Source organism: Scyliorhinus torazame, chromosome 4, assembly GCF_047496885.1.
Source record: "Scyliorhinus torazame isolate Kashiwa2021f chromosome 4, sScyTor2.1, whole genome shotgun sequence".
Classification (NCBI taxonomy): Eukaryota; Metazoa; Chordata; class Chondrichthyes; order Carcharhiniformes; family Scyliorhinidae; genus Scyliorhinus; species Scyliorhinus torazame.
This window is the reverse complement of record NC_092710.1, coordinates 150,639,510-150,711,598: the sequence shown is the minus strand read 5'-3', so window position 1 is coordinate 150,711,598 and position 72,089 is coordinate 150,639,510. Positions and strand designations below refer to the sequence as shown.

At 45.8% G+C, this 72,089-nt stretch overlaps 1 protein-coding gene across 1 annotated transcript; it reads left to right on the top strand.

The window, feature by feature from the left end:
• Positions 1-18,373: 18,373 nt before the first annotated feature.
• LOC140410535 (14-3-3 protein theta-like) lies at positions 18,374-55,904 on the top strand. The gene is made up of 6 exons (XM_072498761.1): positions 18,374-18,498; positions 18,833-19,401; positions 45,862-45,985; positions 46,266-46,429; positions 55,070-55,165; positions 55,693-55,904. Exons 2-6 carry the CDS (start codon positions 18,976-18,978, stop codon positions 55,759-55,761), a joined length of 879 nt encoding a protein of 292 aa, XP_072354862.1. The 5' UTR covers positions 18,374-18,498; positions 18,833-18,975; the 3' UTR covers positions 55,762-55,904.
• Positions 55,905-72,089: the final 16,185 nt, after the last annotated feature.

Here is a 72,089-nt window from a genome sequence, read left to right as displayed (position 1 = left end):
GACTTTATGGACATAGGAGAAAAACGAGAACTCCTTACTCCTAGGTCTGCTAAATCTCCACGGGTCTACACCTCCCATCTGCTCCATAAAATCTTTAAGTACCTTGGCTGCTGCCGGCCTCCTTCCAGTCCTGGACTTCGACCTATCCAGCCCTGGTTCCAACACCGTATTAAAATCTCCCCCCGTTATCAGCTTTCCCATCTCTAGGTCCGGAATGCGTCCTAGCATCCGCCTCATAAAATTGGCATCATCCCAGTTCGGGGCATATACGTTTACCAAAACCACCGTCTCCCCCTGTAGTTTGCCACTCACCATCACGTATCTGCCCCCGTTATCCGCCACTATAGTCTTTGCCTCGAACATTACCCGCTTCCCCACTAATATAGCCACCCCCCTGTTTTTCGCATCTAGCCCCGAATGGAACACCTGCCCCACCCATCCTTTGCGTAGCCTAACCTGGTCTATCAGTTTCAGGTGCGTTTCCTGTAACATAACCACATCTGCCTTAAGTTTCTTAAGGTGTGCGAGTACCCGTGCCCTCTTTATCGGCCCGTTCAGCCCTCTCACGTTCCACGTGATCAGCCGAGTTGGGGGCTTCCTACCCCCCCCCCCCTTGTCGATTAGCCATCACCTTTTTCCAGCTCCTCACCCGGTTCCCACGCAGCTGTATCTCCCCCAGGCGGTGCCCCCCCACCCATCCTCTCCCATACCAGCTCCCCCCTCTCCCCAGCAGCAGCAACCCAGTAATTCCCCCCTCCCACCCCCCCCGCTAGATCCCCCGCTAGCGTAATTACTCCCCCCATGTTGCTCCCAGAAGTCAGCAAACTCTGGCTGACCTCGGCTTCCCCCCGTGACCTCGACTCGCACCGTGCGACGCCCCCTCCTTCCTGCTTCTCTATTCCCGCCATGATTATCATAGCGCGGGAACCAAGCCCGCGCTTCTCCCTTGGCCCCGCCCCCAATGGCCAACGCCCCATCTCCTCCACCTCTCCTCCTCCCCCCATCACCACCTGTGGGAGAGAGAAAAGTTACCACATCGCAGGATTAGTACATAAAACCCCTCTTTGCCCCCCACATTCGTCCCACCACTTTGTTCGAACGTTCTTTTTAATGACCCGCTCATTCCAGTTTTTCTTCCACAATAAAAGTCCACGCATCATCCGCCGTCTCAAAGTAGTGGTGCCTCCCTCGATATGTGACCCACAGTCTTGCCGGTTGCAGCATTCCAAATTTTATCTTCTTTTTATGAAGCACCGCCTTGGCCCGATTAAAGCTCGCCCTCCTTCTCGCCACCTCCGCACTCCAGTCTTGATAAACGCGGATCACCGCGTTCTCCCATTTACTGCTCCGAGTTTTCTTCGCCCATCTAAGGACCATTTCTCTATCCTTAAAACGGAGGAATCTCACCACTATGGCTCTGGGAATTTCTCCTGCTCTCGGTCCTCGCGCCATCACTCGGTATGCTCCCTCCACCTCCAACGGACCCGCCGGGGCCTCCGCTCCCATTAACGAGTGCAGCATCGTGCTCACATATGCCCCGACGTCCGCTCCCTCCACACCTTCAGGAAGACCAAGAATCCTCAGGTTGTTCCTCCTTGCGTTGTTTTCCAGTGCCTCCAACCTTTCCACACATCGTTTCTGATGTGCCTCCTGCGTCTCCGTCTTCACCACCAGGCCCTGTATATCGTCCTCATTCTCGGCTGCCTTTGCCTTCACAACCCGAAGCTCCCGCTCCTGGGTCTTTTGTTCCTCCTTTAGCCCTTCGATCGCCTGTAGTATCGGGGCCAACAGCTCTTTCTTCATTTCCTTTTTGATCTCTTCCACACAGCATTTCAAGAACTCTTGTTGTTCAGGGCCCCATGTTAAACTGCCACCTTCCGACGCCATCTTGGTTTTTGCTTGCCTTCCTTGCCGCTGTTCTAAAGGATCCACTGCAATCTGGCCACTCTCTCCTCCTTTTTCCATCCGTATCCAGGGGGGATTCCCTTCTGGTTTACCACACAGTGTTTTTAGCCGTCAAAATTGCCGTTGGGGCTCCTATCAAGAGCCCAAAAGTCCGTTTCACAGGGAGCTGCCGAAACGTGCGACTCAGCTGGTCATCGCCGCACCCGGAAGTCTCCTATCAACCTTACCTGAGCAACCAGCAGCAGACTATGAAAGTCTATCAAGCTCACGTGAACAACAAAAAGACTATGAAAGTCTACCCAGCTTATTTGAGCAACCAGAAGAAGACTATGAAAGTCTACCCAGATTATTTAACCAACAACAAGACACTGAATGTCCACCCACTGTATGTGAGACAAGTGACAAAGAAATCACAATTCCCATACAAGATGTCCAAGATCACAGCGAGACTTACAGATCTCAGCTCGTATGTACAGAAGCTCTCAACAATCAAAGTGAAACTACTTTTGAGTCCAGTGAGACCATGTCAATTAAAACCTCATCTACTCTTAACTACCCACAAGAAAATGAAATCTTGAAGATTTTGACTCTGGAAGAAGAACACCAAGAAACCAAAGATGATTCAAGTGAACCTGAAATGACTCCAAAAGAGGAGCACCAAGAAATCAATGATGATTCAAGTGAACCAGAAATGACTCCAGAAGAGGAGCACCAAGGAATCAAAGGGGAATCACATCAACCACAAAGGAGTGATGTCACCAAGATCAATGCAACATCAGATCATTCTCACAATCCTCAAGAAGAAACACTCAATGAAACATCAGATACCACAAAGGACACTGACACAAATAACTTTGAGAATGATTCAAATTATCCACATGGAACAGTCATTGAGCACAACAAGAACAACAAAAACCACAAGAAGCACAACAGAAACAAGGACAACAACAGCAACAACAAAAACAACAAGAAGCACAACAAGAACAACAACAAAAACTACAAGCACGACAACAAAAACTATAAGAACAACAAAAGAAACAACAACAAGAAACATAACAAAGGCAACGACAGCAACAGCAAGCATGACAAAAACAACAAGAACAACAACAATGAAACAACAACTTGTATGACATGGTACAACTCTTCACATGAAGGACAATGTAACAGCACAGCTCAAAACAATGGCAAGAGTACAAACATACCATGGCATGACAATGAATCTCACAAATTCACATTTGCTCCACTACAAACAAGCAAACCAGCTTTCAAGGAAGGTGACATACAGAATCCATACCGCAAGTACAGGAAAAAGTCCAGGTCAGACAACAAAGATGACATCCAGAATCAATACCACAAGCACAGGAAAAGGTCCAGGTAAACAACAAAGATGACATCCACAGTCAATACCGCAAGCACAGGAAAAAGTCCTGGTCAGACAACAAAGGTGACATACAGAATCGCTACCACAAGCATAGAAAAAAAAGTCTAAATCCGACAACAAAATGACTCGACCATTTGAACACCTCATGATGACTCTTGGTTACTTAAACACAAGAAAACTGACGACGTTCACAAAGAAATGACAACATCAACAACACCACTTCAACAACAGAAGAAGAAAGCAACTCAACCGAACAAATTAGTAAAGTTTGGACTCTTTAATTTTTATAATTAAGATTGGACTCATAAATATTAATTGGCTTTGAATAATCATCAATATCATCACAACTTGTACATATCATCATGTATCTACCTGTGTTGTACAATTTTCTTTAACAAAGTACAGAAAATATGTAACAAGAAAAAAGGGGGGAATGTAGTGATATGCATCACTGTATATACACAAGGGGTTAAAGTAAATATGCTACAACTAAGTACCCACTAGAGGGAGCACCAGAGATGTATAAATACATAGACAAACAGGAAGTCAGGCTCTCTCGCTTCACAGGAACGGCAGCTGGTGAGCAGGACACAGACAGGCAGCTCAGATGTAACATAGTCTAAGCGCTGGAGAGAGAACAAACTCAGAGAAATAAAGCATCTACTTCAACTGTTAAGACTACGAGCTTTATTCTGACACAAGGAATAATACAACGTTGAGGCTGATCAACAGTGGGTCAGCGGTCGCACCTCACACACCACACCCCACACCTGGCATTGGAACTGGTAAAGTTTTTGGCACAAATTCAAAGGAAAGGTCCATTCTGGATTTAAAGCGGCACCCGAGGAGTTCAGGTTGCAGAGCTCGCCACATGCAGTTGAGTGAAACACAAAGGTAGAGGGGGAAAAGAAAAAAATTCAGGCATCGCTAGCTGATACAATTGGCTTATTCACCACATTTAAAATAGACCATTAATATAAGGAAAGTTGCGAGAGAATTCAGTTATCATTGAAAATTGGCAGGAAAATCTGACACCCTGTTCATTTGACGAACACTCAGAAAACTGGAAATCATATGTAAAGCGATTGCATTATTATCGCCTGGCCAATAAAATTTCAGAAGGTATTCAGGTCCCTGCTTTTCCTTGAACAATTGGAAGCAAAACATTTTATTTGCTCAGAAGTTTGAGAAACCTGGGGCTGGATTCTCTGCACCCCGATGCCGAAATCGCGTCCAGCGCCGGGGCAGAGAATCCATTTCCGCGCATGAGGTGGACTTGCAATGAAACCACATAGCGCTGCAGCACAGGGCCCCAGCCAATGGGAGGGACCTCATACTGAGAGATGGCAGTGGTGTGGGAGCACCAATGAGAGCCTGATAGCTCTGCATTTGCTGATAGGTTCATTCAAATTTCTTGAGCAATCAGCAGAAAATACAGGTCAACATCGGGCTCTGAATGGTGGACTCCCCTTTAGAGCAATAAACAGTGCGCCAGACATTGAGAGGTGGTGGAGACATAGATCAATTCAGACGGATCTTCTGAGTGTCTGCTGTGAAGTTTCTGAACTTTTCATTGAGTGAAGCCGCAGCCAGGCTTCTGAGTTTCAGCCCAGCAGTCTCAGGCAAAAATTGAGGTCGCCGACCTAACCTCGTTGTGCGAGCCTGCAAAGTCTTCAGTGAGGCGAGGAGGAGACGCTGGCCAAAGGATGTCGAGGGGAACAGTGGGACGAAGCCAGAACTTCATATGGGGAAGAGGGCTGAAGCCCTAGCTTTTGCTTCCCTAATTGCCCGCCGGAGAATCCTGCTCGGCTGGCGATCAGCAGCACCACCCTCAGCTGCAGACTGGTTGGCAGGCCTGTCGGAATTTCTCCATCTGGAGAAGATCAAATACACCATCCGAGGGTCGGACGATGGCTTCCGCAAAGCGTGGGAGCTATCTATCAACCTGTTCCAAGATCTGTTTGAAGCCAATAACAGATAGAAAAGGGGGAGAAGGCAGGGGGATGCATGGAACTACCAGGGCCACAGAAAGCCAACAGGAACAAGGGGAGGGGGAGCAATGGGGGACAGACCCAAGGAAATGCCAGGAGGGAACCCAGCGAGAGATCATCACGGGGACAGAGGCCCCCCTCACAAAGCTAGAAGAGCAAAATAAGCAACAAACATCTACAGCGGAGGAAAGGGCCTAAGATAGGGCCCAAAAATAGTAGGAAGGGGGGGGGACGGGACAGGGGGGAGGGAAACAAATGGGGAGGAGAGAGAGGTCTGCCAGAAAGGAACAGCATGTAAATTGTAATTATAACCGTTTCCGTCATCTCCTGTACAATGTTAAAAAATGTAAACTTCAAAAAAAATATTTATTAGAAAAAAATGCAGTTTAGAAGTCTTCATGAGTCCCATTTTCTGAGGGTGAAGGGAAATAGCATGACGGAGAGGAGAAATTGGTTGATTTTTTTTCCGGAAACCTCCAGAGAAGTTTACAAATTATTCCCTGATTCTAATAAAGGGAAACAATCATTTGTCGATGGGTACTCTAACTGGAGAAATGTTGGAAGAGATATTACTGACTGTGAAACTTCCAAAAGTCATATTAAGGCTATGTGTGTGCGTTCGTTCAAGGATGTAAATTATCTGGAAGAATAGATTCTGCGTTATCAGCTCAGTTTGAAAAGCAGTGTTCTTACTGTAAGAAAGGCTGAGACATGTTCCTTGGGACTATCTCTAAGAGGACATGATGAGTCATCAGTGTCAAGTCGAAGAGGTGTTTTTTTTTAGCCTGCCTTGAATATCTCAGTGAATTTAACGAGCTTGTCAAAGAGCATTTGAAAAGTTATCAATGTGGCTCAGGGAAGACCAACTTTTTAACACATAGAATTGAACTCTGGAATGGTTCTTATAGATGGGAGGGTAATTAATATAACACCGCTGTTCCAAATGGGAGGTAGAGAGAAAACAGGGAACGACAGGCCAGTGAGCCGAACGTTGGTAGTACGGAAGTTGCTAGAGTCCATAATCAAGATATTCATAGTGCAGCATTTGGAAAGTAGTGGTGTGCAAAGCTTGCTCCAAATATATAAAAATGTGGGGTAGGTTTTAGTTATACTTCCCATAGCCTAATGGCACTGTCGGAATTTGCATCTTATTGTACACTTCCGTCCCTGAGTCTATGAAGGACTACAGGTATGCCAGTAATGAAATATTTTTATTCTGAAGTACTTCTTTAAAATTATCCTACTCATTCCTGTTTTCGACTGTCAGATGACCGGGTAAAGTAGGGCAATCGTCGGCTGAGTAACGGTATGCCAGTAAGACATCAACACTTCTCAAAAAGGAAAGGAGAAATTAAGTGAGTAGGAGAAAGGAGAAAAACTGGTTGGGGAAATGAGAAAACAGTAACACTGCAATAGGGAAAAGACAAAGCAATTATAACTCCATTCTGAGTAATCACACTGAGTAATAGTGTTCTAATCATATACATCTTGTCAGCAAAAAAAAAAGAGATTCTTTTCAATATGAAAAGAAACCATTTTAAAAATGGGGTGTGTCCGGATACATCTGAATCTTACCCTGTGACTCACTTCAAAATATATGTAAAGTTTAAGAATACTACCTGAAGCTATTTTTTAAGGTTCAACTATCATGCTGCAGGCAGATAACTTCTTTTTCCTCTGGTCAATAGTCTTTTCCTCCACCCAGAGACTGATTCCTCTTGTTCGATCCAGTACCATGGGCAGTGGACACCCTCTGGCAGCTCTGTCCTTTCTTCATGAATGCACCTCAATGTTAAGAGGCTTAATGCTGACCTCAACTAATATCCACCTACCTACTTCCAACAAGGACATTGGGTAACAGGCAGGAATCTGTCTGATTTTCCGTTACTAATTGAACAGCACAGACTGGTTGTAGAGCTACTTGTAGCACTCCTCCTGTATTCAGCTAAACCACCATTCCCTAAATCACTCACCAAGTCATGTACCATCTTGACTTGGAACTATAGCGCCATTCCTTCACTGTCACTGGGTCAAAGTCCTTCCGAACAGCACTGTGGAGGCACATACACCATATGGACTGCAGTGATTCAAGAAGGTGGACTCACCGCCAGCTTCTCAAGGACAATAAGAGATGGGCAATAAACTCTGACCTTGCCAGTGGTGCTCACATCCTATGAGTGAATAAACAAAAAGATTGACTTGTATGGCTAAGTTATAAATGGGATATATTCGCTGAACAGCGTGAGAAATCCATGTTATTTGCTGCTTGGGTGAACATAAGATTAAATTCCTGTCCAAAATCAAGGGACATTAATTATATCAATTAAGTTGTTTTTTCAGCACGGTGGCACAGTGGTTAGCACTGTTGCCTCACTATGCCAGGGACTAGGGTTTTATCCCATCCTTGGGTGACTGTCTGTGTGGAGTTTGCCCTTTCTCCGCGTGTCTGCGTGGGTTTCCTCCGGGTGCTCCGGTTTCCTCCCACAGTCCAAAGATGTGCAGGTTAGGGTAATTCGCCATGATCGATGCGTGGGGTCATGGGGATAGGGTGGGGGTCTGGGTCTAGATAGGCTGATCATTCAGAGGGTCGGTGCAGATTCAACAGTCTCCTTCTGCATTGGAGGGATTCTATGGATTCTCTGGAGCCAATTCAATCCAATGCCTTTGTGGCAATCTCAGTTGGATGGGTAATCATAAACAAATTCCACCATAGCTTTTCCCCATATTCCTGTGTCTTTCCCCCCATTTCAAATATATATCTGCTCTTTTCTTAAAAGAAGTAATAATATTTGTTTCAAATATGCACTGTGGCAAAATTTGTTACGATGTAGCACGGTAGCGCAAGTGGATAACACTGTGGCTTCACAGCGCCAGGGTCCCAGGTTCAATTCCTCGCTGGGTCACTGTCTGTGCGGAGTCTGCATGTTCTCCCCGCGTCTGCGTGGGTTTCCTCCAGGTGCTCCGGTTTCCTCCCACGGTCCAAAAACATGCAGGTTAGGTGGATTGGCCATGATAAATTGCCCTTCGTGACCAAAAAGGTTAGGAGGGGTTATTGGGTTACGGGGATAGGGTGGAAGTGAGGGCTTAAGTGGGTCGGTGCAGACTTGATGGGCCGAATGGCCTTCTTCTGCACTGTATGTTCTATGATGCTGCTGTATGCAGTGAAATTTCTCCGAACTGTTCACCTTGCTCTCTTGGGGAAAATTTTAAATTGCTGCACTCTTGTCACTAACTGCCCAGCCACAGTTTCTCAATTTACTCTATCAAAACTCCTCCTAATTTTAGTAAAATCCGATAAACATTCTCTTTGCCTTCTTTATTGCAGTAGAAATAGTCCCAATTTTTCTTTATGACCATTGTTTTCATCCTTCATATAAACCTAGTGAATCCAAACTGATTGCTCACTCTTGTTTTAAAGTCCTTTAAGTAAAGTGGTAGCCAAAACTGCACAGGGCCATCTAATTATGATTTAACCATTACTTTACACAAAATTACCACAATTTTGCTGTTCTATTTTCCATATAAAGCTCAAAATACCATTGGCCATTTTTTGGCTTCATCTACCTGTACTTTCCATTTCAATGAATTATGTGTTTATATTTGTTCTCTGAACTAAATTGACGTGATTTTAATGTAAAGTTTAAATATTTTACAAAAAATATTTATGTTGAACTGACTTTGCATGAAAGACAAACGGAAAGAGGCAACTGAATTCAGTAGCTGCCACTATTTGAAAACCTAACAAAACAACAACTTTAATTTACAGAGGAACTCTAACATACAAAACTCAAGACACTTCATAAAGATGTAAGCAAAAATGGAAACTGAAATTCAGAAGTGTGATTAAAATGAGTTTTAAAAAGAGAGGGCGGTGGGGAGCGAACTGGGCTTAAGGAGACATTTCCCAAAGAGTAGGGCTTAGGCAGCTGAATCCATGCCCGCTAATGGAAGGAGTGGGGGGATGTGCGAAAGACTTGAGTCAGAGGAAGGTTGCAGTGGTATTCAAACACAAAAATGAGGATTCTAACTTTCAAATATTGGGCACACAGTGCCAATGTTTGTCAGCGAGGCCAGGGCTGCTGAGTGAACGCGATATGCTACGGGCAGCAGAGTTTTGGATTAGCTATCTGCAAGATGAAGAATGAGTTCCTGCAAGGGGAAGATCGGAATGGTCAAGTTTAGAGGTGTCAAAGCAGTGATGACAGTTTCAATGCTAAAGGTAATAATGCTGGCAGGTGATTTTACTGAGGTGGATACAGGAGTTGTTCGCAGTGTTTAGTGACTGGGGTGGAAGAGTTGAAACCCAGCTCAGGGACACAGCAGGGACTGAGTCTGAATGGGAAGGGCATGAAGTTGCTCATGAGGTTATAGAGTTGCAGCCATTTTTCTTCTGTAGGAGCGGTGGAAATCTGTTCAGAAGGATTCAAAAAGGTCGCTGCAGGAGAGATGGATACAGATCTGAGAGATGTCAACATACTTGTGGACTTTGGAGAGGGAGGAGTGGTTGGAAATGGAGCACAAATTTACAAGGATCCGGGTCAAAGATGTTTTGTATGGGGGAAGGGTGGTGACAGTGGTTTTGAAAGGCAAGGGTACAGTGCCTAATTAGAGGGAGCAAGTTACAATGTCAAATAGCATGGGGTCAGAAAGGAAAAGTAGTTGCACTTTTGTTATAGAGCTAGAAATGTGTAGGAGGCTGCTACAAACTGTCAGGTGAGAGTAAGAAGAAAGATAGTTTAATCTATGAAGAGGGAATAGAGGTACGTGAAAATAAATAGGTTATTAAAATGGAGGATTTCAATGAGCTTGATATTAATCAGAAATGCTCTTGTGGTTTGGAGTTCGAGTTGTGAAATGTGATGATTGATTACTTCATAATACACTGCATTAGGACAACCAAGAGAGCAAGTTTATATCTCAGTCTGGCAGTGGTAAGTGACCCAGATAACGTACATAAAACGAAGCTAATAACAACAACAATACAGGCAATTAATAATGATAACAAAATCAGCAAACTGAATATGATCTTGGATGTAACATTACCAAGGAGCAATATTCAGATGTATAGTTTTAATAAGGCCAAGCCAAGGGCATGGGGAAAAAAAACATTTGTTGAAGAAAAATTAAATATCTTTGAAGGCGTACTGCTGAGCATGCAGGATTAAGTGCATAGATAGGATAACAAATACAAACCAAATAACTAATCAAATAAACAATCCAAAGTGAAATTAAAAAGAAAAATTAACTCTATATAACTTAGAGGAAGAAAGGTTGAGAAACTACTAGATGAACAATATCTTCAGAAACACAATGGCAGAAAGATCTTGGTCTGCAGACACTCTGGTTATTAAAAGTGGCTATACAAGCAGCTAGTTATAAAATGGCAAATTGATTCTTCATTTTGTATTCAAAGGCATAGTATACAAAAGCAAGTAAAGATATTGCACCTTTACAATACCTTTGCTATAGCACAGTTGAAGGATTGTATACAGCTTTGGACATACTATTATTGGAAAAAAATACAAATGTAATAGTAAACAGGCAGCACAGTTTTACTTGGATGCTGCCAGAGATAATCTTACAGCAATGTGGAGTGGTGTTTTGAAGCAAGGGCACTTTCTGTGGGAAATGGGAAGATTAAATGATGCAGCGGACATTTATCAGAATGGTCCCCAGGGATGAGGGCTTTTAATCACAATTTCAGGTTGGAGAAGTTGGAGTTGATCTCCTTGGAGCAAAGAAGATTGAAGTTATATTTAATAGAGGTGTACAAGATTATGACAGGATAAGATAGAGAGGGAAAATCTGTTCCCAGTAGTTGACGGTACAAGGACTAGGGCTCACAGATGTAAGGTTTAGGGCAAAATATGCAGGGCGGATGAGAGGAAGAACTTTTTTATGCAGTGGGTGGTAATGATCTGGAACTTGCTACCCATCAAGGTGGCGGAAGCATATACAATCAATAATTTCAAAAGGAAATTGGTTGGATATTTGAAGAAAATTAGCTTAGGTGTAGAACAGGGAATGCGATTGACTGGATTGCTTCAGAGAGAGCCATGGACTCAATGAGCCAAATGGTCACCTTCTGTGCCATAAATGATTCTCTGACTCAATGATCTAGTGGAATCTTTGAGGTTATGAAGGGTTAGAATTTGATGAATATTGATAATTTCTTTCCACGGTTTGTGAGATGGTAATGCAGGTGCACAAATTGAAAATGATTGCATAAAGAATTAAAGGGTGTTCACAAAAAATGTGGAATGCATTACCTAAGGCCAAGGTCTCTAAATTATTTTATAAGTGAATTAGGCAATTGGATGACAAAAATAAATATTAAATATTGGGGCACGGGGAATAAATAGTGTTAAAATTATGAGTCTTATAAGATTACAATATGTTATGACTGTAGCTTTACATTTGGGGTAGCTGAAGGGGGCCATTTGATCTGTTCTGAAGTATGCCTGACAGTAACACTGGATGATTTGATCGTTAGAGATCAAAGAAAAACTTTGTTTATTTTACTGAGAAGAAAATGAAAGGTATTTATGCTTAGAATCTATAGCAGCAGTCACTGAGTTGACAATGAGTTGACCCTGAATCTCCCAAAGTCCAAGATAGGTGTTGTTGGTAACAGGTAATAAACAGTTGAACAGTAAACTGTCCATTTATTTCTAAGATGAAAGGGAGCTGTGGTAAAGAGTAGCAAATTAGCATTTCTACCTAGATGCAATGTGAATGTGTTTCATGTCAAAGGAAGAAAAATAATCAGAACAGGCTTTACTGCCGGTGTTGAATTTAAGGAACTCTGAAAACTGAGAAAAGTGTCTGCAGACGATCACTCTAAGGTACTATTCAGCAAAATGTGGAGAGGGAACCCATTGGAAACTGGGACAACTGTGGTTTGCTTTCTATAAGGACTATTATTCTGTGACGGGTGGAAAGTATAAGCGGGCAACATTCCCCTCTGAGGTTTAAAGTATAAGTTGCCTACAAAAATAAAATAGTGTTTTGTCCATGGTGCTTTCAGTCATTTGTTACAGTAAAATGTTTAAAACATGAAGTTTTGTCGTGTGATTCTTTCAGCCAGTAGCTGGAAGTGGGAATTTCTCTTTAAAAGTTAGCCTTCTCTACGGAGATCATAACAATATGATGGTAGGATTAGATTAGTTGGCTCACATATAAAAAGATAAACCATGGCACAGACAAATGCCCTTGATTATAGAGTGGTGTTCATGGAAATAAACATGAAATGTGCATAGATGAATGTGCTAAAATTAGCAACAGAAAAACTTCCAGCAATACAACAGCAAGAGAGCTTTCAGAGAACAGGTGAAAACCCTAAAAGTATTTAAGAGTGCCGAAACTGAGAATGAACATGAAGGAGTGAATAAATGCAGTGATCATTTCTTTCACATATTTACCAGCAAAAAAAGTAGCAATGGTTCCTCCAGATGGAACATTAAGAAAGGCTTTATAACTTTGATATCATGAGATGGGTATACTAGACCAACTCACAGAGCTGAAACAAACAAATCCCCAGAAACTGATGATACTTATTCAGAGTACAAAAGAATTAGATTTGTGAAAGTCATTGGCCATCAAGAGGAAGTTAATGAATGCTGGGGAGGCCCCACTACTACTTGCATGTATATAGCACCTTCAACAGAAAAGAACACAATACACTTCAATGAGGTGTCATCAAACAAAAACTGAGCCAAAGAAGCAGATCGAAGGAGGAATGATTGAAAGCCTGGTCATCGAGGTGGCATTTAATGGGGTCTTAAAGAAGGAGGTTGGAGTGGCAGAGAATGAAATTCATATGGACCGGTTGGATGAGGACATTGTTGCCAAGAGTGGAGAAATAAAAGTGAGGGAGCGTAGAAGGCCACGATCAGAGGAATGAAGGATTCAGTTGGGGTGGGTGGTCAGGGGTTTAGTTGTTGACTGGAGTAGATTACAGAGGAAAAGAGGGGTGAAGCAATGAAGCGATTTAAACACATAGAGATTTTAAACTGAAGGTGTTGGGTGACCAGGAGCCAATGCAGATCAGCAAGAACAAGGGGTGGTAGGTGAATGGAACCTGTAGCAGGCAAATAAACTGGCAGCAGAGCTTTGGATGGACATAATTTACAGAAAACAAAGGTTAGGAAACTAACCGGGGTTATCCAGTATGACATAAGTTTCATATCAGATAGGCTGAGGCAGTGGTGAAGAAGGCAAGTGATGTTACAATATTGGAAATAGATGGTGGTTTCTCAGATGGAGAACACATAAGGTTCAAATCTCAGACGAGGTGTCAAATCTGATTCTGGAATGGTTGGAATCAGAGAGGGGCTCGGTGTGAGAGTAAAGAATTTATGGTGGGGGCCAAAAAAAAGTGATTTGGTTTGAAGGAAGTTGTGTATCATCCATGACTGGATATCAAATAATAAGTGTGAGTGGAAGTTGAAGGGCAGCATGGTGGCAGAATGATTAGCACTGCTGCCTCACGGCACCGAGGTCCCAGGTTCGATCCTGCCTCTGGGTCACAGTCCGTGTGGAGTTTGCACATTCTCCCTGTGTTTGCGTGGGTCTCGCCCCCATAGCTAAAAGAGATGTGCAGGGTAGGTGGATTGGCCATGCTAAATTGCCCCTCAATTGAAAACAAAATGAATTGGGTACTCTCAATTACAAAATATAAATATATATAAATAATTTTTTTTTTAAAGTAAATGAAATTTGAAATTAGTACGTTGGAGCCCACCTCTTGGACTCCACAAAATCCTATATTTCCACACAGTCCATCCTTTAAAACACAGTAAATTGTTTTCTCAGATCCTCCTACTCACTTACAAATTCCTCCAAGGTCACTTAACTTCTCCAGCCAACTTCCTCAATCAATTTTCCTTCCAATGGTATTGTTTAAATCCCAAAACTCTCTACTCCACTATTGATGGACATAGGAATTCCCTACCCTTTGCTATCTTCTCCCTGCTTTCAAAACCCTGCCCCTTTGAATGGGTCCTCAATGTTTCCACTTTTCTTTTTTTCTTGTGTCCACCATCTTTCCTCTGTCTAATTAAGAACTTTGAAGTGACTGTGTGTGGAATGCTACAGAAAGGCAGATTTTTTGTGTCACAATATTCCGTTTTTACTATTGGATCCAATATGTTTTCACATAGAAACATAGAAAATAGAAGTAGGAGGAGGCCATTTGGCCCTTCGAGCCTGCTCCGCCATTCATTATGAACTTGGCTGATCATCAAGTTCAATACCCTGATCCCGCCTTCCCCCCCATATCCCTTGATCCCTTTAGCCCCAAGAGCAATATCTAATTCCTTCTTAAAATTACACAATGTTTTGGCTTCAACTACTTACTGTGGTAGCGACTTCCACAGATTCACCACTCTCTGGGTGAAGAAATTTCTCCTCGCCTCAGTCCTAAAAGGTTCACCCCTTATCCTCAAACTATGACCCTTCTGGACTCACCCACCATTACATAGAACATAGAACATTACAGCGCAGTACAGGCCGTTCGGCCCTCAATGTTGCGCTGACCTGTGAAACCACTCTAAAGCCCATCTACACTATTCCCTTATTGTCCATATGTCTATCCAATGACCATTTGAATGTCCTTAGTGTTGGCGAGTCCACTACTGTTGTAGGCAGGGCATTCCACGCCCTTACTACTCTCTGAGTAAAGAACCTACCTCTGACATCTGTCTTATATCTATCGCCCCTCAATTTAAAGCTATGTCCCCTCGTGCTAGTCATCACCATCCAAGGAAAAAGGCTCTCACTGTCCACCCTATCCAATCCTCTGATCATCTTGTATGCCTCAATTAAGTCACCACTTAACCTTCTTCTCTCTAACGAAAACAGCCTCAGGTCCCTCAGCCTTTCCTCATAAGATCTTCCCTCCATACCAGGCAACATTCTGGTAAATCTCCTCTGCACCCTTTACAATGCTTCCACATCCTTCCTATAATGCGGCGACCAGAATTGCACGCAATACTCAAATACAAATACAATACTCAAATACAAATGCGGCCGCACCAGAGTGTTGTATAGCTGCAACATGACCTCATGACTCCTAAACTCAATCCCTCTACCAATAAAAGCTAACACACCGTACGCCTTCTTAACAACCCTCTCAACCTGGGTGGCAACTTTCAGGGATCTATGTACATGGACACCGAGATCTCTCTGCTCATCCACACTGCCAAGAATCTTACCATTAGCCCAGTACTCAGTCTTCCTGTTATTCCTTCCAAAATGAATCACCTCACACTTTTCTGCATTAAACTCCATTTGCCACCTCTCAGCCCAGCGCTGCAGCTTATCTATGTCCCTCTGTAACTTGTAACATCCTTCCGCACTGTCCACAACTCCACCGACTTTAGTGTCATCTGCAAATTTACTCACCCATCCTTCTACGCCCTCCTCCAGGTCATTTATAAAAATGGCAAACAGCAGTGGCCCCAAAACAGATCCTTGTGGTACACCTTGGGAACATTCTTTCTGAATCTACCCTGTCTATCCCTATTAGAATTTTGTAAGTTCCTCTGAGATCCCCTCTCACTCTTCTAAACTCCAATGAATATAATCCTACCCGAATTAGTCTCTCCTCATATGACAGTCCCGCCCGCCATCCTAGGAACCAGGCTGGTAAACCTTCGCTGCACTCCCTCCATAGCAAGAACCTCCTTCCTTAGATAAGGACACCAAAACTTCACACAATACTCCAGGTGGATGGCCTCACCAAAGCCCTACACAATTGCAGTAAAACACCTCTATTCCTAAACTCAAATCCTCTCGCTACAAAGGCCAACCTACCATTTGCCTTCTTTACTGCCTGCTGACCCTGTGCGCTTACTTTCAGCGATTGATGCACAAGGACACCAAGTCTCGCTGAGTAGCCACCTCTCTCAATTTACATATCTTACAGGCTGACACTTATGTGCAGTGCTGCTTGCATGCAACACTGTAAAGGTGCTATGGGTGAGATATAATAGCTGTAGTGGCTCAGTAAATATTAAGTATACCAATGGCACCATATATAAAAAATAAGGAGATGTCCTAATGGCTTAGTTGGCACATCCTTCTTAACCAATACCATAAAAAAGATAGAGTTATTCTTTTCAGCGATGCTTGTAGGAACTTCCTGTGCACAAAAGAATAGCAATGTTTGCCAATATAACAGCAGTTGCTACAGTCAGCGTATGCCGTGTTTTGAGCGATTTCTGAAACTTGATAAGGCACTACATAAATGCATTTTAATCTCTCCCCAAATATGTTTTCCCAATGGATTACCCAATGACCACATTTTGAAAGCGTACGCAATGTTTAACAGCAACAAGTTTAATTCTTAAATGTTTCATTGTTAATGCGATTTTTCTGAATCATTGTTACTGTGCCTATATGATTTCCTGAGCTGCATGCACCATTGAAAATAAATTCAGGTATCATTTGTGGCTTCTGTTCAATTTTTTTGCTGCAGTTATGTCCAAAGCTAATCATCATTATAATTAATATAATTCAGTCCTGTTCTGCTTTGAGGAGCAAACCAGCTTCCAGCCCAACACCAAAGCCCCTTTTCGGTAGTGCTTTAGTTGATTAGGGTGGCATGGTGGCACAGCGGTTAGCACTACTGCCTCACAGCACCAAGGACCCAGGTTCAATTCCAGCCTTAGGTCATGGTCTGTGTGGCGTTTGTACATTCTCCCTTTGTCTGCGTGGGTTTCCTCCAGGTGCTCCAATTTCCTCCCACAGTCCAAAGATATGTGGGTTAGGTGGATTGGCCATGATAAATCGGCCCTTAGTGTCTAAGGATTTGTAGGTTAGGTTACGGGGATAGGGTGGGGTGGATATGGGTAGCGTGCTCTTTTGAAAGGTTGGTGCAGACTCAATGGGTCGAATGATCTCCTTTTGTACTGTAGGGAATTCTATGATTACCATTTCAAAGACACTGTATAGTACAGCACCGTGGAGCTGATCTGCACCTCCTCACCCCCCCCCCCCCCCACATGCTCCCCCCCCCCCACATGCTGACATGTCTCCCCTTAAACACCCCCCAGGTGCTGACCTGCACCCCATCAACCACCGTAGGTGCTGGCATGTACTCTGCCTTCCCCCTACTGAACGCTGATATAAAACCCCCAGGTGATGACCTGTACTACCCCACCCCAGGCAATGACATCTACCCCCCAGGTGCTGATGTATACCCCCCACAAAGCACTGACCATACCCCCATCCAGGCACTGACATGTGCCCCCTTCTCCTCAAAGTGCTGACATGTGCCCTCTACCCCTCCAAAGCTGACATCTACCCCACAAACCCCCTTCCTCCAAAGCATTGACATGTATGGCCTTCTGCCCACATCTCTGACATGTACCCCACAAGCACAGGCATGTACCCCCTTCCTCCTCAAAGCACTTACATATGTCCACCTTCCCCCAAAGCTGACATGTACCTCCCTTCCTCCCCCAAAGTGCTGACATGTATCCCCAGCCAGACATGTACCCTCTTCCCCATCAAAGGTGACATGTACCTCCCTTCCTCCAAAACTCTGACATGTATCCCCCAAGCACTCGTATGTACCCACCCAAGAACTAGCATGTACCCATCTACCCCCACCCCAAAGCTCTGACATGTACCCTCCAAGCTCTGACATCTACCGTCCTCTCCCCTCAAGCTCTGTCATGTACCCTTCCTCCCCATCGCACCCCACCATACCATACCAAGCGAAACCAGAGCGCTGACACTCCGCCCTTCCTCTCTCTTTCCCTCCTCCTCCTCTCCCCTCTCTCTCTTTCCCCCCTCTTCCTCCTCCCTCTCTCTCTCTCTTTCTGTCCTGTACTGTACGCGCGCGTACCACACCCTGCCCATTCCAGGGTTCTTCGCCATCGTCATGACAACAGTAACGTCATCCCACCCTGTATTTAATTGGAGGAAACCCCGTGGCCTCGCTGCAGATTCCCGGTCAACCTGACCTGTCAGCGCGGGACTGAGACCCCGCCCAGCCCGTGGGCCGCCAGCCCATTGGCCGCCTTGCGCCCGCTGGCTGCCGCCTCCGTCCTTCCATTGGTGGGGCCGCCTGTCTGTCAACATAAAGCTGGGGCGTGGGGGGCGGGCCCAGCACCGTCCGTCAAGGTAAGGAGGCTGGGCGGGTTTTTTTTTTGTTCCTCCTCGCGCTCTTCGGCCGGAGCTGATCCATTTGAGGAGCTGCTGAGAGTGTGGAAGGTGAGTGCTCAGTGCCTGCCTGCTGTATTGATTACTGGAGAGTGGGAGAGGCCATGCAAGCGGAAATAAATGAATTAAGTTTCGCTGGGGCTGCTTTTTAATGTCGAGGATAAATTCTTACGGGTTAAAAGAAAAATGCAGAGTTTTAATCCAATTCCGCCATTTTCCCGTTTTTGTTGTTAATCTGCACTTTGCACATAGTGGAAATTGGGATTGATTGTGGAGGGAAAATAAACGGCCGTGTAAGGATTCAATCGCAGTGTGGGTATAACTGTTCCGCCTCTCTCTCTCTGACTGTTTCAACTCACTTTATTTTATCCTTTATTCCTATCAGTGACTGGAGGGGAGGGCGGAAAGAGAAAGACTAAAGTGAACGAAACCCCTGCCCTCCCCCCTGTTTTTAAACACAGGCGCCAGAGAGAGAGAGCAAACTCCCTCGGCCAGCCCGGAGTTGTGACCAGCCGGAGAAGGAGCAGCATGGAGAACCCCGCCGAGGACAAGCCGACCGAGCAGGTCAGCCTGGACAAGCCGACCGAGCAGGTCAGCCTGGACAAGCCGACCGAGCAGGTCAAGCTGGACAAGCCGACCGAGCAGGTCGTCAGCGGCAACCCGGAGAACGAGGAGCAGGTCCAGCGGGCCAAGCTGGCCGAGCAGGCCGAGCGGTACGAAGACATGGCGGCGATGATGAAAGCGGTGACCGAGCAAGGCTTCGAGTTGTCGACCGAGGAGCGGAACCTGCTCTCGGTGGCCTACAAGAACGTGGTGGGCACCCGCCGGTCGGCCTGGAGGGTCGTCTCCAGCGTGGAGCAGAAGAACAACACCAACGAAGGGAACTTGCCGTACATCCGGAGTTACCGCGACAAAGTGGAGTCGGAGCTGGATGAAATCTGTAACGACGTCCTGGTAAGGACAAAGGAGAGGGGGGTTGATCTCTTCAGTTTAAATAAAGGGACATTTAAAAAAATGTTTGACCAGGTTGCCTGCTTCGATGTGCAGAAAGCAGTTGCGATATTGTAAGCAATCTTCGAAACACCCTTTTGTGAGGTGTTGGATTTCAATTACAGCATCTATTTTTGAGGCGAAAACTGAAATCCAGGAAGTCGGGTTTATAGGACGCTCTATTTCAGTCTGAAGCTGTGTAGGTTTTCTGGGTCAGTGTGCCATTAGCTTAAACACGTGTTTAAAGAGGTAAAAACACCTGAAACACTTCTTCAAACCAGATTTATTTCTATAACGGCGGTTTGCCATAGCGTGATGTGATTCCTTTAAAATCTATATCCAACTGATCCTCCCTGTTCATGGACTGACTTATTTTTTTTTTTTAAAGTTAAATCTGGAACTAAAATGCTGTTTTTGGTGGAACCAAGGTTAATGTTCACTCTTCACGGTCAAAAAGATGGGAGTTCCTTTGATGTGGTCTTTGGGTTTGCATAACTGCTGAACAAATGAGGAAAATGGGTTTTTAAACCTCTACTTCTCAATGCGAGAAGGAAGTCTTGGTAGTTTATGTCTCTGTGGTTGAAATTGCCACTGTTAATGCATGTAAATTTATTGTTTTCTGAATCCTACTTTTTCACCCTGTCATTAATTGTAATGTGCCAGTGTGGAATTAAACAACCAAGCTGAATTGTAATTTGCATAATTGCTGCTTTTTGGTTCCTGAAATAAAGGATTTTCACTACTGAAGGTCCTGGACCAAATATGCATTTGATTTTGTTATGATAGTGGGTGGCCTTTTTTAAGCTTGGCATCTTCTATGTGCTGGTAAAATGACATTCTTTTGAGTAGGTCGTTCTGATTTTTTTAATTTGCATAATTGTAGCTTAAGAAATTTGCTTTAATATGCAGATTGATGTGTTCATTGAATGCATGAAAGTGGCTGTAAAGACTTGTGTTTAGTTCAACTAGGGTGTGTATACTGGGTGGGGTGTATTGGTGTGAATCATTTTATTGGTCATCTTTCTTTGCAGCCAACATTGCTTTGACATTTGTAGTAATGCGTAACAAATCTGGTTTGTGCTGTTAACTCACTACAGCTGACATGTTTTTAAAGTGGTTGAAAAAAGACCACTTCAAAATGTTGTGCTTCAATCAACTTATCAAAGCCTACTGCAAAATGGATTATATTAAGACAGTGGTCATTTCCTGGGTTGCCATCTGTGCAATAAGGAATCAGGGAAAGTCTTATTTGGTAGCAGGCCCCAGGCTGAAGATCTCAATTTGCCTGTTCTGACTTGCACCTCATAGTTTTACATATTCTAAATAGAATCGAAATGTGGATTTTTGTTTCTGCTGTTGAAACATCAGCATTACAGTTGGAACCTGAGTAACTTGACGTGTGAACACCTAGAAAAAGGCACATCAACTAATGTCAAGTTGTGTGTAAGAGATTGTGGTCTTTAGCTTAAAAGTCAGTGTCAAAGAATTTGAAATGGAGCTGTTTCTTGCATTAACTCTTCTCTGGTTAAATGTGGGGGCATCTGTGACATAGAAATTGTGACTTTCCTGTTGTGAAGGTGAGGCCTTTTCCAGTCTGTGATCGCACTACTGTTGGTTTTGTTTACTGTCTGCTACCTTCATGTTGTGATGTGTATTGTTAATAGGGGTGGCAGTAGCATAGTGGTATTGTAACAGAACTGGTAATCCAGAAACCCCAGGACAATGCTTTGGGGTCCTGGGTTCAAATCCCACCACAGCAGATGGTGAAATATAAATTCCCCTGATAATCCGGAATTAAAAGTCCATGAATGTTGTAGGGCCTGATATGTTCTCCTTGTGACTCTAGACCCACAGCATTGTGGTTGATTCTTAAATGCAAGCCACACAGTTCAAGGGCAATAAGGGAGGAGCAATAAATGTGGGTGATACAACATTTACTGCCCAGTGAGGGTTTGTTCAGTCCCTGTGTCTGCAGGCAGAAAAGCAGCTATGTGCATGACCAATCACTACACTTCTGGCTCTTGGTCCATTGGTGCATAATTCCAAGTACCCTTTGTCTGAGGAAATTCTGGGCCAATATGAGATGCATTGGGTCTCCCTGATCTATTGTGCAGGTGGAATGGTGTCATTTGTAGTGACAGCACAGACCAGTACTAGGTAGCTTTGCATCTCACTTCCATTTTGCCTTCCACGACCATCTCAATCCAATGTGCCTTTTTAAAAGTAGCTCACACTAAAAATTTGGACATTAACCTCTGGTGCTGTAGCCATTGCTCCATTGTCTGCTTTCTGCAAGAGCAATTTGACAAGGCCCATTCGTCTGTCCTTGCAGTTGGTTCAAATCATTAATTATGAGGAGGAGTGTCAGTCTTTAAATGCTGAAATTGGAGGTGGGATAAGGTGAGCATAGATTCAGGGAAACATTTACAAGAAGGCTATATATGCCTCTTGTGTAGAGTTTGCATGTTCTGTGTCTGTGGGTTTCCTCCAGATGCTCCTGGTTTCCTTCCACACAGTCCAAAGATGTACAGATTAGGTGGATTGGCCATGCTACAATTGCCCTTTAGTATCCAGCAATGTGCAGGAGAGAGAGCCTAGGTAGGGTGCTCTTTCAGAAGGCTGTTGTAGGCTCTAATGGCTTTATAAAAAAAATAAAAAAAAACCACTTGTATTTATTTAGGTTTGCAGAATTTTTCATAACAGTAGTAACAATAATAACAAAACAAACTAGAGTGAACATTAATATAGTGCAAAAAGAGAGTGAACATTAATATAGTGCAAAAAGAGCATATACAATAACAATTAAATAGACATTACCCCACGTGACTCAGTCTTCCCACACCATCAGTCAGTGGAGTTTGTTAAAGTGATAAAGGAAAGCCCAAGTGAAGTGAAGGAGGTGCAAAAGATTGTACAGCCTGGTCAAGAGCTGATTGATAAGGTGTCCAATCTCTTTAAAGAATTTACTTATGTAGGTAAAATTTATTTGAGTGTACCAGGAGGAGTAGGTAAAGAAGTCACAATTTTAAGAGATATATGGAAGCAAGTCAATCTTTGATATTCAGAGATGAGGAGTTATGTAGTTTGGGAGGAATATTGCCAGAAAAGGTGGTGGTAACATGTGGAATTCGGAGTGAGCATAGTAGTCTTCCATTGTATAAGGGAAGGTTGGAATGTCCAGTGAACGAGTGGTGAAGTGGTAGGAGTAATAGATAAACTATTCCTGGACAAGATAGTTTATCTTGGGTAATGATATAGCTGGATTGCAGGTGGGAGTGATGCCTACTGTGGTTGATAAGCCAATGGAAAATCAGACCCGTGTTGAAGGACGAATATCCTGGGATTTTTCCAGATTGTAGTAACAAGGTCGCAAAGTCACAGGAAGACAAAAGGAGAAATCAGAATGAAGTTTAAGTACAATTATCCAAATCTATTTTTGATCAGGGTGTTTGGAAAAGAACAAGAATAGGTGGAGGATGAGGCTGCTATTTTTAGTTCAGGAAATTTGGTGGAGTTACAACAAAGATATAGAACAGATGTATCAGAAAGCATACACAGAAGAGGAATCTGAGTGTATACCAGAATGTTGTTACTGTAAAAATGATATGATAAGGCCATTACATTTGCAGGCGGATGAAAAGTGGGCAGAAGTTCACGAGTGGTATTGCCTGTAGGTTATAGAAAGGAGGTGTGAGTAGCACGAGGTACCAGTAGGTCATTTGGGAGTAAGGAAAGCTAAAATACAAAAATTTATTAGCCTTGAGTATAAAGATGTAGTTAAATTTTGTTGATCATGTCAAGTGAGGGGGAAACCTCAAGCGGTGATAAAACCAGCGCTCTTTTTATTATAAAAAAAAGAGTATTTTTATTAAGGTTTTGCAGAATTTTTCATAACAGTAGTAACCAGTAACAAACGAGTGAACATTAACATAGTGCAAAAAGAGAATATACAATAACAATTAAATAGACATTACCCCACACGACTGTCTTCCCACGCCGTCCCAATGAACCCCCCCCCCGGGCTACAGTCTGCTGCTGCTGACATTTTACTTTTCCCCGAGAAAGTCTACGAACGGCTGCCACCTCAGAACCCTAGTGTAGACCCTCCAGGCAAACTGTATTTTCTCCCAGGTCTCCTGACACTCCAAAGATCGCTATCTCTGGACTCTGCACCACCTGTGTGTTAAGCACCTTGGACATTGCCCTCGCGAACCCTTGCCAGTGCACTCTAAGCTCCAGGCATGTCCAAAACATGTGGACATGGTTTGCATGGCTGCCCTTGCACCTCCTGCAACTGTCTCTTCTACGCCACCTCCACCAGACTTGTGGAGTAACGGGTCGGCGAGAACGGCAAAGGAGCAGTTATCGAAGCTCCCAGACTAGTAACTTTACGCGCCGCATCCAGCTACTCCCATATCGCCACTTCGTAATCAAAGCTATATTGGCCACCCAGTAGTAGTTGTGAAATTTTAGCAGTACCAACCCCCCCCCCCCCCCCCCAACTGCTCCAACAGTGATCTCCTTACTCGCGGGGTCTTGTCCACACGATCCTACTCTCCCTAATGGCTTCACTATTATGGTTCTATGGCAGGATTCCGAAGGAGGGAATTTTGCAGTCCTGGAAATTGTGTAACCAGGACTAATGTGAATATTTTCTTGCACTCGAGTGTTCGTAATTCCCATGCTTTTTATAAAAAAAAAAAGTCAGGGCTCTTAGAATCCAAAGCAGCATTTGTGGTAGGGGTGGTATATGGATGAAAGTACTAGGACCGTCTAATTGACCAGTTGGGCTTGTATTTGAGGTTATAGGGAGAGAAGATTGGGAGGGTGTCGCACATGTGAATCTAAAGGTTTTGAGGTTGTGGTAGATTAAAAGAACTGGGGAGAAACCTGTAGAAATTGAGAGCACCTTTCTGGTCCTATGTTCTATTGGCCACTTCCGATGTGCATGTTCAGATATTTGGGCCTACAAGGGGGCGATGAAGATCTTGAAAGGTAAGATGTAGTTAAATCAATAGGCAAGAAGCAATTGCAGATAGAATTTTTTTAATTCTTGGGGATGAGTGGGCAGCACGGTAGCATTGTGGATAGCTCAATTGCTTCACAGCTCCAGGGTCCCAGGTTCGATTCCCGGCTTGGATCACTGTCTGTGCGGAGTCTGCACATACTCCCCGTGTGTGCGTGGGTTTCCTCCCACAGTCCAAAGATGTGCAGGTTAGGTGGATTGGCCATGATAAATTGCTCTTGGTGTCCAAAATTGCCCTTAGTGGGGTTATGGGGATAGGGTGGAGGTGTTGACCTTGGGTAGGGTGCTCTTTCCAAGAGCCGGTGCAGACTTGATGGGCCGAATGGCCTCCTTCTGCACTAAATTCTGAGTGTTACTGGCTGGGCCAGCATGTTGCCCATCCCTGATTGCCCTTGAACTGAGGTGCAGAATGCTGCTAGTGACTGGAATTCCAAAAATCTCTTTTCTCCTGGTAATCTGATTGTAGCCTGCATGCATGGTTTCGTTGATTTGGCTGTACTGCTCTCTTGACATCTAGAAGATCAGGAAGTAGAGGGGGAGGGGGTTGTTAAATGCTGGTATCTGAATGTACTGGGGCAAATTTTCACTTCCCAAGAATTTTTCATGGCAGTATTGAACCAGGCAGGCACAATGTTCTTAGTGATCTACATACTTAATTCACAATGTGTTCTGGGGAGCTAATAGTAGGCATCGGTTTAGTTTCTGTTGCTGTAAATTATTCTGCATTCGGGTAACCTCTAGCATTAATTTTCTGAAGACCAATTTTGAATCTTGTTGGTGTGAAGGAAGATTTTATTTTTTGGGGCAGTCCCACTTGTGGTGGATTCTGCAATAGTCTGATCCTGGATCCCCAGGCTCTGCCATAAGTTTGACATAGTGTTTTGAGGTGGGTGGGATGCTCTGAATTCTGTGCTGTCCTTCTGCTGTTTATGCTTTGCCTCAGGCCAGCGATTTCCCACATGTCTGTGGGGCTATTGCATTTGGGGAGGCTTTCAGTGTCCTTGTAACATTTCCTCAGCCATCTGCTCTCCTGGTGATCACTTGACATTTCAGGGCTCCGAGTAGAGTCATTGTTTTGGGAGTCTTGTTGGGCATGTGGGCAGGGCAATGTGGCCTGCCCATTGCAGCTGGTCAAGCATGATCAGTGCCTTGATACTGGGGGTGTTGGCCTGGATATTCACGATAGTACGACCTATCCTGCCAGTGGATTTGCAGGATTTTGTAACGGCAACGGAAACTCTGTACTCTAGTCTAAATGTTAGATTTCATCACAAACGTCTCGCTCTCACTAAAGAGGCTCCAGAGGGATGGAAAATGATCTATAGGTGAGGGCTCACTGTGGATGATGGTTGAGGTGCATGTGGCAGGAGTGGTCTGGTAGAGAAGTTTGGTTTTCCAGGTGTTTAGTCTGAGACTCCATTCTAGTGGTGTTTTGTAGCTTAGTCAAAGGGCTTTGTATCTCCCAGAGGTCAATGCACATTTCCTGGATTTGTCTCACAGGGCAGATCATGTCCAATTGAGGCTCTTGATGGGCAGGAGGAGCTCTTCAGCCACTGGGAGGAAGAGTGATTGAGGAGTATTCGCTAAAATGACCTTGTGGCAGAGAGCAGGGAAATCTCTCTAATTTCCAAAGTTGAACCTGTCTCTGTTCTTGAAGATGGTCACAATTAAGGTGTCTAAGATCATGCGGTCCCTTCCAACAAAGGCGATTGAGGTAGTGGATCAGTTGCATTTTAGTACATCTGTGGCAGAGGCCTTGTTGATCAGCTGGCGGATGTTTTTCTTTTGGACCTAGCAGCAAGCTGGGGTTGTCGAAGGCTGTCTTGGTGAAGTGTGCAGCAATCGTTGTCTGACTGCTTCTGATTTTGGCTCAGTGGGTTGGATCCCTGGGTACTCGGGCCATACATGGTTTTGATTGCACTGGAGTCATGCACACTTTCTCCTGCATTCTTTCAACCCATCAGTTGGTTCTTTAAGTTGCAAGCTCTTTGTTGCACCTTTGCCTGTGGGCTTGTTTCCTCACTACTTTTGGTGGAGCTTCTAGTTTGGGAACATGTTTGTGGTCAAGGAGAGCCTGGATTGCCTGACCGTGTATTTCCTGGTCGAGAGCCCAAGTGTTTCTTTTCTGGTACTGACTAAAGTGGCTTTTAAGTCAGGCCAAGTGCTGAGGGCGTTCTGTGGCTCTGGCTTGTTGGCTGTCGCCAGGCTAGCTGAGGCACCTCTCGGGACTCCAGCCGAGTCCCCTGCAGCAGTTGGGAGCCAGGGTGATGGAGATGGTCAAGTGACTTAGTCGGTGTTCAGTCCAGCAGGTTTGTTCGTATCGTGGTGTGGCTGATGTGGAGGTCGTTGTGGTCCCTTGCCCAAACAATTCTACATGTAGAACGTAGACGATAGAACACTACAGCGCAGTACAGGCCCTTTGGCCCTTGATGATGCTCCGACCTGTGAAACTACTCTAAAGCCCATCTACACTATTCCCTTATCGTCCATATGTCTATCCAATTACCATTTGAATGCCCTTAATGTTGGCGAGTCCGCTACTGTTGCAGGCAGGGCATTCCACGCCCTTACTACTGAGTAAAGAACCTACCTCTGACATCTGTCTTATATCTATCTCCCCTCAATTTAAAGCTATGTCCCCTCATGCTAGTCATCACCATCCAAGGAAAAAGGCTCTCACTGTCCACCCTATCCAATCCTCTGATCATCTTTTATGCCTCAATTAAGTCACCTCTTGACCTTCTCTCTAACGAAAACAGCCTCAAGTCCCTCAGCCTTTCCCGTAAGATCTTCTCTCCGTACCAGGCAACATTCTGGTAAATCTCCTCTGCACCCTTCCCAATGCTTCCACATCCTTCCTATAATGCGGCGACCAGAATTGCACGCAATACACCAAATGTGGCCGCACCAGAGTGTTGTACAGCTGCAACATGACCTCATGGCTCCTAAACTCAATCCCTCTACCAATAAAAGCTAACACACCGTACACCTTCTTAACAACCCTCTCAACCTGGGTGGCAACTTTCAGGGATCTATGTACATGGACACCGAGATCTCTGCTCATCCACACTGCCAAGATTCTTACCATTAGCCCAGTACTGTCTTCCTGTTTCATAATATTTACAGTGCAGAAGGAGGCCGTTCGGCCCATCGCGTCTGTACCAGCTCTTTTTTTTTTTTAAAGAACACCCTACCTAAGCCCACACCTCCACCCTGTCCCCATAACCCAACACTGAGGGCAATTTTGAACATTAAGGGCAATTTAGCATAGCCAATCCACCTAACCTGCACATCTTTGGACTGTGGGAGGAAACCGGAGCACCCGGAGGAAACCCACGCGCACACTGGGCGAACGTGCAGACTCCGTTGAGACAGTGAACCAAGCCAGGAATCTAACCTGGGACCCTGGAGCTGTGAAGCAATTGTGTTAACCACCAAGCTAATGTGTTGCCGTTTGTTATTCCTTCCAAAATGAATCACCTCACACTTTTCTGCATTAAACTCCATTTGCCACATCAGTCCAGTGCTGCAGCTTATCTATGTCCCTTTGTAACTTGTAACATCCGCACTGTCCACAACTCCACCGACTTTAGTGTCATCTGCAAGTTTACTCACCCATCCTTCTACGCCCTCCTCCAGGTGATTTATAAAAATGACAAACAGCAGTGGCCCCAAAACAGATCCTTGTGGTACATCACTAGTAACTGGACTCCAGTCTGAACACTTCCCATCAACTACCACCCTTTGTCGTCTTCCAGCTAGCTAATTTCTGATCCAAACTGCTAAATCCCCCTGAATCCCATGCCTCCATATAGTCTGCAGTGGCCTACTGTGGGGAACCTTATCAAACGCTTTACTGAAATCCATATACACCACCAACTGCTTTACCCTCATCCACCTGTTTGGTCACCTTCTCAAAGAACTCCGTAAGGTTGGTGATGCACTACCTACCCTTCACAAAACCGTGTTGACTATCTCTAATCAAATTATTCCTTTCCAGATGATTAGACATCCTACCTCTTATAAACCTTTCCAACCTTTCCAAGACTTTGCCCACAACAGCAGTAAGGCTCACTGGTCTACAGTTACTGGGGTTGTCTCTACTCCCCTTCTTGAACAAGGGGACAACATTTGCTATCCTCCAGTCTTCTGGCACTATTCCTGTAGACCAAGATGACTGAAAGATCAAAGCCAAAGGCTCAGCAATCTCCTCCCTAGCTTCCCAGAGAATCCTAGGATAAATCCCATCTGGCCCAGGTGACTTATCTATTTTCACACTTTCCAGAATTGCTAACACCTCCTTATGAACCTCAAGCCCTTCTAGTCTAGTAGCCTGAATCTCAGTAGTCTCCTCGCCAATATTGTCTCTTTCCTGTGTGAATACTGCTGAAAAATATTCATTTAGCACCTCTCCTATCTCCTCTACTCCAAGCACAACTTCCCACTACTGCCCTTGACTGGCCCTACTCTTACCCAAGTCATTCTTTTATTCCTGACATATCTATAGAAAGCTTTAGGGTTATCCTTGATCCTACCTGCCAAAGACTTCTCATGTCCCCTCTTGGCTCTCTTTAGGTCCTTCCTAGCTAACTTGTAACTCTCGAGCGCCTGAACTGAAGCTTCATGTGTAGAATCTCTATATTCGTTAGCCACAACCCCTATGGTTAAATTTACGAAAGGCATTGTCTTGCAATGTCCTTTAACATTTTGTTTTTGGTAATTTTCTACCTGGCTGTTCAATTTAAATTAATTATTCTGTTTGAATCCATTTGGGAATTAACCATGTTGCAAAGATCTGGCAGGCAGCATTGTGGAGAGAACTTCACATTTATGCATATTCTGAGCAGGTTTTTTTCCAAGTTGGAAATTCCTAGACATTTTCTAGGAATTGTACTGCTAGACACAACTGGGGGTGGAGAGACAAACTTGGAAGTGATGGACTTCTCCCTATCCCTACAACCCAATTTTAATGTGATTGCTCACGTGATTTTTGGGTAGTGGGGAGATTCAAGACTGTTGCCAAGCCAAATTTGTTACTTGTAAGTGGTATGGTATGTCTAAGACAAATGTTTGGTAGGAGGAATTGTGTCTGCAAACTGCTTGATCTAAATTGGTTAGTGCAAAGGCATCCCGGATAACATAGTTAAGGTTACTGTGCATGAACTGGGGATTTTCTAGAAGAGAATGTGGAGCTTGCTACCACACGGCTAGGGAGGATAACAGGTCTTTTCAAGGGGGGGGGAGAGGGGGAGAGAACAAAGGTGCCATGACTATTATTGGGAGGCTTGTGTGGAGCATAATATTTGGGCTCAATGGCCTGTTTATACAGAGCCTATAATGCTCATGTTAAACCCGTATAGAACCGTGGTTAAATCCCACTCTTATTGCTGTGTTACAAGAAGGAATGTGTGCAAGAGACAAAGGATAACGGCGCCGAGAAAGTTCAGCTATCAAAAGATTGAACTGAGATTCCAAATCTGGGGTCAAAAAATAGATTCGGGAGAACACGGTTACAGTCGGAAGGAAAAGGGATCCCCTGTGGCCGGTCCCCTTCAAAACAATTGTATTGTTTTGGATGCTGCTGGGGAGATTACCTTGTGGGGAAGGCCCTAGCAACCAGGTCTCTTGAGCCTGGCTCTGTGGCTCAGAAGGGGGGGGGGAGCGGGACAAACAGAAAAGCAATAGTGATGGGAGACTCGATGATTCCAAGAACGGATAGGAGATTCTGTGGTTGCAAACGAGACTGAAGGTATGTTGCTTCCCGAATGCCAGGGTCAGGGATGTCTCTGATTGAGTCTACAGGATTCTTGAGGGGGAGGGGGGAGCAACCAGAAGTCGTCGTGCTCAGCGGCACCAACAACATAGCTAAGAAAAGGGATGAGGATCTATAAATGATTTTAGGGAGTTGGGTTGGAAGCTAAAGAGCAAGACAAGCAAAGTAGTAATCTCTGGATTGCTAGCAGTGCCACGTGCAAATGAGGCAAGGAACATAGTGAATGCAGCTGAACATGTGGCTGCAGGGCTGTTGCAGGAGGGAAGTCATCAGATATGTGGATCATTGGGATACATCTGGGGGAAGGTGGCACCTGCACATGAAGGATGGATTGCACCAATATCCTGAGGTTTGCGAGAGCTCTTCGGGAGGGTTTAAACTAGTTTGGCTGGGCGGTGGGGCCCAGAGCTATGGATCAGTGGATAGGGTAGCTGTTGAACAGGCCTAAATAGTACAGTGGAATGGGTTAAAGTGTCTGTTTCAATGCAAGGAGTGTCTGGAGTAAGGGAGATGAATAGAGGATGGATCAGTACTTGGAACTATGATGTTGTGGCCATTACTGAGGCATGGGATTTCACAGGGGCAGGAATGGTTGTTCGGGATTTCACAGGGGCAGGAATGGTTGTTTGATGCTCTGGGGTTTAGATGTTTTGAGAAGAATTGGGAGGGAGGTAAAGGGAGGGGGAGTGCACTGTTGATTAAGGAGTGCACCACAGCTGCAGAAAAGGAGGTAGTTGAGGAGGGTTTGTCTAATGAGACTATGGGTGGAAGTCAGAAACCAGAAAGGAGCACTCACACTCTATTGGGAGTTTTCTATAGACTTCTTCCCAATAGCAGCAGAGAGATGGAGGAACAGATTGGGCGGCAGCTCTTGGGAAGGTGCAGAGGTCATGGATGACTTCAACTTCCCTAATATTGACTGGGACCTCCTTTAGTGCAAATGGTTTGGATGGAGCAGATTTTGTCAGGTGTGTAACAGGAAGGATTCCTGACTCCATCTGTAGATAGGCCAACTAGGGGGAGGCCATATTGGATTTGGTGCTTGGGCCACCACTCCTAGATCTCTACCATCGTCATGGAGAGGGATAGGAACAGACCGTATGGGAAGGCATTTAATTGGAGAGGAGAAATTATACTGCTATTAGATGGGAGCTGAGGAGCATAAAGTGGGAACAGTTCTTGAGCCATGAGGTTTTGCTGCAGCTTTATAAATCCCTGGTTAGACCACACTTGGAATATTGTGTCCAGTTCTGGTCGCCTCATTATAGGAAGGATGTAGATGCTTTGGAGAGGGTGCAGAGAAGATTTACAGGATGCTGCCTGTAGGGCATGTCTTGTGAAGAAAGTTTGAGGGAGCTAGGGCTTTTCTCAACTGGAGGGAAGAAGGTAGAGGTGTACAAGGTGATGCGAGGCATGGATAGAGAGAATAGCCAGAGACTTTTCCCCAGGGTGGAAATGGCTGTCACAAGGCGACATAATTTTAAGGTGATTGGAGAAAGGTATAAGGGAGATGTCTGAGGTAGGTTCTTTACAGAGTAGGGGTGGGTGGAATGCACTGCCAGCAGAGGTGGTGGAGTCAAGTCATTAGGGACATTTAAGCAATTCTTGGACAGGCACATGGACAGTAGTAAATTGGAAGGGGTGTAGCTTAGGTTGATCTTGGATTAGGATAAATGGTCGACACAACATTGTGGGCCAAGGGGCCTGTGCTGTATTGTTCTGTTCTATGTAACACTTGGTGAGAATGTGGAACTCATTGCCACACGGAATGGTTGAGGTTAGGACCTGTGGAAGGATACTCCTGTGGAGTAGGAATGCTGGCATGGGTTGTTTCCAAACTGTAAAACCATCTCTTGGGCATTAAAACCTGATCATAAACCCAAATATGGAGTTTTCACTTGACAATGTACTGGATTCCAAGTCCGTATCCGTCTATTGTATTATGCAATTAACTGATGAAAGGCATGTTTAGATTTGTGTTCAAGTGGGAATTTTATGGAGGATGAACGTCCCAAGAATAAGGTGTAGGCCAGTCAGTCCCTTGGGCCTGATCTGTTTGTGGCCCCATAACCATTGGTTCCCTTAATCCGAAATGTCTCCACTGCTGTCTGGGGAGGATAATTCCACACTTTAGAATTTCTTATCCATCTTAAATGGAAGGCCACTAATTTCGAATGACAACCCTGTTTCTAGACTAAGGGGAACATCTTATATAGGCAGAACCTGCTTAACCATTTTCCTCTGACAACCCTTCATCTGGGAAACCAGCCTAGTCTCCTGAGCTGCTTCCAGTGCAAGTAAGGGACCAATTGTGTTGATCTCCAAATTTCTTTCTCTCAGTCTGGCCTCAATAAAAGTTGAGACGGATTCGCACGTAAACAGAAGTTTATTTAGCTTGCAAGCTTGAATCATCTTACAGAAATGTAACAGGACATCCAGCCTCTTACACTCCAGAAAACGACTGAACTAACAGACAAAGGGATCTCTGCAAAATCAGTTCAAATGGTATCAAGTTTCACATACTCGACGGACATAGGTCAGCCTATGTCCCTCCTGACCTGTTCGATCTATTCTGATTGGCTCACTTCCAATCCCTTTCTCTGGCCCCTATCAATGAAGCATCACCCTCATAGACACACCTCTTCCTGCTTTTTCCATGCGGTCTCAAATTCCTTTGTCCCTAACTGCAAGAATCAAAGTGGCTTATTTCTACATTACATTAACTAGTAACTCTAAAGTAACTATTTTATATCACATTCGTCAATTGTACCCAGTTCTCCAGATTACAGTCTCACAGCAGTATGTAACTGGCAGTAATAGATACCAACTTTCTACTTGCCTTCCTCGTCACTTGCTGTAGCTCCATACCAACTGAACCTACCAGGAAACCCAGATCCATCACAACAGCAGGGTTGTACAGTCTGTCTCCATTTAAATAATACTACTTTTCTAGTCTTCCTGGAAGTTCTAAATTTGCTAAGAGTTGCAAATTTCAAATTCAGTCACCATTGCCTAGGAGTGTGTCGAAGGCTTGTTTTCAGCAGGCATTTTAGTAGGCATTGAGTTGTTGCCTGAATGTATGGGGTATAACCAGTAGCACTAGGTAAATTGCTCCTATGGAGCTGGTGCATACACGATTGGCCTCTTTCTATCTATGTGTAGCAAATGAGATTATTTTACACAAGCAACTTTTTTTTTCAGTATTCCACTGCATTAGTCCTGACTACCCCTGTCCAACCACCTTCCCCCAAAGTATCATTGTCAACCATCTCTACTGGGATTCATCACTGCTCATCTTGTCCTTTTTTGCAATGAATTACTGCTAAACCTTCTCTCGACCTGTTTGTACCCTCACTCAACCATTGCACAATTATTATCATCCATACATTTCAAATCTAATTTTTATTCTGCATCAAAAATTATCCTGCATTATCATCCTCCCCTGCCAGCAGATTGCTGAATGAGGCCATTCAGCACATAGAGTCTGCACCAGCCCTTGGAAAGAGTCTACTTCAGCCCATGCCTCAACATGGCCAAGCCACCCAGCCTGCAATTCTTTGGACTGTGGGAGGAAACTGGAGGAACCCACGCAGACATGGGAGAAAGTGCAAACTCCATACAGACAGACATCCCCGAGGCCGGAATTGAACCTGGGTCCCTGGAGTTGAGGCACCTATCCAGGTCGCCCACTGCATAAAAACCCATCTTTCTGAGCCTTGTACCCTCTGCTGTTGCCCACACTCTCATTGTTCCCTTGCTCTGCAAAATTCTCTGCTCCTTTTCTTGGGTCAAGAGGTTTGTGGTAAATGCAATTGCATTGATTCAAGTTTCCTTGCCTACTCTAACGATGCTCGTAGAACCCATTCCTTACCAAGGTGGCAGGGAAGCAAAAGCTAGATGGTTTCCATGTTAGAAATGTCTTCCTTTCTTGCCCCCATTCTCGTCTCTCTGTCTCTCGTTCCCAGAACAAAGCAAAGGCTTACATTAAGCTAATACAGATCTAATGCATTTATGATGCTTTGTGTGATTAAGCTTTTAATGCATAACTGAAAGTGACTAGTGCTCTTTCTAGGATGCCAGTATGAAAATGAGTTTTAAAAAATCATGATTTTTAGTGTTAATGTACAACATCTGAAATTTATGCTATGTTCCACTAAAACTGCCAGCAGTCCAAATTATTACATTTTACCAAATATTTAGTTCTCCTCTCCATTATCCCATTCGGTGTCTCCCTTCTCCTGAGCTTCAGTGCAATTGCTCTTTTTACAATTTTAAAAACCTGACACTTGCCCACTTCCTGTTTCTTGCTTTGCTCTTGCAGCTATGAGTTTGCTCATCCAGTCTTTGGAGCGTATGATGTGACTTGAGAGCCTTTTTCATCTAGTGCTTCCTTAAGAACGTAGGAGATTCTGTATGCTGACATTGTTTTTCTGGTGGCAGCCATAGACTGGAAAACTTCTTGTGATATCTTGGCAGCATATATTTGTTGGCAATGAGAGCCATTTCTCTCATTGAATGCTGTTCTGAAGTGCCATGACTAGAGATGCATGCTATCATGACTGCCAACGGATGGCCCCACTTCTAAGAAATTAGTGGTTAAAGATTGATAAGGTGATGCTGGAAACCCAGATTACATTCCATGCCTTTGGTCCACTTTGAACAACACTTGGGAGAACAGCACTGCTTCCACAGCTGAGGGGCAAGGGGTAGTAGGTGATGGGGTTGACTGGATACCATGTGAATTAGTTAATGTTGAGGACTCAGTGGGCTGTTTTTTCCTATACCGTGCCATCCTTTTTTAGGTCTGTCCAGATGGGATGGGGCATAATCCAGAAATGGTAATGGGAGTCTTAATGGTCTGTCTGAATAGATGATTCCGGGAATATCACAAGGTTGTTGCTTGACTAATCTGTGTGGCAGTTATGTTGACACTTTCCTCTGTTAATGAGGAAGGCTTGCAGGGTCAGCAGGGATGTTGTTGCTTCCAGTGCCTAGATCAACGATGGCTAGTCCATCTAGTTTTGATCCTAGACGTGCAGCAGTTTTTAATGCAACTCTGGCTTGGTCAGCCATTTCAGAGAGCTGTTAGTCAATCCTCTAGGTCTGGGTTTCACATGGTACGATAGACTGACACGATGGGTTTTTGCAACAATCCAGTTTTAGTTTCCAGATTTTTCTATTTGATTTGAATTCTCCCAGGATATTTAATGTCTCCAGACCATTCTTCTGTACTTCAATCACATAGGCTGGCTGCTTTGTTGCCTGTATCATGGTTTCAGCTGGGCTGAAGTTTACAAATGGTGGAAGGTAGACCGCTCATTGTCACTCATGAGCTGATTAAATGACATGGGTGAGAATTTCATGAATGTGCTGGATAAATAAATGTAGGTGATGTGGATTGGTGATTTTTATATAGGGTATTGATTTGGAAGCTTGCCTCTGGGTTGACTGACAGATGAGGTGTGTTTTTTAGGGCCTGGCTTTGATCTTTGCGTTTCTATAATTGGAAATTGTGGATTACCAAAAACTAGATGCCTGTGGGAGCCAAGTCACTGCAGTCCCATGTGCACCATGGAGGGAGGAGTTGGAGCATGTATAGTCTATTTGTGTAATTTATTTTAGTTTTAATACCCAACAATAAAGTTTTCACAATTCTATAGGACACAACCATATTACAGTTTGTCAACGAGTACCCAATTCATTTTTTCCCCCAAATAAAAAAGACCATTTTGGCCAATCCACTTAGCCTGCACATCTTTAGGTTGTGGGGGTCCGGCCCATGCAGGCACATGGAGAATATGCAAACTCCACATGGAAAGTGGGTCAGGATCAAGCCAGTAGTGCTAACCACCATGCTGCCCCTGTCATTTTTATCTTTTAAGCTAGTTTGTGTGCCACCCCAACCTTATTTGCAACAAACCGGAACAGTCTGTGGCACTGCTTGCCTCCGTCCAAGTGGAATTCATCGCCAGGAAAGTGAAGGTCATGGCATGACCCTCTTCCCCTGCACCAGCTTGGCAACTCCAATACACCAAGGGCACAGCTATAATCTACAGTCTCAAACTAACACCCAGAACTTGACCAACCACACCCTGCGAACATCTCTCACTCTTAAGAGCTTCATGAACAATTTTAAATTGAATCCGGCTCATCCTGGCACGAGAGCTCACTTGTACAGTATTTTATTCCAGGCCCCTTCACTCTCCAGTACCATTCCCATATCCCCCTCCTCCCATTTCTTTTATCACTGCTGATGGGGCCTTTCCCCTGTAACCACCCACATATATCCAAGATCTTCCCTTCCCCAAGTTCATTGCATAATCTATCCATTGACATATGGCTCAGCACCTGAGGGGGATCTCTTGCGAACAAAGTCCTGCACCTGTTATACCTAAATTCGCTCCCCTCTGGAGCTGGTATTTCTCCAACTTGTCGAACCTATCCTCTGGAAACTGATCCTTGAGCCCCCTCCCTCTACAGCTCCTCCTAGATTGTGTCTATCCCTGACTCTGCACATCTATGATATCTGCAGATTGGTGACAATATAGACATGCCCCCAGTCTGCAGTGCCACCTAAGCTGATTCTAAATTTGAAGGGATGCCACCACTGGGCTTGTCAGAGGTGCTGCAAATTCCTTTATTAAAACATTCTGACCACCATCTGGCCTGGTACTTTCCCTGACTACAGAACCAATGCACATCTCCTGCCCCCCCCCCCCCCCAATGGCACTTCCTGTCCCATCCCCCTCCTCCACCAGGAATTCCCACCTGTCCAAGAATTGCTTCCATCTTAATGCTCTACTGGGGCTCTGCCTCCAATTAAATTGCTGTCCATCCATGGGTCCAGAAGGTAGTTGAAATCTCCCCCTCTGATCAATTGATGAGTCTGTGGCTGCCAACACCATGATAAACTGTCATCCCAATTTGGTGCATAAATATTAACTAAGACTGCTGATGTGCCTGCCAAAACCCCACTTGCCATCACCTACTTGCCTGCCAAGTCAAGCACTCTGCTGGCCACCGTAAAAGCCACCTTCTCTCTGAACAGGATTGCAACCCCTGTAGACTTTGAATCAAATCAAAACCAGAGCCAAATGCCTATCCTGTCCATCTTTTCCTTCGCTCTATCTGATCCTGCACTGTCAATGTGTCTCCTGCAAGAAGACAGCATTTGCCTTCAAACTCTTCAAATATGCAAACAGCAGGGATCTCTTATCTAGGCCATTCAACCCCCTTGTATTCCATGTTGCCATCGTCACGTGGGTTCTCTTTTCTCTTTCTCTTTCTCTTTCCCTCTTACCTCTTCCTCTCCCCCCCCCCCCCCCCCGTCTGACATCCAACAGAGGGAGATCCCTCCAGGTCCAACTGAAATGACTACTGCCTCTATCCCTGCATATCCCTTGCCACCAAGACACCACCACCAGCATACTATACTAACCCCCTCACCCCAAAACAAAGGAGACCTAACTGCCCCAATTCCAGGCTACGTGCTGCAGCCCCCTCCCCCACACTGCTTCTGTTTATAGCATCCCTGCTAGCTTGGAGGACTACACCATATCCAAGCCCCCCCCCCCAAAGGCATGCAATCAAAATTACATTCTCAACATTTAATCCTCCCTAAACCATTCTTAAGTCTTTTGCTGCCTCCCATTCTTAATATTCATAACCTCCTGGTGTATTAAAGTAATGTTCTTATGAATGTGGCTGCAGTTTTGCCAGATAAATCAAACCTCTGGTGTTGCCTTCGCCTTGTTGAAGCCCAAATGTCCTGATGTCTACACATTGGATGACCCTTCCAGCTACAGTCTTATGTGGACTTCACCTACCTCAAACCTGCTCCTTCCCCTGGCATTTATGCAACCAGCCAATTACCACTAGCAGTGGTTCTCCAGCTCTCTGCCTCTGATGCAGTGACTGATGGGCCTGAGATTTCTCAAAAGGCAGTTTCCCGAATGCCTCACTTAATCGGTGGTGCTCATACCATCAACTCTTCATACCGTCAACTCCCTCTGGCAGTCTAACAAATCTTTTTTTAAAGAGGGCATTTTATTCCAAATACAGCAACAGAATACACTCCTCGCAGCTCACACCTCACCCTTATCATCTGTCATCAACCCCCTTTGGTTCTGCCTTGCCCAATCCCACTTGAACCAGACCCAGGCAAGATGGCCTTCCACCTCCGATGACACACCAAACCTGCCACATCCTCTCTTCTCTTTCTCTCCACCCCCCCCCCCCCCCCCTTGGAAACCTGGCTGTCCCGAGTGACCTCCCCGCCACACTTCCATTCACTAGTATGGCAACTGTCACCTGAAGACCCACTTACACACCCACCCCCTTAGATAGTGGCAAAACTATTGATGCAACCATCAAACACACCCCTTGCACGGAAATACACACATTCGTAACCTTTTCAATGGGGGGGAAGGCAATTACACCCGACCCCCCCCCCCCCCCCCCCCCCCCACACCAACCATCCAAAACAACACTAATTCCTAACTTTTGCAGACTTAAATCTGTCCTGTACCACCCCTCCGTTCTCAACGTGTGGTTCCTTATAAATTCATTCCCTTGCGCGGTGCAGTGGTTAGTACTGCATCACAGTGCCAAGTACATGGGTTAATCCCAGCCCCTGGTCACTGTCCATGTGGAGTTTTCACGCTCTGTCTGCATGAGCCTCACCCCCCACAACCCAAAGATATGAAGGATACGAAAGAAAATGCTGGAAACTCTCAGCAAGTCTGGCAGCATCTGTAGGGAGAGAAGAGCTAACGTTTCGAGTCCAATGACTCTTTGTCAAATATGAAGGGTAGGTGGATTGGCCAGGTGAAATTGCCCCATAACTGGGAAAACAACAATTGGATACTCTTTACTTTTTAAAAATAAATAAATTTTTATTTGCCTTCTCTGGCATCTCAAAATAGTCAGTCACCCAGAGTCTGGCTGGGTACAGCACCCTCAATCTGTCGTCTGTACAACACCACTGTTGCCTTGTTGAAACCTGCTTGCCTTTTCACCAGGTCTGTTTGCCCAAAGTCCTCGTATATCTGGACTTCGTTACCCTCCCATTCACAGACTCACTTCGTCCTGGCCCACCTCCAGATCATTATGTCCAAGTCACTGCCTGTGGTGGTTCCCCTGCTCTTGGCTTTGCCTCAATACCTATGGGCCCGGTCCACCACAGGCCTTGCCCAACACTTTTTTTTCTCCTCCACCAACCTAGTCAACATCCTCGATTGTGACATCACTCCATGCCCTCTAACAGACCCATAGTCCAAGTTTTGTTGTCTGGACCTGATCGTCTGCTCTCCACAGTTGACTGCAGTGGCTTGCACAGATCCCCCAGGACCTCTCCTCCAAAGACACAATCCGGTTGCTCTGGTTGGACACCATCTTTTCCACCTACTGGATCACTACCCTTTTTGCACTTCCAAGGCACTTTCCACCCGGTCCAGGGAAGTGCCCCTCAAATCATCTTCGACCAGTCACTGCGCATCTCCTTCCTCTGTCACAATTTGTCCTTGATGAAGCTAATTGTTCCAGGCTCCTCCACAGACTACTCTTCCCACTCTGCCATTTTCACAATTGGTGCTGTGTCGCAGGTCTCCACCAGGTCTTTCACCTTCTGCAGGGTGAGGCGACTTGACCCAGGGCGAAGGGCAGTGGAGTGTTGAAAGCCACAACAAAGCCCAGTCAGCCGGCGATCGTGGGGAGCAGAGGAGGTGACCAGATTCATGCCTCTACCAGGGCAGGCCAAAAACAGCAAGGTGCCAAATTCCAGCCACCCTGAGGTGAGGTCAGCCATGCAGCAAGCCAATGACAGCAAGGCTCAACATTCCCCAATCAAGGCTTGGCCACAGATGGTGAATAAGGCAGGAGGCTGACTTAAAGACCCCAAGCAAGCAATCTAATTAAACCGTCACTTCTAGTTGTGGCCATGGAGCGAGTGGGGACACAAGGTGGTTCCTGTCTGAAAACTGCAAAACAACCTTTACCTAAATGAAACTGGCACCAAAATGATCCAAACCCCCCTCCCCACCACTACCAAACCCAGCACACCATTTCGAAGGAGAAAATGTGAGTGGGGTATTAGAAGGGATGCCAGTGGTGTTGGTGAATGTGTATGCACCAAATTGGGATGTAGATTTTGAGGGCGTTGTTAGCAAGCAGCAACCCCAGACTTGGCCACGTACCAGTTGATTATTGGATATTTTAACTGTGTCCCAGAGCTGAGGGTAGATATATCAAGCCCCAGGTCATTGGGTAAGATAGGAACGGCAAAGTAGCTGGGTGGCTTTATGGAGAAGATGGGTTTGATGGACCCGTGGCGCTTCAAGAACCCAGGAGGGAAGGGAGTATTCCTTCCATGTGTACAAGGTATATTCCAGAATTGACGTTGTGTTGAGCCAGGAGACTTGGACCATGCACCTGATTGGCTGGCGATTCAGCTTGGATTGGTACAGGAGCAGAGGGCAGGGTGGAGGCTTGGTTCGGGGTTGTTGCAGACACTGGGTTTTGTGACTAGGGCTGTTTAAAGATTATGTAGAATTGAACAAAACTGGGATGTCTCAGCAGCCACTTTCAGGGAAGCGCTAAAACTGGTGGTCTATGGGGAGATTATCTTGTTCAAGGCTCTTTGCATCAGTATTCACCAAAGAGGAGGAATTGGTGGATGTTGAGTCTGGAAAAGCCTGGGTCACATTGAGATCCAAAAAGACGTGGTGTTGGGTGTCTTGAAGGTGGTTAAGTCCCCAGGGCCTTACAGAAACCTTTGGATCCTCACTGTCTTCAGGTGATGTCCTGGCAGGCTGGAGAATAGCCAATGTTGTTCCTTTGTCTAAGAAATGTAGCAAGGATAATCCAGGCAACTACAGGCCATCAGTGGGAGGGAAATTACTGGAGAGAATTCTTCGAGACAGGATCTGCTCCCATTTGGAAGCAAATGGACGTATTAGTGAGAGGCAGCATGGTTTTGTGAAGGGGAGGTTGTGTCTCACCAACTTGATAGAGTTTTAGAAGAGGTCACAAAGATGATTGATGCAGGTAGGGCAGTGGATGTTGTCTATATGGACTTCAGTAAGGCCTTTGACAAGGTCCCTCATGGTAAACTAGTACAAAAGGTGAAGTCACACGGGATCAGGGGGGAGCTGGCAAGATGGATACAGAACTGGCTAGGTCATAAAAGGCAGAGTAGCAATGGAAGGGTGCTTTTCTAATTGGAGGGCTGTGACTAGTGGTGTTCCACAGGGATAGTGCTGGGACCTTTGCTGTTTGTAGTATATAGAAATGATTTGGAGGAAAATGTAACTGGTCTGATTAGTAAGTTTGCAGACGACACAAAGGTTGGTGGAATTGTGGATAGGGATGAGGACTGTCGGAGGATACAGCAGAATTTAGATTGTTTGGAGACTTGGGCGGAGAGATGGCAGATGGAGTTTAATCCGGACAAATGTGAGGTAATGCATTTTGGAAGGTCTAATGCAGGTAGGGAATATACAGTGAATGGTTCAACCCTCAGAATTGACATATCTAGGTGTACAGGTCACTGAAAGGGGCAACACAGGTGGAGAAGGTAGTCAAGAAGGCATACGGCATGCTTGCCTTCATTGGCCGGGGCATTGAGTATAAGAATTGGCAAGTCATGTTGCAGCTGTATAGAAGCTTAGTTAGGCCACACTTGGAGTATAGTGTTCAATTCTGGTCGCCACACTACCAGAAGGATGTGGAGGCTTTAGAGAGGGTGCAGAAGAGATTTACCAGAATGTTGCCTGGTATGGAGGGCATTAGCTATGAGGAGCGGTTGAATAAACTCTGTTTGTTCTCACTGGAACGAAGGAGGTTGAGGGGCGACCTGATAGAGGTCTACAAAATTGAGGGGCATAGACAGTGGATAGTCAGAGGCTTTTCCCCAGGGTAGAGTGGTCAATTACAAGGGGGCATAGGTTTAAGCGGTAAGGTTTAGAGGAGATGTACAAGGCAATTTTTTTTTTTTTTTTTTTATAAAAACAGAGGGTAGTGGGTGCCTGTAACTCGCTGCCGGAGAAGATGGTGGAAGCTGGGACGATAATGACATTTAAGTGGCAGCTTGACAAATACATGAATAGGATGAGAATAGAGGGATATGGACCCCAGAAGTGTAGAAGATTTTAGTTTAGACTGGCAGCATGGTCGGTGCAGTCTTGGAGGGCTGAAGGGCCTGTTCCTGTGCTGTACTTTTCTTTGTTCTTTGTTTGACAGGAAAAGGAGGGGGGGAATATGAATGGCATAGTGGAGGCAGATGGGGTGTACTGGAGGGTGGCCACCATGGAGGGATTGGTGAGGAGGAAAATATTACCGGGATAATTTGATAGGCTGACAGCAGGACAGCTGCTTGGGGCAAGAGGTGCAGTGCGAATAAGAGGAGAGTCGAATGTTAGCGCACCAGCTGCAGAGGCAGGCAAAGTCAGGGGCAGAGGATATGGTGTGATGTTGGCATGGGGGAAAAGTGAATGAGGCTTGTAGGGATTATTATAAGGAGCTGTATAGGGCTGCCCTGGGGGTGAAGAGGGGGGTGTGGGGCTGTTTTTAGATGAACTGGAGTTTCCACATCTGAAAGTAGAGAAGAGGCAGGTGCTAGAGTAGCCCCTGGTGCTTGGGGTGATATTAGTTTGTACAAGGGGTCTAAAAGCCCTGGGGCCTGGTGGCTAGCCAGTGGAAGTCTAGAAGGCGTTTGTGACGGACCTGGCACCCCATCTCTTGGGAACTTTAATGAGGCTTGGAGAAGGGGGAGCTGCTGGAGACGATAACACAGGCAATGATCACATTGATACCAAAAAGGGGAAGGACCTGTTGGAACGTGGGTCATGTAGGCCCATATCGCTGTTAAATACAGATGTGAAGTTGGTGGTGGGAAGGATGGACGTTTGTCTCCTGGGGTTGGTTGCAGAAGACCAACCCGGCTTTGTGAAGGCCAGGCAGCTTTCTAGTAATACAAGGAGGCTGTTGTGATTATGACTCCATCAGAAGCTCGGGCACCAGAGGTAGTAGTGTCCATGGATGCAGAGAAGGCGTTCGACTGGGTGGAGTGACCTGGGAAGGTTCAGGTTTAGGCTGAAGTGGCATAGGTGTGCTGTAATGTGGTACTGAGGGAGAGTGTGGCCAATGACATGGGTTCACAGAACTTTGAACTGTACCGGGGAACAAGGTGGGGGTGCCTGCTGTGACCACTGCTGTTTGCGCTGGCTATAGAAGCTCTGGCAATGGCTCGGAGAGGGTCGGCAGAGTGGCAAGGAATTAAGAGGGGACAAAATGGTTGGCACAGTTGCTTCACAGCTCCAGAATCCCAGGTTCAATTCCCGGCTGGGTCACTGTCTATGCGGGGTCTGCACGTTCTCCGTGTCTGCGTGGGTTTCCTCTGGGTCCTCCGGTTTCCTCTCACAGTCCAAAGATGTGCAGGTTGGGTGGATTGGCCATGTTAAATTGCCCTTGGGGTCAAAAAAAAATTAGGTGGTGTTTCAGGGATAGCTTGGAGGCGTGGACTTGGGTGGGGTGCTCTTTCCATGGGCTGGTGCAGACTCAATGGGCCAAATGGCCTCCGTCTGCACTGTAAATTCTATGATTAAAAAGGGAGCATTGGAGCTTGGACCTGCTGGAGAGCATGGAGAGGATCATGGGCCTGTTGGGGAAGCGAAGTGTTCCTGGTGAATGAGTTGGGTCAGTCAGCCAATTTAGGGGGGGTGCCGAGTGAGACTGGTTCGGATTCTGGGGATTCGGGTCGTGAAGGAATGGCTGATGCTTCACAAATTGAATTTAACAAAACTGGTGGAGGAGGATAGGGGGGATCTCCAGAGGTGGAATATGCTGCACTTGGCTATGGCAGAGAGGGTCCAAGTGGTGAAGATAAACATTCTGCCTCTTATTCCAGACAATCGCAAACTTTATACCGAAGGCCACCTTTTGGAAACTGGACACCATTATTTCGGACTTTGCATGGGCAGGGAAGGTGCCAAGGGTTAGGGGGATCCTGTTGGAGGCAACAAAGAAAAGAGCAACCACCCATCCCCCACAGTAGGATGCAGGACAATGGGCCCCAGATGAAAAAAAGCCAAAGGAACAAAAACGCCTCGAGTTCAATGTCCTCCTTCTCCTGCCCATTCACTGTCCCTCAAGCTCCATTGCTCCCTCCGGCCATTTCAAGTCACCCATAGGCGAGCTGGGTACAGCACCCCAAACTTCACCCCCTTCTTGAGGGCAACCTTTACTTTATTAAACCCTGCTCTCCTCTGCACCCAGGCCCTGGAACACCTGAAATTCACTGCCCTCCCAGGTACATCACCTCGTCTGCCTGGCCCACCTCAGGATCTGTTCCTTATCCAAAAACCGGTGCAGCAGCACCACCATGGCCCTTGGCAGCTCGTTACCCTGCAGCTTTCTCATCAGCCTCTGGTCCACCACCAAGGGACGTTCATAGCCAGCCCCCCCCCCCCCCCCCCCCCCCCCAGCAACTTGTACTGTACAAGCCAGCGTCTGCTCATTTGCTGCCCTCCAGTAGCCGCACAATCCTCAGACTGTTTCTCTAAATCCTCCACCTTCTCCTGCAGCCGCCTCTTGCGCATCACCCCCAACTTGGCCTCCATCGAGGTGAGCTGCTTCCTGTGCTCCCCCACTGTCTCCTCTACCTTCTGGATCACCTGGCTGAGTTTCCAGGTGGCCAATCCCTGCTGAAATGGGGTCTATTGTCCTTGCCAGGTCCTCGAGTCTCCTTCCTCTGCTGGGTGAACTTCTCATTCAAAGAGGTCCACCAGCTGCTCCATCGACCTCTGACTTTGGGGCCGGACCCTTTCCCTCTGTGGTGGGACACCCTCTTCTTCCACCACTTCTGCACCTTTTGTTCCTCGATGCATCACCCGTTAACTAGGGAAGAGGTCCACTAACAGGAGCTACCAAATGTGTGACCACTCATGGCTGCTACTGCAAGTCCCAGTGGCCTTTTTCAACATTTTTGACATTCTTCTTGTCACCTTTCTGTTCTCCACACCAGTCTACTGGGTTAGAATCCAAAATCCAGGGGGGGCACAGTGGAGCAGCGGTTAGTACTGCTGCCTCACTGCACTGAGGACCCGGGTTCAATCTCGGCCCCGGGTCACTGCCCATGTGGAGTTTGCACATTCTCCTGTGTCTGCATGGGTCCCACCCCCACAACCCAAAGATGTACAGGTCGGTGGATTGGCCACCTAAATTGCCCCTTAATTGAGGAAGAAATAATTGGGCACTGTAAATTTATTTTAAAAAACACTCTTCAAACCAGGCAAACGGGAATCAAAATAGGGACCCTGGTAGGAGCCACCTTTTGTGCAACCTGCTTCCACATGCTCTCACCAGCAGTCTCCCTGGAATCCTACTGGAATGATTTGTGGAAAACTGTCTGTTTGTCATCCAATGTTAATGATTTTCTACCGATCCATGATCTGCTAATTGTGAAGCTGTTAGTCGGTATTGGTTTGTGGCAGAATCTCCTCCCTTCCCTGAAACTAGACCCAAACTGATGGCTAAGATTTCCATGCAAGTTTTAGTACTTCTGAAATAGGCTCCTGTTTTGAATCCAGATCTTAAATTTTGTTGTTGTTGGTTTTCTTTTTTTGTTTAGAGGCTGTTGGATGATTACCTGATTCCCAAGGCTAGTAATCCAGAAAGCAAGGTCTTCTACCTGAAAATGAAAGGAGATTACTTTCGGTACCTTGCTGAAGTTGCTTCTGGAGACAATCGGAAAAGTAAGTATTAAAAAAAATTCTTGCCATAGTAAATTTCTATACTGCAATGCTTGTGACAAAGGTGTTTTTGCTGAAGGTGTACAGAAGATTATGCCCTATGTTCTGGTTAATTTGGTGTGTCAATGAATGGATTTGAATGTCAACTAGCATCTTCAATATAGACAACTGCAGATTTGGAAATTAGGACATTATCTGTTTGTTAGCGTTTGCATCTTTTGCTGAATTAATATTATTTTACAAGACATGGCGTTCTTCAATTAAAATATTTTTTTGTTTGCAGAAGCGATAGAAAGCTCTCAAACTGCTTACCAAACAGCCTTTGATATTGGTGATGAACATCTATCATCAACACATCCAATCCGTTTGGGTCTTGCCCTTAATTTCTCTGTGTTCTACTATGAGATTCTCAACTCTCCCTCTGATGCCTGTAACCTGGCAAAAAAAGTAAGTTGTACACAAATTCAGCTTAGTTTATGAATAGATTGTCTGATATGCACATGTAAATTGTGATGTTTGAAAATCTTCCTCTGGCATATCCATTCCCGATGGTCCTGGGTCTTGATGCTGAGGCCCAAAACCTAAGTGGCAAATGTGCAAACGTCGGCTGAAGCTGCTGAATAATCTAGGCCAAATACTTTTCAGGCAGTGTCTGACCCAGTGCTCATTTGAGTACACGTGCACTGGAAGTGGGGCTACTGGATCACTACCCAGATGAACATTGAGCCTGAGACTGTGTGACAGGCCAAATGGGCTTGATATCAAGGATAGCTAGCCTTGGTCTAAAAGTTGGGAAAGATTTATAAAGCCTTATCACAGCTCCAAAATTGCTTGATTTTACTCCTTTCATCATTCACATACCAGCAACAGCTGTGGTGCAATCCAAGCACTGATCCATGGTTGAGATGACCATAAGACATCGAGCAGAATTAGGCCACTTGGCCCATCAAGTCTGCTCCGCCATTCAACCATTCAACCATGAAATGAAATGGAAATGAAAATCGCATTGTTACAAGTAGGCTTCAAATGAAGTTGCTGTGAGAAGCCCCTAGTCTCCACATTCTGGCGCCTGTTTGGGGAGGCTGGTACAGGAATTGAACCGTGCTGCTGGTCTGCTTTAAATACCAGCAATTTAGCCCAGTATGCTGAACCAGCCCCAGATATTTTCTCTTCCCCATAAACCCCTGATCCCCTTTTTCATCAAGACCCTATCTATCTCTGTCTTAAAGACATTCAGTGATTTGACCTCCACAGCCTTCTGTGGCAAAGAGTTCCACAGATTCACCACCCTCTGGCTGAAGAAATCCCTCATCTCTGTTTTAAAGGATTGTCCCTTTAGTCTGAAATTGTGTCCTCTGGTTCTAGTTTTTCCTACAAGTGGAAACATCCTCTCCACATCCACTCTATCCAGGCCTCGCAGTATACTGTAAGTTGCAATTAAGATCTAAGTCTGACCAGAGCCTTAAACAGCTTCAGAAGTACATCCCTGGTCTTGTATTCTAGCCCTCTTGACATGAATGCTAACATTGCATTTGCCTTCCTAACTGCAGACTGAATCTGCACATTAACCTTAGAATTGTGAACAAGGACTCCGTCCCTTTGTGCCACTGGTTTCCTAAGCATTTTCCCATTTGGAAAATAGTCTATGCCTAAATTCCTCCTTCCAAAGTGCATAACATAGAACAGAGTGCAGAAGGAGGCCATTCGGCACATCGAGTCTGCACCAACCCACTTAAGCCCACACTTCCACCCTATCCCTGTAACCCAATAACCTCTCAAACTTTTTGGTCACATACCTTTCTAAAGAATAAAGGGATTCGGGGATATGGTGTACGGGCCGGAGAATGGAGCTGAGTCCACAAAGATCAGCCATGATCTCATTAAATGGCGGAGCAGGCTCGAGAGGCCAGATGGCCTCCTCCTGTTCCTAGTTCTTAAGGGCAATTTATCATGGCCAATCCACCTAACCTTCATGTATTTGGACTGTGGGAGGAGACCAGAGCACCTGGAGGAAACCCACGCAGACATTGGGAGACCACCGACAGTGACCCAGATGGAATTGAACCTGGGACCCTGGTGCTGTGAAGACCGTGCTATCCACTTGTGCTACTGTGCTGCCCTCACACTTTTCCACATTGTATTTCATTTGCCACTTCATTGCCCACTCTCCTAGCTTGCCCAAATCCTTCTGCAGCCCCTTTGTTTCCTCGATACTACATGTCCCTCGACAGATCTTTTATCATCTGCATCATCTGGAAACTTAGCAACAGTGCCTTCAGTTCCTTCTTCCAGGTCATTAATGTATATTGTGAAAAGTTGTAATCCCAGCACGGACCCCTGAGGCACACCATTAGTCACTGGCTGCCATCCTGAAAAAGACCCCTTTATCCCCATGGCCTTCCGCCAGTCAGCAAATCCTCTATCCATGCCAGGATCTTGCCCTAAGGCAGGTTAAAAAGAACTCCCATCTAGCCACTGATGAGACTACTGCTTGGCTCTAAAATTAGCAGGGCAAAATGGCGAAAGGCTAGCCTGAATCTGCTCTTCCTCCACCTGTTAATTTCCATTTGCAAATTTAGCAACCACAAATTGATCTCCCTGTAAGGGTGATGAAGCTTTGGAGAGTACATATGATAGTGTTCAAAGTAGCTATTCTTGTGAAAAGATTTTTTTCCAGAAATAATCACCTGAAGTTTGAGGCATAAATATAAAATGACTGCTTTGGGTGATAAAGATATGGAGTCACTTAATTAAACCATCAGAATCTAATAAAGAATGGCTCATCATGAATTGAAGGCACTGGGCTGCAAAAGCTATAGGCCCTAACCATGCCAATTCTAAAGATGTATTCCAGTGCCAAGTTGTTCCAGTACAGCTACGACACTGGCATCAACCCAGCAAATTTGCCCAGGTATGCTCTGGACACCAGAAATGGACAAATTCAACCTAGCCAATTGCAGCCCATCTAAAGTGAGGAAAAGAGTAATTAATTGCACTACCAAGTAGCACTTATTCAGCAATAACCTGCTGACGTTTACGTTCTACCAAGGTCGCTCAGCTCCTGACCTCATTACAACCTTTTATTTTTTGGACAAGAGAGCCGAACTCCAGAGGTGAGTACTGCCATTGACATCAAGGCAGCATTTGGCCAATTATGACACCCTGCAGCTCTCTGAAAAATAGGGGAGTCACACCTTGCATAAAGAAAATGGTTATGCTGGTTGGAGGTCCATCTCCTTTCCAGGACATCATTGCAGGCAATACTGAGCAATGACCATCCTCCATCATTGGGTCAGAAGTGGGATGTTCTCTATTATCCTGAAGCAGTGCTGTCCAAATGCAGCAAGATCTGGACATTATCCAGACTTGGGCTGACAAGTGGCAAGTAATGCATGTGTGCCAGGGAATGACATGTCCAACAACAGATAATCTTAACTATTGCCCTCTGACATTCAATGGCATTACCATTGCTGAATCCCCCACTATCAACATTGAGGTTTGCTCTTGACCAGAAACTAAACCAGGCTAGCTGTATAAATACTGTGGCTGCAAGAGCAGGCTAGGAATCCTGCAGTGAGTAACTCCCTGACTCTGCGAAGCCTGTCCACAATCTGCAAGGCAAGTCAGGTGTGACTGAATACACTCTACTTGTTTGAACACTCGAAGCTCAACACCATCCTGGACAAAGCTAGATGGATGGATGGCCTTTGCACAAACATTCAATCCCTCCCGCACTGCCATGGTCTTTATGTGTACCATCCGCAAGGTGTGCTGGAGGTAGGCTCCCTAGGCAGCTCCTTGCCAAACCAATGACTGCTACCATTTAGAAGTACAAGGGCAGCAGACACATGGAAACACTGTCTGGAGGTTCCCCTCCAGTCACACACCATCCTGACAAATATATCTCACTTCCTTCACTTGCTGGGCCAAAATCCTGAACTCCTCAACAGCTTGCTTTCACTCTGCATGACTACACTACATCTTGAAATGCCTGGCTTAGTTTCAGTCCGTGGATGCTTGAATCTCAGCTTTTGAGATGGTGATCAGAACTCTTGCTTCGAGGAGTAACATTAAGTCAAAACTGAATTCTCCATCAAATGGTTGAGTGACTTGATGATTATAAAATTGGAATCTTGCAACAGCAACGTAATATCAAGAAGATGGAACTGGAGGAGCTCACCAGCATGGAGCTGCAGAGCTTTTGGGAGCAACTTTAGTCTGCAGTACAGATCTCTAATGCCCAGCACAATTTTGCAAATGATTACTCAAGTCGCCTGATTTGAGCCGCAATTACAAATTTTGGAGGTGACATCTGCTGCTGATCCTCTGATTCCAGTAGCCCGTTTCAGTGCTCTTGGACAGTCAATATCTCCAATGCACACCCAGTGACCTGTTTGGCTTCTGCCAAATTGGAAAACAAATATTCATTGATTTATAGAATTAAATTATTTATTTCACATGCAGAAAACTGTTCAGATTCATTTCTATGCAATTTTAAATGCTGTAAACAATTACACACCTTTGAATCTGAATTTTTCTCTGGCTCCACCAATATATTTGGTCCATTTTTAGTATGCATCAGTAACTGCACTGTCTGTGCATATGAAATTTGTATCACCACTCCTTGGGTAAAGAGATTATTTGATCTGTTAAAAGCCATCTTTCTGCTCCTTTCGGGAACATTCCCACATATGGAAACGATAGAACCTGAGCCTGCTCAGTCTTATGCATTTCTGTTCCAGTAATAACTATGTCAACCTGGCTCCTGCTATAAAATTATTTCCATTTAAATGGACCAAGGCTTTATCCTAACTCATGCACTTTATAAAAAAAAAAAATTAAATTAAAATGTTTTCATTGGTTTTCACATTTTGTTACACATTCAGTTTGTGAAGTTACAAGTTGCAGATCCTGATGCCGATTGCCAGCTGAATAGGATTCTTTTGCAGGTGATTAGGAAGCAAAGGCTGGGGTGTCAGCCCACCCTCCCCAATAAGAGTTTTTTCGCTACTGCGACCCTGAAGGCTGCCCCTTTTTGGGCATGGCTCAACCCTCACCCCCGCAACCTTGGACAGTGCCTCAAAGAAGGTTGTCCAGAATCCAACCAGACCGAGGCAGGCCCAGAACATGTGGATGGCTGGGCCACCATTCTCATTTGTCCTCCAGCTCTGGGAAGAACCTGCTTATTTGGGTTCTGGTTATGTGTGCTCTGTGCACCACCTTTACCTGCATTAGGCTCAGCCATGCATGTGGCGGTCGAGTTTACCCTGTGTAGTGCCACAATTCAGACGCGCGCGCGCACACACACACACACACACTAGTTTGTCCACGTGCTGAAGGCCTTGTATGTCGATCGGGCAGAATCTGGGCAGTACATACGTTTTGATCGTCGGCACTCTTCCTGCTAGTGAAAGTCGGGTGTGCTCCACCTCTGCAGGTCCATTTTTGACTCCCTCCACTAGACTCGCCAGTGTCCAGTCATGGGCTATTTGGATCCCCAGGCAGCAGAATTTGGTTTTGGCTTGTTTGAATGATAGTTCCTCCAGCTCTGTCTCTCTCCCTTGAGGGTTCATCGGGTAGATTTCACTCTTGCTTGGGTTGTGTTTGTAGCCCAAGAAGGCTCAACTTTAGGAGCTTCATGATCCCTTTCATGCTGACCTGGGAATTACAGCAGCAGGGACAGTGGGCATCCCTGCTTTGTGCTTCTGTGCAGCTGGAAGTATTTGGAGCTGGTGGAGTTTGTCCTTGCGCTCACCATGGGAGAGCTGTACAGGAGTTTCGCCGAAGTCCAGTACCTCCTAGGTACTTCCACTTGACTCTGTCGTAGGCCTTTTCTGCATCCAGAGAGACTATCACTTCTGGTGTTCTCGCCCCAGATGGGGTCATTACCACATTCAGCAGGTGCCTGATCAATGTCAGCTGCCTGTCTGGTCCTCCGCGACCACCTCTGGCACGTAGCTCTCCAGCTGCTTAGCCAGGGTTTTTGCCAGGACTTTCGCATCTACATTGAGTAGCGAGATGGGCTTGGAGGAACTGCACCTCTGGTCTTTGTCCTTTTTGGATATCTGTGATATTGAGTTTGTGGTAGTGTTGGTGGCAGGGAGCCCCTTTACCAGCGAGTCTGCAAGTATGGGGCCAGTGTTGTTGCAAATCCTTTGTGAAGTCCACTGATGTACACACCCCAGTAGAAGGTTGATCCTTTCAGGCATGGTGACCAGTCTGCTGTTGTCTCTTAACCTGTGCTATTTTCCTTGTGGCTGCCTCAACTGTCACCCATGTTCATAAAAGGTCCTTCGTGTCTGGTGGAGCTGGTTGACTGCTTTCCTTGTAGAGAGCAGGTCAAAGTCCATTTGTGGCTGTTTCCTCTACATTAGTAGCTCTCTGGTCGGGGCCGCAAGACAACTGTTGGTCCACCTTCTGTATGGAGTCGACCAGTTGCTGCCCTCTCTATCTCTGCACGCTTTATACACAAGTTCTCCCTTTAGCACTACTTTAGTGTCTCCCAGAACGTGGAGGGTGAGACCTCTCCATTCTGGTTGTTGATAGCGTACCCATCTATGGCCTGTGATGTCCTTTTGCAGAATGCTTTTTTGGCTAGGAGGGCAGTGTTCAACTTCCATTTTGGAGGGAGGGGGAGGGGGGGGGGGCATTGGGCCTGGCCTGTCTCCAACTTTGCATCCATGCAGTGTGTTGCATCCGAGATTGATTGCAGAGTATTCTGCTCCTATTACATTGGAAGCACTGCTTTTCCCACTAAGTAGATCCAGGAGAACTCCTTTTCCTCTTGGTGTGAACCTCCATGGGTCCACTGCCACAAATGGTCCTTTGTGGGTGTGCTCCTCGGGATTTCCCTTTTTTGTTAGGGTGTCATCCAAAATGGCTGTGGTCACCATACGCACGGTAGCATGGTAATACGGTGGTTGGCACAGTTGCTTCACAGCTCCAGGGTCCCAGGTTCGATTAAAGCAAATTACTGCAGATGCTGGAATCTGAAATTAAAGAAAATGCTGGAAAATCTCCGCAGGTCTGGCTGCATCTCGGGAGAGCAAAAGGGCCAACGTTGAGTCCAATGACTTTGTCAAAGCTTGGTGCAATTCAAATGCTTTGATAAAGTAATTGGACTCAATGTTGGCTCTTTTTCTCTCCCTACAGATGCTGTCCGACCTGCTGGGATTTTCCAGCATTTTCTCTTTCACCCAGGTTTGATTCTCGGCTTGATGTACGTGCGGCGTCTGTACATTCTCTCCGTGTCTGCACGTTCTCCCCGTATCTGCGTGGGTTTCCTCTGGGTGCTCCGGTTTCCTCCCACAGTCCAAAGATGTGCAGGTTAGATGGATTGGCAGTGCTAAATTGCCCTTGATGTCCAAAAAGGTTAGATGGGATTACGGGGACAGGGTGGAGGTGTGGGATTAAGTAGGATGCTCTTTCTAAGAGCCGATGCAGACTTGATGGGCCAAATGGCTTCTTTTTGCATTGTAAATTGTATGGTGTTCCTTTGCCATAGAACATAGTGCAGAAGGAGGCCATTTGGCCCATCGAGTGCACCGACCTACATAAGCCCTCACTTCCACCCTATCCCTGTAACCCAATAACCCCTCTTCACCTTTTTGGTCACTTTTAAGAGTAATTTATCATGGCCAGTCCACCTAACCTGCCCATCTTGGGACTGGGAGGAAACCGGAGCACCCAGACGAGTCACTGGGAGAACGCGGAGACTCCGCACAGAGTGACCCAGCAGGGAATCTAACCTGGGACCCTGGTGCTGTGAAGCCAGTGCTTTCCACTTGTTGTGCTACAGTGTTTGTTTTTGTTTTTGTTGGGAGGGTGGGGTTTGATTGGTCTGTGGATCCTGTACACCAGCCCCCTCCCATGATGAGTCTTTGGTGTGTGCCTATCTGGGATGTCCGCCATGGTCTTTTTCCTGAATTATGTGTCGTTGCCTGTTTCTTCTCTCTCTCTTCCTCTCACCCCCCCCCCCCCCCCCCCCCCCCAGCCCTTGTTCTGTAGGGCAAATGGTCCTTGTGGGTGTGTTCCTCGGGATTTCCCATTTTTGTTAGGGGGTCATTCAAAACTGCTGTGGTCACCATACTCTCCATGATCCGGGGTTTCCCTTTTTCCAGGGGCCATCAAAGCACACTATTTTGGGTTTAAAGCTCCTCGTTTCCAGGAGGAGAGCCACCTTTGTCTGCTCAGCACACATCCACGTCACTGAAACGTACTAGAGATTTCTACCCTTCAGACGAAGACTATTTCTCAAAGTACGAATCCCCTCTTCTGGAATTGCATAATGCATCAACATTTCTAAGGGGAATTCTGGCCATTGGAGGTGCGAAGGACACTATTTATCCTGATGACCCTACTTGCATGATTCCAGATCTAAAAAATGTGAAAGTTGTCCCTGCAAAATACACTAACTGAGCCCAGATGGTTAACCATTTCTTCAAGCAGTCTGTCTCAGTCTATCATTTTCTTCATCAAGCAACTTGTGCCTTCTCTCATTGTGGCAGTCCTTGCTTTAGAATGACAGATCACACTAACAGTTGGCCAACTTCTTCTGAAGAAATACGAAATATTGGACTTCAGTAAATCCCTGACTCCTTTTTATTGAAGTCATGCTCTTGAGCCCATTTCCCTTATCCCTCTTTATTATGTATGCAAAAGGAGTGATATTGCAAAGCCTCTTTTCCAGTGTGGAAACCGACCCTCTGATTTTACCTTTTTTAGTTTGCTATGAGGGTTATTTGGAGGTTTGGAACATTCCCAACCACTGCTTGTCAAGGCTTCAAATCAAAAGCTTTGTTTATAGTAGTGAGAAATCAAGGCTGTTTAAATTGATTTTTCCCCCCTTGTGTTTAACAGCAGATTTATTTGTTCACAACCATTTGCAGTTTAGTATAAACTCTTTGTTTATTTGCTAGCTTATTTTGCTTGACTTCAGTCCAACAGAATGACGTTAGGCTGACCTGGATAGAAATGTAGTTAACTTTATTCTGCTTTTCACCAGCTCCGCTGTGTTGAGGAGCCATTACAGCAATCTTTGTGTAATTTTCCCCCCTCCCCCTAACATTATCTGTTTCCATCTATTAGGCATTTGATCAAGCTATTAAAAAACTGGATGTTCTCCAAGATGATAGCTATAAAGACAGCACCCTCATTATGCAGTTGCTTAGAGACAACCTAACGGTAAGTTTTTTTTTTTCTTATTTTAATGAATATTGAAGCTGCAGGACTTTGAACATTTAAAACAAAAAATACTTGCACTTGAAGAATTCCAATGTGTGGAGTTTTGTATAGACAGTCCTGCAAATTTGATATATAGTTTGCATGGGGAGGTAGAGGATTGCATGGATAACACGTCAGTTTTGCCAATTTAACAAATAACATTGACTAATGAAATGGAGACTTTTTTAAACTGCATGTCATCTAGCAAGAAATTCATTTTGTGACCATATTAAACTGGAGCATTACATTATTTCACTCAGATGTGACTCCAAATGCTTACTGTTATTTGTGGTTTGTGCATTAGGAAAAAGCTTGAGAATAGTGTTTTTAATGACAATTGTTTGGCTCCTTGGCATTAAATGTATATTTCCAGTTGCAGAGTGGATTCTTTTCTAGCAGTGTTGAAAATACTCCCATTTGTATTTAATTTGAGACGTGCATAAATGAGAATCTGAGTAACGTTTTTTTTTTTTCCCCCCTCTCTCTAGTTGTGGTCAAGTGAGAGTCCGGCACCAGCTGATGAAACATGCACAGCTGAGCCTGAAGATAACAACTAAATGCACATGGTCCAACCCCCGAAATCTTTTTACACATCTCCATTCCTTACTGCTCCACTGAAAATACCTATAGCAATTTAAACATCAGAACTGTATGGAATAGTTGTATGGAAAATCCCCAATTTAGTCTTTATATATACACACCACTGCATTTTAAAGAAAAAGTTCATTCCTTGGTTTGTGTTGGTTGTCTGCCTTCCTGGTGTGCAGTTTCTGCTGTAGAAGCATACATAGTTTGACTTTATAACATTAATAACCTCCGTGTAGAGGTGAGAATGTTTAATATTATAAAGAAATACTTGGCCGTGTTTGTTTTGTGAACATAATTGGTAGAAATTTGCTGCACTGTCGGTAATTCGGTTATACTGCATTTTTCTTTTTCGGTGCTTGCTCCCATTCTCAACCTCCAGTTCCAAGTAATCCTGCTGGTATTGGCTTGTGTGCATTCTCTACTTTTTTTTCCCTCTATGAAATGCATATACACTTTACAGCAACTTGGCATAATTCAGCAGAGTAGCTGTTGCACATATGCCTTTATTCTGCAGGAGGACTGACCTAATGTTCTGCAATAAAATGACTAGTTATTTTCTAGAGGCTGAAGGCATCTAATGTACAATCAAGTTGAAGAAAAAGTACCTTGATTCTGGAATTCTGTGAATCTTCACTTTTTAAAAAAAAAAAACTGTCCACGGTCATCTGGTATTCACTTGTGTACTGTTACAGCATGTTTCTGCTAAAGTTTGAAGTTGTACTTGTGAATGGTCACAAAGCAGAACTTTTTGATACACTGGAATGGGAAACATTCATTGTACCCACTAAGCATAGTATTTCTTTGCCGGTTTATGTACACAAGGGGGTATTCAGTGAGATTTGGACCACTAATTACTAATCATTTATCGTAATCCCCAAGCCTTGTGGAAATGTTAATGCCCTATAACATGAAATAAATGATGTTTTGTAAACCATATGTTGCTTGTCTAACTCCATCCTTTTAGGTGTTTATAATGTATGCTTAAAAATTTGCATCGCTGTTTCGGTTGAACCAATAGTACTATCCATATTAGTGATATTTAAACTATTTAAAAATTCCTAAATATGCAAAATCACAGAACTGAGGGTGGCATGCGGCGCAGTGGTTAGCACTGGGACTGCACCGCTGATTGGACCTGGGTTTGAATCCTGACCCTGGGTCACTGTCCGTGTGGAGTTTGCACATTCTCCCCATGTCTGTGTGGGTTTCACCCCCACAACCCAAAGATATACTGCTTAGGTGGATTGGCCATGCTAAATTGCCCCTTAATTGAAAATAAATAAATAAAATAAAATCAGTCTGTCATTTTAGCTGCTACTTTAGGTCCCTTAACTTTTTTTTTGCATTTAAAATATTTTTATTAGGGTATTTGCAAATTTTTATAATAATAGTAATTCCATGAACATGGTGCTTTTTTTTCTCTCTCTTTCTCCCCCCCCCCCCCCCCTTGGTATCCTGCTTCTGCTGACAGTTTAATCTTCTCCGAGAAAGTCTATGAACGGCTGCCACCTGAGTGAACCCTACCATTGACCCTCTTAAGGCAAACTTTTATTTTCTCAAGACTGAGAAACCCAGCCATGTCACTAACCCAGGTCTCTACACTCGGTGAGCCCTTACACTCGGGTGGGGGGGGGGGGGGCTTCGAGTCCCTCCACGTTAATAAGATCCATCTCTGGGTTACCAGGGAGGCAAAGGCCAAGACATCGGCCTCTTTCGCCCCTGAACTCGAGGCTCTTCCGACACCAAAGATCGCCACCTCCGGACTCTGCACCACCCCTGTTCTGTGCCAGAACCCTTTAAGCTTCGGGCATGCCCAGAACATGGGGACATGGTTTGCTGGGCTTCCTGCATGCCTCTCACCTGTCCTCTATCCTGAAAAACATGCTCATCCAGGCCACAGTTAAGCCTGGCATATGATGAGGATGTATTAACCCTACTTAGGGCATTTGCCCACAGCCCCACCTCTCGCCTCCTAGCTCGTCCTCCTACTTGCCCTTCAGCTCCTCCACCGGGGTTTCCTCTGCATCCCACAGCTCCTGGTAAAATCTGATATCTTCCCCTCTCCCACCCAGGTACTGGAGACCACTCTAGCCTGTATCCCCTGTTGGCGGCAGCAGCGGGAAGGCCGGAACCTGCTTTCTCAAGAAGTCTCTCTCCTGCAAATACCTAATACCTGTTCCCTGCTGGCAATTCAAATTTCTCTTCCAATGCTTTCAAGCAGGGGAAGCTCCCATCTATAAATAGATCCCCATCCTTTTCATTTCTGCCCTTTGCCATCTCTAGAACCCACCATCTAGCCTACCCAGGACAAACCAATGATTATTATAAATTGGGGTCCAAACCGTTGCTCCCTCCATTCTCTTATCTCCTCCATTTCTCACAGATTCTCAGAGCTGCTACCACCATCGGACTTGTAGAGTATCGGGTCGGCGAGAAGGGAGGTGCTGTTATCAGTGCTCCCAAACTTGTGTCTTTGCATGGTGCCACCTCCATCAGCTCTCTCTACCCACTTCCTAATCATGCTATATTAGCCGCCCAGTAGTAATTGCAGAAGTTCGGCAGCGCCAACCCACCCTCTCCCGACTACGCTCCAGCAACACTTTCTTCACTCGTGGGGTTTTACCCTCTCCTACACCCTGAAATATCCTTATTCACCCGCTTGAAAAAGGCCTTTGGGATGAAGGTGGGGAGGCACTGGAAGCCGAACAGAAATCTGGAAAGGACTGTGGTTTCACGGTCTGTACCCTCCCTGCCAGTGATAGCAGGAGCATGTCCCATCTCTTAAAGTCCCCTTTCGTTTGTTCTACCAGCCGGGATAGGTTTAACTTGTGCAGTGCCTCCCATTCCCGGGCCACCTGGATTCCCAGATACCGAAAGCTCTTTCCTACCAATCCGAGCGGTAGCTCTCCCAGTCTTCCCTCCTGTCCTCTTGACTGGATCGTGAACATCTCGCTTTTCACCATGTTCAATTTATACCTTGAAATTCTCCCAGAATTTGCATTACTTCCCCCATCTCCTCCATTGGATCTGAAATTTTCAAGACCAGGTCATCTGTGTAAAGCAAGACCCGGTGCTCTCTTCTCTCTCTCTCTCTCTCTCTCTCCTCTTCCCCCCCCCCCCCCCCCCCCCCCCCCCCCCTCCCCTCCCAGGTTCCTGGAGGCTCTTAATGCCATGGCTCAATGGCCAGAGCAAACAGTAATGGAGAGGGGGCACCCTTGCCTCAGCTGGTTCATATGCACACTTGCGACTGGTGCCTGATAGAGCAATCGCACCCAGTCAGTAAAGCCCTCACCAAACCCAGTGCCCCTCACTGATAATTCCACTTCACCTGATCAAAAGCCTACTCTGCATCTATCGCTACTACCACCTCTTCTCTTTCTGAGGGCGTCATAACATTTGGCCTTGAGTTGCCTGCCCTTTACAAATCCTATCTAGTCTTCCCCTATCATCCCCAGGACACAGTCCTCTATCCTTGTGGCCAGTATCTTAGCCAGCAGTTTGACATCCACATTCAGTTGAGAAATTGGCCTGTATGACCCGCAATGCTCCAGATCCTTCTGTTTCAGGATCAATGAAATTGAGGCCTGTGACATTGTTGGGATGAGGACTCCCTTCTCTCGCTTCATTAAATGTCCTCGCCAGCAGTGGGCTATCTCTCTGAAAATGTTGTATAGAATTCCACCGGATAGATGTCGGGCCCCAGGGCCTTGCCTGACTGCATGCCCTTCTTGATTATTTCCTCAATCTCAATTGAGGTTCCCAGCCCTTCCACCAGATCCTCATCTACCCTCTGAAAACCTCAACTGATCCAAAAACTGCCTCATCCCCTCCACCCCAGCCAGGGGTTCTGACTCCTAATTTACTACAAAGTCCTTAAACACCTCATTTACCCCCACTGGGTCCAGGACAGTATTCCCACCTCTTTACTCTCCCTGTGGCCACCTCCCTTATTCTGAGCTGGTACACTATCTTTTTGCTTGCCTTTTCCCAGCACTCATAAATTGCCCCCCTTGCCTACCTCAACTGTTCCACTGCTTTCCCTGTAGTCCAAACAGCCCAAACTCTGCCTGTAACCTCTGCCCCTCCCTCAGTAGCCCTGCGTCTGGGGCCTCTGAGTATCTCCTGTCCACCTGGAGTGTCTCCTCCACTAACATATCCCTACACGCAAGCCCTCTTGACTGGCCCATTCAACCTTCTGACGTTCCATGTAACCAGCCTGGTTGGAGGGACTCTTTCCTCCTTCTCTTTCCCCCCCCCCCCCCCCGCCCACTGACTAGCCATCACCCATTTTAGGCCAGCCTCCAGCTCGCGCCCTCCACCTCCTTGAGCCCTCCCTCGGGCATTTGCTGTTCCCAATCTCCCATTTGTCCCCCAGTAACAGTTCCTCCCCTGTCAGCAAAGCAGCTCCTCTTTCTCTCTTACCCCCCCCCCCCCCAACCACAACAGCACTAGAAACCCAACCCCCCCCCAAGCCAAACTCCACCTTAACACCTGCTCATCCCCCATCCCCCCCCCCCCCCCCCCCCCCCAACTGTGCTTCTGAGTCAGCTAACCCATGCTGACTTGCTAGCGCCTGCCCATGGCACCAAGCAATCGGTCTCCCCATTGTACTCTCCCCACTTGGACAAACATATTCAAAGCATCACATTCCCCAGTAAACAAACATCAGAAAAAAACAATGACGAAAAAGCCACGTTAGAAAAAAAAAAAACCACAAACAAAACCAGCCCCAAAGATCACCCCCCTTCTAACCAGCTCCCTGCAAGTCAAGCCATCAAAACAGCCCCTTATTACACAACACTATTTATACAGTCCAGCACTATTTATACAGTCCGGCACAAATCGCCACCACAGTACTCTTCAAGGCTTCAGTGTCTTTTAGTTTTAATAAAAGTCCATACTTTGCTGGTTCGAAGTAGAAGTCCCATTCCTCATGTGTGACCCACAGATGGGCTGGGTACAACATCCCAAACTTCGAGAGTGCTGTTTTTTCCCAATTAAACCAAGCTCGCCTCTTGGCCAAATCGGGGCCCAGGTCCTGGTAAATGTGCAGCTCACAATTCTCCCACTTGCTGCTCTGTTCTTTCTTGGACAACCGCAGAACATGTGCCTTGTCCAGGAATCGGTGAAAGCGCACCACCATTGCCCTCCGCGGCTCCAGGTCCTCCAGCTTCTGCATGATTTTCTGGCGGTCGGTCATCTCCACCTTGGTCTCCAGCACGAGATATGTATTCCTCGTGCTCTGACACTTTGTTCTCCATATCCTGGATCGCTCTTCTGTGGGTCCCTTGATTCTGCACCACTTGATCAATCGAAGCCTTAATCGGGTCCAGCGTGTCCTTCAGCTTGGCGAAACAATCTTTGAAAAACTTCACCAGCTGCTCTGTCGACCACTGTGCCGTCTCCCCGCAGCCCTAGCTCTCTGCCATGCTTTCCCATGTTGCCAGCTCTGCTCGTGTCTTCCTTGTAGAACTTTGTCTTCTTACACTGCCACTTCTGGTCCAATTCTCCATACGCTGGAGGGGAATTTCTCCTCGCTGTCTCACTCTTCACCAATTTATCCCATAGAATCTGGGGAAAAACCCAGGGGAAAAGGTGCAAAAGCCTGTCACAGGCAGGAGCTATCAAATGTGTGACCTACTCCATGGCTGCCACCGCAAGTGGGGTCGCTTCATAATCAAGATGTTGGCGAGGAGCTTTTTTTAAATCGGCCTGTGTTTTATTGTGTTTTACTCTGGCAGATCGTAGTGTCATAAATACATATGGGACAAACTAAATGGATCGGGAGGTCAGTCCCAGCAAACCTGTCTGGTCAATCCGATCTGCCTTTTAATTTTTAGTTTTAGAAAGATCTATGGTGATTTCAAAAGCAACTAGCCAGCCATGGTTTTGTAGAATATTGAGTTGGAGTCCTATCAGAGACTTTCCTAGTATTGGACCAGGTCCTTCTCAGTGCTACGTTCATTTGTGGGTACCATCCTTTTGGATGTGACACAGGCTCTGCATGCTACTTTTGGTAGATGTAAACAATTGTATTCAAAACCTCAGTTCTCCCTGTCTGATTGTTTGCCTCACTGCATTGGTGGGTGAGAATAGGACCCAGAGACAGTACCACCATCTTCCCAAGAGTAGAGACAGCCAGACCTGTGAGGGACACCACCTGGAGCAGGAAGCTGAGGTTGACCAACAATCGAGGAGTTACATGGCAAACAGCAAAATCATTGAAGCTGTTATTCCGAATTGTGTTTTAAGTAACTAGAAAAGTGGATCATTTATAAAGAAGTAGTTCTTTGAATGTCGGTAGGGTACATTAGCAAGCTAATCAAGTTAAAATTAGATTGGGTAATTTGGTGAACTAAGCACGATGAGAACAGTGAAAGAGCACTAGAATGAGACTGGAAGCAGAGCCAGGAGAAAGGCAGAGTGGTGTGCTGGTTTAGAGCTACGGAACGGAGGTGACCTTTAGATTCAAAAGTGGCACTGGGCAATTGGCAGCAGCTGAGTATTAGTACCCAATTCTTTTCCAATTAAGGGGCAATTTAGTGTGGCCAATCCACCTAACATGCACTTTTTGGGGTTGTGGGGTGAGACCCACGCAGACACGGAGAATGTGCAAACTCCACAAGGCTTAATTTAAAGGGGTGACTCATGGCAGGAATGCTCAAAGGCCATGATGTAGTCCTGCTTTGTGGGAATCTTGGGAACATTTTCCAGTGCCAGGGGCCAGCATGCGTGCAAAAAAGCCAGCTTGTAGAAGTCTAGGTTTTGAGCTGGAACAGTGGTTGGGGGACAATGGAACATTCATGAGGCATTGTGTCGTGGATAGCACTGAGATGGCCCAAGACCCCACAGGGAGTGGGAATGGATGACCACCAGACAGCAAGAGAACAAGGCTGTCAGTGCAAGAATCCTCTGTGGCCATTCCCCTACAAACTGTCATGTTGCTTTGGATACTGCTAGGGAGAATGGTCTCACTAGGGAAAGTAGCCAAATTTGTACCACCGTTGGCTCTGTTGCATAGGGAGCAGTAAAATGCATGGGAATGCAGTAGTTCGAGGAATCAATTGTAAGAAGAATAGATGGGTATTTCTGTGGCTGCAAAAAAGACTCTAGGTTAGTATGTTGCCTCCCTGACGCTAGGTATGGGGATGTCTACAGGATATTCTGGAGGGAGAGGGTAAACAGCCAGTGGCTGTGGTACAAATGACATAGGACATTAAGACTTCATAAAGGTAGTAATCTCTGGATTACTCAATTCTGCATGCTAGTCAAGAGCAGAACTAGTGGGTACGGATAAATACATGGCTGAAGAGATGGTGTGCAGGGGAGAGTTTCAGATTCTTGGGGCTGGTTCTAGGGATGGTGGGACCAGTACAAACTGGCCGGATTGCACCTGGGGAGGGCTAGGTGTACTGGGGGAGAGTTTGTTTGGGGATGGTTTAAACTAATGGCAGGGGGATGGGAATCTGTGCAAGGAGTCAGGGGGAAGAAACAAGGATAAGAACAAAATCAAGGGAGTGAGAAAGTTGGAGAAATCGAAGGTCAGATTCAAACAGAACCACAGTGAAAAATAATAGCAAAACTAGGAATGTTAAAGACTATCCATTAAGGCACAGAGCATTTGCAATAAAGTGGATGAATTAAACAGTTTGGGCTAGTACTTGCTGGAGTTTAGAAGAATGAGGGGATCTGATCAAGGTATAGAAAACGTAGACCAAATCCCCTTGAGCAATCTAGAATGAGAGGTCACGAATGTAGGTTGAGGTGGTAGATTTAGAACTGAAATGAGGAACTACTCGGTGGTGAATTTGTGGAACTCACTGCCCCATAACTGAGTCATGGTTTCAAGCTGGAGATAGATGTAACCAGTTAAAGGGATATGGGAGCATGTGGGTGAGTTGGATTTGTGTCCAGGATGAGATCAGCCATGATCTGATCTCATGACCGAGCAGGCTTGAAGGGCTGAATTGCCTGCTTCTATGTTCCTATCTGAATTAATCACCCAACTAGAAAGGTACAATAGTCAGGATTATGGAGACAAATCTGCAGCCTGATCTGGGATGGGAGCTGAACATCCAGGGGTATTGGGGAGGACGGACACAAAGGTAATGGGGTTGGAATGCTGGTTAATGGGGAAATTAACATAATATTGAGGAAGGATGTTAGCTCCAACAATGTGGAATTTGTATGGTAGAGCTGAGAAAAACCAAGTGGCAAAAAAAAAAAATGAGTGGGGATTGTATATAAACCCCTAAACTGTAGTGATGGGAATTGGGATCATTCGATGAAGGACTAGGGACTTGATTGAGCAGGGGAAAATAGTTGGGAATGTAAAAACTGACTACAAGCTTCTACAGGTATGTGAAGAAAAAACGATTGGTGAAGGCCAACGTAGGTCCCTTGGGAGTCAGAAACAGAAATGGGGAACAAAGAAAAGGCTGGCCAACATTGCCTTCAAAGGAGGGCCAAATAACAGACCAGAAATGTTGGGGAACAGCATGATTCGTTTGGGAGAAACTGAAAGAAATCAGTATTAGCAGAGAAATGCCTTGGGGAAATTGGGGTTGAAGGCCGATATGTCCCCATGGCCTGATGATCTATGTCCCAGAGTCAAGGAAGTGGCCCTAGAATCAGTGGGTGCATTGGTGATCATCTTTCAGGATTCTGCAGACTGGAGCAGTTCCTACAATTTGGACCCCACTTTTTACAAAGGGAGGTGGAGAGAAAATAGGGATGCCTGATGTCAGTAGTGGGGAAAAGTGGGCGGATTTACAAAAGGGAAATTCTGCTTGACAAATCTAGAATTCATCGAGGATGTAACTAATAGAGTTGACCAAGAGGAGCCAGTGGTTGTGGTTTATTTGGACTTTCGGAAGGGTTTCAACAACATCCCACAAGAAATTATCATATAAAATTAAAGCACCTGGGATTGAGTGTATTGAGCTGGATAGAAAACTGGTTGGCAGACAGGAAACAGTCGGAATAAACTGGTCTTTTTCCAAATGGTAGACAGTAACTAGTGGGGTACTTCAGCGATCAGTGCTAGGATCCCAACTATTTGCAATGTATATTAATGATTTGGATGTGGGAACTGAATGTAATGTCTCCAAATTTGAAGATGAAGCTAAGTGGAAGGTGAGCTGTGAGGAGGATGCAGCGATGCTTCAATGTTATTTGGACATGTTGAGTGAGTGGGCAAATGCATGACATGCAGTATAATTTGGATAAATGAGAGGTTATCGACTTGGGTAGCAAGAAGGCTGATTATCTAAATGGCTGCAGATTGAGAGAGGGGAACATGCAACAAGACCTGGGTGTCCTTGTACGCCAGTCGCTGCAATTAAGCATGCAGGTGCTGCAAGGGGTAAAGATGGCAAATGATAGATTGGCCTCCTTAGCAAGAGGGTTTGAGTACAGGAGCAGGGATCTTGCACCAATTATACAGGGCCTTGGTGAGATCACACCTGGAATATTGTGTGCAGTTTTGGTCTTATCTGAGAAGGATTTCATAGAATTTACAGTGCAGAAGGAGGCCATTCGGCCCATCGATTCTGCACCGGCTCTTGGAGAGAGCACCTTACCCAAGGTCAACACCTCCACCCTATCCCCATAACCCAGTAACCCCACCCAACACTAAGGGCAATTTTGGACACTAAGGGCAATTTAGCATGGCCAATCCACCTAACCTGCACATCTTTGGACTGTGGGAGGAAACCGGAGCACCCGGAGGAAACCCACGCACACACGGGGAGGATGTGCAGACTCCGCACAGACAGTGACCCAAGCCGGAATCGAACCTGGGACCCTGGAGCTGTGAAGCAATTGTGCTAATCACAATGCTACCGTGCTGCCCCAAAGCTCTTCACATATTTGAAGAGCTTAAAGGCTGACGTAATGCTACAAGAGACACATCTGCAGGTGAAAGATCATGTGAGGCTTAGGAAGAGCTGGTTGAGTCACTCGGGGTTTGACAACAGGGCCAGGAGTGTGATGGTACTGGTAGGTAAGAGGATACGGTTCCACATGGAGACAGTGGTGGCGGATCAGGGTGGCAGGTATACGTAGTGGTGACAGGTGCGTTGGAAGGTAGGTTGGTGGCATTAGTGAATGCATACGGTCCCAACTGGGACAATGCGGGGTTTGTGAAGAATGTGTTGAGTGCTATCCCGGATCTGGATACCCATGAGCTGAATGTAGGGGAAATTAGAACATGGTGTTGGATCTGAAGTTGGACAAGACAAATCCCAGCCGCGCTCGCTGTCCCAATCTGGTGGGGGGGGGGGGGGGGGGGGGGGGTGAAAATGTTGGCTAGGCTTATGGGGGAGCTTGGTGATGTAGATCCATGGAGGTTCTAGCATCCAGAGGTCCAGTAGTATTCTTTTTTCTCCCCGGTGCACAAGATGTACTCAAGAATTGACTTCTTCGTAGTGGGAAAGGCACTATTGGCTCAGGGTCACTATTGACCCAGCTCCAGGGTCCCAGGTTTGATTCCCGGCTTGGGTCACTGTCTGTGTGGTGTTTACACTTTCTCCCCATGTGTGCGTGGGTTTCCTCCGGGTGCTCCAGTTTCCTCCCACAGTCCAAAGATGGGTAGGTTAGGTGGATTGGCCATTCTAAATTGCCCTTGGTGTCCAAAAAGGTTGGGAGGGGTTACTGGGTTATGGGGATAGGATGGAGGTGTGGGCTTAGGTAGGGTGCTCTTTCCAAGGGCCGGTACAAAACCGGTGGGCCGAATGGCCTCCTTCTGCACTGTAAATTCTATGATTCTATCCCTTTGTCATTGGCAGGTCAGGTACAGGCTGTCAAAATGAATGTGTTGCCGCGGTTCCTGTTTCTGTTCCAGTGTCTGCCGACCTTTTTCCAAAATAGTTCTTCAAGGGGATGGATTAGTTGATCTCCTCATTCATTTGTGGGGAGGGTAGGTTCCCAGGATTAGAAAGATGATGTTACAGAGGGGAAGGCAAAAGGGGGGGAACTAGGCCTCCTGAACTTGCTTTACTATTGTTGGGTGGCAAATGCTGAGAAGGTGAGAGGATGGTGTGAGGAGGGGAAGGCTCTGTGAGTAAGGATGGAGGCGGACTCTTGCAGGGGGTCGAGGTTGTGGACGTTGGCAATGGCACCGCTCCCGATGACCCCAGGAAAGTGGGAACTCAGGTGGTGATGGCCACACTGAGGATTTGGAGACAGTTTATGCTACAATTTAAATTGAAGGCTGGGGCATGGGGGTTGCCGATTAGGGGGAATCACGTGTTGAGGCCAGGAAGCTTGGATGCGAGGTTGGAAAGAGAAGGGTATCAGTGTAATGAAGGGTTTGTTTTTTGGGGGACAATTTGCGAGTCTAAAAGAGTTGGGAGAGAAATATGGATTGGCAGAGAGAGAGGGGTTTGGGTATATGCAGGTGTGGGACGTCGCAGGGAATGTGTTCCCAACCTTCCCTGTAGTGCCGGCTTCTTCATTGTTAGAGGAAATGTTGTCAGCGGGGTACTAGAGAAGGGAGTCCTCTCGGTGATTTACGGGAGGATCCTGGAGGAGGACGAGGTATCCATGTGGGGAATAAGATGAAATGGGAAGAGGAGCTGGGGATGGTGCTTGAAGAGGGACTGTGGTGTGAGGTGCTACGGAGGGTGACTGCCTCGACTTCTTGTACAAGGCCAGAGCTGATACAGCTGAAGGCAGTGTCTAGGGCACAACTCACTAAGTCAAGAATGAGCCGGCTGTTTGTGGGTGTAGAGGATGCCTGTTGGGGGGGGGGGGGGGGGGGGGGGCTCCCGTCCGAAACTAGAATTTTTTGAGGTCGGTATTCAGGACAGTTTCAGGGGTCCTGCATGTGGATGTGAAACCCGGCCCCCTAGAAGCCATTTTCGGGGTTTCGGACCAGCTCGAGTTGCAGGCGGATGTGGTGGCAGATTTCTTGCCCTTTGCCTTGTTGATTGGTCGAAGATGGGTTTTATGGGGATGGAGGTCAGCCTCTCCTCCCTGCACCTCGGCGTGGCAGCGGGACATACTGAAATTTTTGACCCTAGAGAAGGTAAAGTTCAAATTGAGGGGGTGAAGGACGGTTCTTTGTTGTATACATACACGATTTGGAGGAAAATGTAGCTGGTCTGATTAGTAAGTTCGCGGATGACACCAAAGTTGCTGGAGTGGCAGATAGTGCTGAGGATTGTCAGAGGATACAGCAGGACATTAATAGGTTGGAGACTTGGGCAGAGAAATGGCAAATGGAGTTTAATCCAGACAAATGTGAGGTAATGCATTTTGGTAGGTCTAACTTAGAGGGGAAATATACCGTAAATGGCAAAGCTCTTAGGAATATAGAAAGTCAGAGAGATCTGGGCGTACAGGTCCACAGATCTTTGAAAGTGACAACACAAGTGGACAAGGTAGTCAAGAAAGCATACGGGATTACAAACTGAATGGAGGGAAAAGCGATCGCGGGCCGGAGAATCGCCGGCGGGGGTCCGCCAACCGGCGTGGTGCAATTCCCACCCCTGCCGAATATCCGGTGCCGGAGAATTCGGCAACCAGCGGGGGCAGGATTCACGCCAGCCCCCGGCAATTTATAATCTTCCTTTGTATGTTATATTCTAATCCCTAAACTGGTTTTCCAAATGTCAATTGTATCAATTGAGATTGAGTATTTACAGGTGGAGGGCATTGATTAGATTTAATTTTGTTGATTTGGTACTCAAATGAGTGTAGAGACACTGACACAGTGTGTGAATCCAGCTATCTGGTAATATGTACCTGTCATGATTCATCCTGTGAATAACTCTATACCGAGTAAATATTGGCTCTAGTTTCATCCTTCACTAACTGGCTATCATAAATCAAACAATGGGAACCTCTAACTGTGGATCTATTTGCATTAACCCTCCTGGGAATATCCCTGCACACAAAATAGCTGCTCTTAATTGTTTCACCTGCCAAGCTTTGCTTCTAATCTGCCACGGTCTGACACTTTATTACGTCATTGAGGTTAGTCCTCTTCCAGTTGAATATTTTTAATTAATCCATGTCCTTTTCCAAAGCAATATTATGATCATTGTTTTTCAAGTACTCTGCCATTGAAACCTGGCCTACTTCCCCTACTTCATTCCCCAGAACCAAATCCACCACTGTTTCATTTCTCGTTGGGCTGGAAGTATTGGTTAGCACTGCTGCTTCACAGTGCCAGAGACAAGGATTCAATTTCAGCCTCACCGTGTCTGCGTGCGTTTCCTCCCAAAATCCAAAGATGTGCGGGTTAGGTGGATTGGCTACACTAAAATTGCCCCTTAATGTCCAGGGATGTGCAAGTTAGGTTACTGTGATAGGGCGGGGTGGACAGGGGAGTGGACATGTGTAGGGTTCTCTTTCGGAGGGTTGGCGCAGCCTCCAGCACTATACGGATTCTTGCACAGTCCTGCAATCTGCCTGCAGATTTGCTCCAATGCCTTCACACTATTTATCGTAGTGGTTCTCAACTAGCGGCTGGGGTCTGTGAGAAGGTTTCAAGAGATCCTCTAAAAATAACTAGCAAATGTGTAGGAAAATAGGATTGGCATGATTATGGACCACACCGAATGAGGGCAATTGGTGGCCAAGGTGTTTTGTCAATAGTGATGCCACCCAATTAGTGACTCAGGTGGTTCTCACTGTGTTCAAATAGATTTTGGTTGAACTGTGGAGGCAATAAAGTGCAGAAAGAAAGCCGCTCTGTACAGCAGTCATTTTCAAACCCAGGGTCAAGGCCCGTGGGTATACTGACGTCACGTGTTTTGGGCACAAGAGAGGTTCCTCCATTTTTTAGCTGCCAGCAGTGCGGGTGTGAACTCCAGGGCCTCTGGTGAACAACCCTTGAAGCTGAAAACAGGAACAAAGCAGGATACAGATGATTACTTGAGGTGCGGGTTTATAAATTGTGCCCCTGCAAATTAGGATTCAAAGTTCATGGGCTGGATTCTCCGCCCCACCGCACACATTTCTATTTCACCCCACCAGCGGGATGCTCGTTAGGCCGGCTGAACAATGGGGTTTCCCATTGTGGGGCAGCCTCACGTCATCGGGAAACCCTCGGGCTGCCGGCAAAACGGAACATCCCACTGGCGAAGAATCCAGCCCCATGTGTGTTATATGCAGGGAAGTGCTAGCAAATGAAAGTTTAAAACCCTCAAAACTTCAAAGACATTTGAAGACTAAGCATGGTGAATTTGAGGACAAATCTCTTGATTTTTTTCAACGGATGCAGTGAGATCTTAAATCATCAGCTGAAATCATTCAGAAATGTGACATTGAATGACAAAGCAAGTGAGATCATGGGGAACAAGCAGGCTCACCTGTCACATTAAAAGTAAACGAAAATGGTGGGTCGCAAAGGTCGGCCTGCGTGGGTCCCGAAGGATGGCTGATTGGTAAAAATGGGTCCCAGGCAAAATAGTTTGAAAAACACTGCTGTACAGGATACAGAAGCGACCTAAGCTTTTCCCCTTCACCAATGCTTCATCCTGGTGCCCCTGGCCTAATTAGTTTAAACCCTCTCCCACAATACTAGTTAACCACCCTGTCAGGACATTGGTCTGAGCCATGTGGACATCCAACTCATAAATGTGCTATGAATCTTTAAAAAATCTAATTAATCAGTCAACCATCGGTACAGGATAAAACTAATAGTTGATGGATGTTACTTTGCTGCAAATATTATTCTAATTTCAGTACCGTATATTGGGGCAGTTGCTAATTAAATTGCTTCAAATACTTTTTTTCAGTCCTCTGCAATTTAAGGGCAGTAAGAAGCCTCTACCCTTTTGTCTGTATTAATGCAACTGTTATAGGCACTCAGCATTTCACAATCATTGTTTGACTTGTCAGTCACTTTGACATTTAATTATGTTCATAAATTTCATAGCAAAGCCCAGATTGCACAAAACCAATGTGAAACATAATTGTTCAGTTGTCTCGTGGAAGCTGTCCCTTGTTCAGTTTTAGCTCTCCAAGCGACTTATTCTTCACCATAATAGGCTTTTGAAATTGAGAATTCAATCAATGTTTTTCAATGTACCAGTATTGAATGAGATCCAGCCCTAAAAGGCCCAAGAAATATCCCTATTTTAAGTCAATTATGAAAACCAGTCATTGCATGGTACTTATAACTTAAGCTACCCCATGTTTCCTACATTGCAACAGTGACTACACTTCAAAAAATATATAATTTCCTGTAGAACTTGGGACAACTTGATATGTTTGAATGGCAAGATCTTACTACAATTCTTCAATGGTATTGATGATCAATAAATGTAAGCACTTAATGGGACAAATCCAAATGTTGGATATAAAATTAATGTATTTGAGAGGGAATCATGCCGTTGAAACTTCCAACTCTTTAGTTTTACATTAAATGATGCGTTTAATTGTTTTGACTTCTGTTCTATATGATTTTTTCAAATAATTGAAATTTTAGTATTTTCATCCAACTATCATTCCCCAATATAGTTACATCCAGGCCCTGTCCAGAGCCACTGTGCTTCACTGAATTCTAACCTTCAAAACAGTTCAAACTATCTCCATTCTTCTTGCTTTCTTACCCTCTTTCAACAAAGCCAACATTCTCAAACTCTCCGGCTGCTCTTTTAACAAAATAGGCAGTCCCTGGAACCTTGGGCGGGATTCTCCGAAATGGAGACAAAGTGCCGACGCCGGAGTGAAAACTGGAGTGTTTCACTCCGGCGTCGGAGCCCGCTCCCAGCCCCCTATTCTCCCGCCCCCAGGGGGCTAGGAGCGGCGTCGCGTATTTTACGTGCGTGGGCCGATGACGTGGCTGGCGTCGCGTAAATGACATCACACATGCATGCGCGGGTTCCATCCTCACTGAGGTCGCCCCGCAAGAAGATGGTGGATAGATCTTGCGGGGCGGCGGAGGAAAGGAGGTCTTCCTTTAGAGAGGCCGGCCCGCCGATCGGTGGGCACCGATCGCAGGCCAGACCCCATCAGAGCCCCCCCGGTGCAGGAACCCCCCTCACCCCCCCCCCAGCATTCGGCAGCGACCAGGTGTGGACTGTGCCGGCGGGAACCTTTTGCAAATGGCGAGCGGCGATTCTCCGAGCGGCCAGGCATGATTCTCGCGGTGCTGGTTTGGGGGGGTGGAGAACCGCATGCGGGTGTCGGGGCGACGTGGCGGGACTCGCGCGGTGCCCCGGCGATTCTCCCACCCGGCGTGGGGCGGGGAGGATTCCGTCCCTCTCCTGCCATTCAACTAAATCATAGCTGATTTGAACCTCACCCCTTTTTTATTGGGGTTGGTTTATGTTCCTTGATATGA

What these genes read in the sequence shown, in the direction of transcription:
- LOC140410535 (XM_072498761.1), top strand. Translation starts at nt 18,976, where the DNA reads ATGGAGAACCCCGCCGAGGACAAGCCGACCGAGCAGGTCAGCCTGGAC. An exon ending in AAATCTGTAACGACGTCCTG is followed by an intron (nt 19,402 to 45,861) that starts GTAAGGACAAAG and finishes TTTTTTGTTTAG; the next exon opens with AGGCTGTTGGATGATTACCT. An exon ending in TTCTGGAGACAATCGGAAAA is followed by an intron (nt 45,986 to 46,265) that starts GTAAGTATTAAA and finishes TTTTGTTTGCAG; the next exon opens with AAGCGATAGAAAGCTCTCAA.